The sequence below is a fragment of the Podarcis muralis genome, chromosome 12, assembly GCF_964188315.1.
Source record: "Podarcis muralis chromosome 12, rPodMur119.hap1.1, whole genome shotgun sequence".
Taxonomy (NCBI): Eukaryota; Metazoa; Chordata; class Lepidosauria; order Squamata; family Lacertidae; genus Podarcis; species Podarcis muralis.
Window position 1 is genome coordinate 53,448,648 of NC_135666.1, and position 55,521 is coordinate 53,504,168.

A 55,521-nucleotide genomic window follows, 5' to 3' on the forward strand; every position below is an offset into this window, starting at 1 on the left:
ATAATGGCCATTAGGTATTGGGGGTTAATTCTCAGCTCCTTATTTAATTATTGTTGTACTTCATATTGATCAGGGTAGTGAAGGGGGGAACAAACATATAATCCAAGCAAGAGGTTAAAAGGGTAGGAAACTCACTGTATACGGTGACGAAGTTCAAATTCTTGTCTCTTATTCCAGTGATTAGACACTTAGAAATCATAGGTAGTCATGAACTAGGCTAAGGTCAAGGCGCCAAGTTCAAAGTCTGCTGGTCGATCCACACAAGAGAAGCAAAAAGCCTGAAGGTCAGGAAGGGAGATTCAGGGTCAATCCAAGTAGCCAAGTCCAAAGTCCAGCAGTCAGGATACAGTCCAGAGTCAAACCCAAAGCAATCCTGTGGAGATCTAGAAGTATCCAAGCCAAGGTCCATCAACATGGGCAGTTGAGCCCACACAGCACCTCAGCTCTGCTTCCAGTTTGTCCTTTGCCTGCTGGTTGCAGCTTCTGGGCTTGATGAGGCAGGTGACCCTCACCTGTGGTGAGCCTACTCCAGCTGAGGAATCACCACCCAGAGCTAGCGAGCCACACCTGGCAGGCTAGGGAGATGGGCTGTGGGCCCTTGCCTGTCTCAGCCTCCTGAAATACCCTGCCCACTGCTCCCTACGCCCCAGAGCCCACCACGTTTGTGGAGGCAGGGGTCCCTCTGGCTCTGCTGATGGGTCCTGCTGCTCTTGTTCCTGTGCACTGACCCCCGCCGCCTCATCATCCTCCGTCACCCCATGAGTACTTCCTAAACTAACCTCTCCTTCCCTATCCCCAGCTTGCCCCAGTGTGTCCCAGTCCCGGCTACACCCCTCACTGGGATCCTCTTACTCCTCCCTGTTGCTCTTCCGGTTCACGACAAATACCAGCATATCTGAAATGATATGTCACCTTTTATATAGCCAACCGATCACTGTGTTCTGTAAGGGGAGGGCCTCCTGCAGATACTACCCTATCTTCTGAGGAAAGGCAGTATATAAATGAAAAGCGGCCTTTACTGTGACGGCATCTACCCTTTGGAACTCCCTCCCACTAGATTATCAGACAGGCATCATCTGTGTTGTCTTTGTGGCACCTACTGAAGACCTTTCTAAGTGAAGGTTTTCATCATAGTATTTGTGTTGAATTTAACATCATTTTGATCTATGAAATTGCTTCAATGGGTTTTTCATGCTTCGCTGTGGATGTTTTTATTGTCTTTACTCTTTGTCGTGAAATTGTTTTGAGATGCTTGATAGGAGGCGGTTCATAAATGAAATAAATAAAATTAATAACACATTTCTGGAATAAGTGTCTTCAGGAGTGCCAATAAACTGTTCATATTTACCAGGTACCCCGTAAAGAACACTCCACAGCAGGTGATTTATATAAGATTTGGGAAACAATCCAGATGCTTGAACTAAGCAATACAGAAGCCTGTTTCTTGGCAAATGCCCTCACGACCATCTGGCAGAAGCTGCTGCCGCAAAGGAGATGCTGGCCTTGACAGAGCATTGATATAACTCGTTGTGATTGTTTCTGTGCTCTTGATAAAACAGGAGCTGTATCTGACAAGGTTTCCCTCTCCCCACTTGATTAGATGACCACGGATGAAGTGAATCCCATCAGAAACCTGAAGCTTTTCTTTCAGGGATTATAGGGACAGAAGTTCCAAAAAAGATAATGAAGGACTCAGCTGCATTAGTCAAAAAACAGTGTTTGGAATGAGTTATAAACATGTAACACCAGATGGCGCTGGAGAGCACACAAGAAAGTAAGCAATTTTTCATAGCGTTTTTTCCTTTAGTTATAATGATTTAATTTCTGACTTATTTATAGTGGGGGGGCTTTTCCTGTGTGTAGATCTAACCTAAGTTGTTTGTGTATGTTACAACTGCAGCTAGGACTCTCTATGCACAAAAATGGAAAGAACCAGAAATTCCTAAAGAAGAATCGATAAGTAAGGTGATGGATTGTGCAGAATTGGCAGAGTTAATTGTTAAAATAAGAGAGAACTAATAATGAAAGTTTTGTGGAATAATGGAAACCCTCTTCGGATTATTTAAAGAAATATTATATGACTAACACCTGATCAGGATTTGAGCTATGAGCAACAGAATGGATTAAAGATTCTAATAGTTTTGTTAAGGTTTAAGAGATAGAAGATGGGGTGCAGCACTGGGAAAGAAACAAAAACACCATGGAAAAGGGGGTGGGAAGTCGGGAAAAGGTTTTTGTTATTTATCGAAATGCCTGTGTGAAATTTTGGAAAACTTAATTTTAAAAACTTCACACGCAGAGAAGTGAAGTGAATCCCGTCAGGTCCTTTGCTCTTGTGGCAAAGTCTATCTCCATGGTTAACTAAAACCTGTGTAATTGCAGCATTGTGAGAAAACCGTACAACTTCAATTAGGACAGAATCAGTGTCAAACAACACTGCCCACTAATTGGCCACCAGAGTCTATCCCGGTTGAGACTTGAACCTGGGTCCATGAATCCCAATGAAATGAAAGGTCTCAGGCACTTGAAACAAAAGAAGAATTCTCACTAGCTTTGTTGTTTGTTTTTATAGCATTTCTCTCTTCCCGAGCCTCCAGATTTAGGGTGACCTAATGTACAGGCACCAGTATCTGTATGCACCCCTCCCCTCAGGAGGAATCAAACTCATGACCTCTGGCACCAGAAAGACCAGTCCCTGTTCTGCAAGAGCAACAGCTTTAGCAACACACTCCATAGAGAGAAGCAATTAATTAGCAGAACAGATGGGAGATTCAGACTAAGTAGCTAGGGCCACACAAGGTCATCTCCCAGTGGAACTGACTCAGCCTTTTACCCTTCTGAGATAAAATGAACTCTTTACAGGCTTCTGTGCGTAGATCATTGAGAGAAGGCTCTTGAGAGCTAAAAAGGCACACACCAAATTCTGCACACACTTCGGCACCTCAACAGCCACTCAGCTGATGTTACAAAGGCCAGTTTGGTGGACTCCCTTGTGTATGCTCTCTTCTTCTTCTTCTTCTTCTTCTTCTTCTTCCACCCAGCAACTTCAAAAAAATTAACCACAGTGGTACCTCGGGTTACATACACTTCAGGTTAAATACGCTTCAGGTTACAGACTCCGCTAAGCCAGAAATAGTGCTTCAGGTTAAGAACTTTGCTTCAGGATAAGAACAGAAATCGGGCTCCGGTGGTGCAGTGGCAGCAGGAGGCCCCATTAGCTAAAGTGGTGCTTCAGGTTAAGAACAGTTTCAGGCAGTGGCGTAGCGTGGGTTGTCAGCACCCGGGGCAAGGCAAGTAATTTGTGCCCCCTAACCCATGGATTTGCCCTAACCCCAGATGTTGCGCCCGGTGCGGCCGGCCCCCCCTGCACCCCCCACGCTACGCCACTAGTTTCAGGTAAAGAACGGACCTCCAGAACGAATTAAGTACTTAACCCGAGTTACCACTGTAATCCATTCCATAGTTAGAAGTATCTTTTGAAATGTAAGTTATTGTGAAAGGATGTTTCAGATCTAGACCATGTCTACAGGTTTGTTGCCCCATCTCATACAAACACACTGCTTCATCTTGCCAAGCAATAATGTAGGGTGGTTGAGTCAGACCATCCATCGGGTCTGTGCAACTGAGCATCGTCTACTAGGGCAGATACATCAGAGTCCAAGTGAGTATCCCATCATGCTACTCGACAAAAGAGATGTTATATAACATCTGCAGCATTTTTAAGCCTTTTTAGTAAGCAATCCAGATTCCGAACTTCAGGCTCATTCTCAAACATCACATTCATTGCAAACATTTTTTGTCAACGGAAATAATCCAAGTCAAATCCACAATGGATTTGAGCAGAATTTCTTCAATTTATTCGTAAGGATCCCAGGGGAGTTGGGAAAAGAACATGAGGCTTGTTGTTGCTGCTCCTTAGATTAGTTGCTTGTTACCCAAAAGTCTTCAAGTGTCTTACAACATTGTTAAACACACGCACACAGCATAAAACAAAACAAAGGCAGCCCCAGTAAAGTGCATTGCAGCAAGGATACCAGTGTTATCCCTGTGCAGATAAGGAGCTCCAGCCTAAGCTGATGGAAAGCTCACTGCACCATCGAGGCCACTTAAATCGCAAACCGCTCACCCCCAGGCTGGCTGAAGGCTCCAGCAACGTTAAGCCATGGGGAGCAGAAAAACAGGAATACAGAAAAATCTTCCTGAAGTGGTAAAGGGAAAAGCAGAGTCCAGACTGTGTGGATGGAAGAAGAAGAAGAAGAAGAAGAAGAAGAAGAAGAAGAAGAAGAAGAAGAAGAAGAAGAAGAAGAAGAAGAAGAAGAAGAACCATAAAGAAGGCTGATCGCCGAAGAATTGATGCTTTTGAATTATGGTGCTGGAGGAGACTCTTGAGAGTCCCATGGACTGCAAGAAGATCAAACCTCTCCATTCTTAAGGAAATCAGCCCTGAGTGCTCACTGGAAGGACAGATCGTGAAGCTGAGGCTCCAATGCTTTGACCACTTCGTGAGAAGAGAAGACTCCCTGGAAAAGACCCTGATGTTGGGAAAGATGTAGGGCACAAGGAGAAGGGGACGATAGAGGACGAGATGGTTGGACAGTGTTCTTGAAGCTACCAGCATGAGTTTTACCAAGCTGCGGGAGGCAGTGGAAGACAGGAGTGCCTGGTGTGCTCTGGTCCATGGAGTCACGAAGAGTCGGACACGACTAAACGACTAAACAACAACAACAAAGGAGTCTCAAAGTGGCTAACAATCCCCCACAACAAACACTCTGTGAGGTGAGTGAGGCTGAGAGACTTCAGAGAAGTGTGACTAGCCCAAGGTCACCCAGTAGCTGCATATGGAAGAGCGGGGAAGCGAACCCGGTTCACCAGATTACTAGTCCACCGCTCTTAACCACTACACCATGCTGGAAGCCCACACTAAGTTAACGGGACTTCTTTGTCTTAGAAAGGGGTGGGGCATCTATGTACCTACAGATCTTCCTGGATTATAAATCCCATAAACCCTGGCCACTTACCAAAGGTATCCCACTCTGGTAAAAAGTTAGCCCTGTTTGCCTAGAGAGGATTTCATTTTACTTTTTTTTTTTTAAGCAATCTGAAGATTTGATGGATATTATGTTCGGAGACCTGTTTACCACAGCCTCACATTTTGAACTCCGAAATGCAAAACTAGTAATAGTTACAGCCACTTCCCTGTTTGTGAATCCCATATGGCTCAGCCTCATCAACGACCATATGGCGGCAGCAAGATCTGCTATCCAAAAGCTGCCATGGGATGCCCTTGCAGGTTAGTTATGGTCCTTCTTTTTAAAAATTAAATAATTGTTATAACAGTATTCCTGTCAGGTGGCAGTGACCTGCCTCTGAGAGTCTCCATCTGGATTTCAACATGTTCCGGCCTTTTAATTCCCGAGGCTTGTAAAGTAAATTAAATTTTACATGTAGTTTTCATCCCTATTGTATGCATGTATTCACAAAGGCCTCTCTTCTAAGACCAGGAAACATTCTCAGGGATGCAGCCTCATCGACCAAGACATTTCTTTGTTTTAAAAGCTATTTTGTGATCTTCCAACTCATCCACATTGCATTCAGGCTTCTCAGGCACCAGCCCCCCGCCCCCCAAAATAAAGAGACGGTTTTAATTAAAAAGAACCGCATGGATACACATTATGCAGCCCAAAGAATCCCCCTTCATGGTTATATTTGTTTTCCCATTACAGCCAGATAAAATTAAATTAATAGGAATTGGCAATTTTTGATATTAATTTATTGGTTATATTTTTATCTCCTCACCTTTCCTGCATCCCCCTAAGGTTCAGTCATCCACCACTAGGGACCAAGACTTTACTGTGGCAGGCCCTGCCCTGTGGAACTCCCTGCCACTAGAAGTTCGGCAGAAACCACCCCTCCCTCCCTTAGAATCATAGAATCATAGAGTTGGAAGAGACCACAAGGGCCATCGAGTCCAACCCCCTGCCAAGCAGGAAACACCATCAGAGCACTCCTGACATATGGTTGTCAAGCCTCTGCTTAAAGACCTCCAAAGAAGGAGACTCCACCACACTCCTTGGCAGCAAATTCCACTGTCGAACAGCTCTTACTGTCAGGAAGTTCTTCCTAATGTTTAGGTGGAATCTTCTTTCTTGTAGTTTGGATCCATTGCTCCGTGTCCGCTTTTCTGGAGCAGCAGAAAACAACCTTTCTCCCTCCTCTATATGACATCCTTTTACTGTATATATTTGAACATGGCTATCATATCACCCCTTAACCTCCTCTGGACACGTTCCAGTTTGTCAGTGTCCTTCTTGAACTGTGGTGCCCAGAACTGGACACAGTACTCCAGGTGAGGTCTGACCAGAGCAGAATACAGTGGCACTATTACTTCCCTTGATCTAGATGTATGCCACATCTAAATCCTTTATTTCATTCAGATGTCTTTTGAAAACTTTATGTGTTCAGACAGGCCTTTCTTTACAACATGGTTTCTTCTCTTTAAATGTATCACTATTTATTGATATTGGTGTTTTATTGACATTTTTAGAGGTGTTTTTCTGGATCTTTTCTCGATTATATCATTATATGCTATACTCCACCTTGCTATATTTTTTTAATTAAAGTGTATTATAAGTTCATAAATGAAATAAAGGATTTAGATGTGGCATACATTCATTACTGCATTTTGTCGTGACAACAGCCCTGTGAGGTTGAGAGATAATGACTGGCCCAAAGACACCCCGAAGAAGCTAGCACAAAAATGTGTCAAACAAGTGTTGGGAATGTGAGGACTGTAAGGGGTCATTTTATTATATGTGGTGGACCTGCAGGAAGGCAAAGGCCTTTGGGGACATGATCTATAATGAAATTAAGGGGGGGGGGAGAATTAAAAGTGACTTTCCCCAAGAGTCCAGAATCTTTCCTGCTGGGGATACTGGACAGCAAAATCCCAAAAGAATCCTCAACGGTATTTCTGTATGTGACTAGAAAAGGATGCCCAGAAATGGAAGGAGGCGAGAACACCCTCAAAGGAAGAAGAATGGTCGATGGAAATCTTGGCATAAGCAGAGATGGCAAAACTGACGGCAATGATGAAAGATACAAATGTAGAACCTTTTAAGGAAGACTGGTAACCCTTTCTTGTCTATATAAAGAGTTATGTCCCTTATGCGAAGACCACAGTGGGGTTGGAAGTGTAAGAAAACACTGTAGCAGAATATATTAAGAAATGTGTTCAAGGGGATGAAATTGGATAAGACAATTAGAATGATGATATGGTTTTATTTGTAGAGGTGTGTTTTTGTTTTTTGTTTGGTTTTTTGTGGTTGTTTTTTCTTTTGTGTGTTTTTTGTTGTTGTTTGTACTGACTGTTTTATTTTGGGCTCAATGTTTGTAATTTTTGTGGTAATTTTGCATTGAAAATAAAAAATTTAAAAAAGAAAAGAAATTAGATAAGACGGAACCTTAAAGCTCAATTGTATGTAATTTGGGTTATAAACATGGGTGTCGGGTGAGCGGGAAGTCACGAGTTTTGTTGAACTGGAATATAACCGTTGAGTAACACATGTAGCTTTCTATATGGAAAAAGGAATAAAATATTATTATTTTGAAAGAACCCTAACATTAGGAGGCAAGTAACATAGATAAATGAATAACCTAGACAATATGTGACAGAAAGCATGAAAGACATTTTGGAGTCTCTCTCTCTCTCTCTCTCTCACACACACACACACATCCCTATATGAATTCATGCCTGAGGGCTGTCTAAAACCCATGCAGGACAACAATACGATGCTACTGCCACAAAAAAATAAGTGCTTGCAACACATGTACATTGTTAGAAGGTGAAGGCCTCGAATCCATTACAGCAAAGTGCTATTGTCCAGGCCTGTCAGGAGCTGGCAGCTGAGTATTTATTTGGAGGACAACAGAGCCTGCTTCAGACAAAAGCCATATAGGCAGCGCGCTGTTCTCGCAGTGCTGGCTGTCTCCTTATTCTAGCCTCATTCATTTCACAGGCATTGGCATGAATGTCCATTCAAGGTATGGCTGCTGGCCTAACGCATTCTCGGCAACAAACCGACAGCAGGGGACGTCAAGGGGTTAGAACTGAAGGCGGAGCGAATGTTGGGGAAAGCGTGCTAAAAACAGGCTTTCGGTCAGCATTGCTAAGCCTTTGCACCGGTTTGCCAGCTGACGTCTCAGAGCATTTGCCGCTTCCACGCAGGAGCTGTCGGCACTTTGCACCATGATCCTAAAATAACATTCTCGCCTGGCCAAAAGGTAGGCGAACCAATTCGCTTGCCTGCGTCTACCAGGTCCACTTTGCTTTCTCCTGAATCGTATTCGGTGGAGGCTTATGGGCTGCAGCCACCGTTTTGCAGAGACAACCAGCTGATTACAGTGGTACCTTGGGTTAAGAACTCAATTCGTTCCGGAGCTCCGTACTTAACCTGAAACCGTTCTTAACCTGAAGCACCACTTTAGCTAATGAGGCCTCCTGCTGCTGCCATGCCGCCAGAGCACAATTTCTGTTCTCATCCTGAAGCAAAGTTCTTAACCTGAAATCACTATTTCTGGGTTAGCGGAGTCTGTAACCTGAAGTGTATGTAACCTGAAGCGTATGTAACCCGAGGTACCACTGTACATGGCTACAAAACCGACATAGAAACATTGTACCTATTTGAAAACCCACGGAATGTTTTCTCTAACAGCAGCCAAAAGGTTCAGTAAAGGACAGCATTTTTTGGAGAAAATGCAACTTACATTGTACAGTGGTACCTCGGGTTAAGAACTTAATTCGTTCTGGAGCTCCGTTCCTAACCTGAAACTGTTCTAAACCCATAGCTGTCCACCTTCCCTTTTTTTGCAGGAAATTCCCTTATTCCAGCGCCATTTCCCGCTGCTTCCCACTGCTATCCCAGATTATTAGATATCCCGTAGACTGTCCCTGGGACAGGTGAGGCTGCTGATCTCTTATTTTCGAGGCTGCTGATCCCTTATTTTCAAATCTGAAAGTTGACAGCTATGTCTTAACCTGAGGTACTACTTTAGCTAATGGGGCCTCCCGCTGCTGCCGTGCGATTTCTGTTCTCATCCTGAAGCAAAGTTCTTAACCCGAGGTCCTATTTCTGGGTTAGCGGAGTCTGTAACCTGAAGCATCTGTAACCTGAAGCATCTGTAACCCAAGGTACCACTGTATTCTTAAAGTATCTAGACCTCATGACCTGTCTCAAGAGGAAAGGGAACACTTTTTGGAAGACTGTCGGTTGCTTTACCCTCAAGCCAGAGGCACTTTTAGGGTAGTGCAACTGGTTTGGGCCACCCCACAGGGGGAGCCACAGCAATGCTGCAGGATGGAGCGCTCGAATTTTAGTTCCAGTTACAGATGGGTAGCCGTGTTGGTCTGCCATAGTCAAAACAAAAAAAATTCCTTGCAGTAGCACCTTAAAGACCAACTAAGTTAGTTCTTGGTATGAGCTTTCGTGTGCATGCACACTTCTTCAGATACTGAAGAAGTGTGCATGCACACGAAAGCTCATACCAAGAACTAACTTAGTTGGTCTTTAAGGTGCTACTGCAAGGAATTTTTTTTGTTTCGAATTTTAGTGTCGCACAAGGCCCCACCACTGAAGTTCGAGAGCCTGGAGTTCGCCACTGCTCCAGCTTAGCCTGCCAGTGTAAAATATGGAAATGGTTCCTGGCATCTCCAAGCAGGGTTGGGAATGCCCCTTGTTTGGAACCACGGAGAGCCTGCTGCCAGTCAATAATAATAATAATAATAATAATAATAATAATAATAATAATAATAATATTTACACACCGCCCATCTGGCTGGGTTTCCCCAGCCACTCTGGGCAGCTTACAGCACATATAAACACACAGGAAAACTTCAAACATTAAAAACTTCCCGATACAGTCAGTGTGGACAATACTGGGCTACGTGGAACCAAACATGAAGAATCTCGCAAAACCCACAGGCCTTGTCTTAGGCCCTTTCCTGCTGGCCTCATGCTGCAGCAGGGAAGAAAACGTCTGTCTTTCCCCCTTCGGGGGGGGGGGGGTCAACCAGTTTTTCTCCATATTGCTTGCTGGACTAGGAGGAGCATCAGGCTTTTCACTACATATGAGGCAGCCAAGAGTCATGGACGATGTGATTTGTAGTCCACAATATCCCTAGATATGGATCATGCAGTGCAGGGGTATTCAGAATGAATCTTGGGCATATCCCCCCAATGTGGATTCAGTAAATATAAGGTAGAGGGGTTGGTGAGTAATCGTGCCAAGCAGTAGCAGACTGGGAGGAAAACAGCAGTGAATAGGCTTTGGGAGAACATCATAACCATTCGGAGAGTTTCAATGACATACTGAATGCTAGAGAGAAAGTACAGTTTTCTCCCCAGAAATCAAAATGGGAGCCGCATTCATAAACACTAAGCCTACGATAGAAAAGCAATTTCGTTCTCAGAAATACCCAGCTAGAAAAGCAAGTTTTCTTTTCCTTTGCCAAGGGCTCCATCTGCCGGACATAACTGAGAACTGAGAGTGAGCTGCACCAGCAAGAAACCATCAGATAAATCGAGAGAGGGTGAAAGCCTTCACCAATAGCAAGGGCAATCGCTGTGCTACAACTCCTACTCTAACCGCTTATCCTTGTCCCACCACCAATTCCTGGACTCTGAGCCTTCTTCCCTTGGGGGTTCCCCGGCTAGTGCCTGACACCATTCCTGCATCCAGCCAGTCCTTGACAACTGATACAGAATAAATGGGAGAAAACGGCAAGTGTGCATGAAGTGGGCAGAGCGGACGTTGTGATAGGAATTTTGAGGTCTTAGATATATGGTAATGTTCATAAGCGTACCAACCAAGCACGGACATAGATCAGCACAGGAAGACCAACCTGGAACCATTTTGATTCCTAAACTGAGCCAATGTTTTCTCTGCAAGGTCAAAGTGGGAAACCTCCCCATTGTCTCTTTCCTCACAAATCCTGTCTTAACAGTACATTTAAGATGTGAATAGGGTGTGAGCCTGTGACATGGCCCAGGAACTAAGTATTTATAATTACAGAAGACTAGCCAGGCTACATAAGGGACGCGGGTGGCGCTGTGGGTAAAAGCCTCAGCGCCTAGGGCTTGCCGATCGAAAGGTCGGCGGTTCGAATCCCTGTGGCGGGGTGCGCTCCCGTTGCTCGGTCCCAGCGCCTGCCAACCTAGCAGTTCGAAAGCACCCCCAGGTGCAAGTAGATAAATAGGGACCGCTTACTAGCGGGAAGGTAAACGGCGTTTCCGTGTGCGGCGCTGGCTCGCCAGAGCAGCGATGTCATGCTGGCCACGTGACCCGGAAGTGTCTCCGGACAGCGCTGGCCCCCGGCCTCTTGAGTGAGATGGGCGCACAACCCTAGAGTCTGTCAAGACTGGCCCGTACGGGCAGGGGTACCTTTACCTTTACCTTTTAGCCAGGCTACCCAGGCAATCCAATCAAGTAACCTGCCAGACAGGAGATAAACGACAGGAGAAAAACATTCAAATTTCTGTTTTAAGACTGCCTTTTCTGTGACGTAGGTATGATGTATCTGAGGGGTGGTCTTAGGTTACACCCCTTCTGTGATGTATGTATGATGTTTCTGGGGGTGGTCTTGATCTACAGGGTGGTAATTTCAAAAGTCTTTATAAGGCCTTGCATGCCATTTTTCTGGGTTCCTCCTCCTCTCCTGCAGGTGAGGGGAGCACCCTGTTGCAACAGATCAATAAAGATCAGGCTTACTAGCTGCTTTGCATCTCAATATTCTCTGGTTGGCCTCTGTTATTCTCTCCTACCAATAGGGAACTTATGTAAGGACTCTATATGGGCTCTTGGATAACCCATAAGGGAAAAGGGAAGATTTTTGTTTACAACAAGGTTCAGGATCTGGCTTCCTGGATCTGGCCCCCTTTGTTCTAGACCTTGGTATTCAGAAGCATTTATCTAGAATCATAGAATTGTAGTTGGAAGGGACAACCAGGATCATCTAGTTCAACCCCCTGCAAGGCAGGAATCTTTTGCCCACGACCCTGTGATTAAGAGACACATCCTCTACCTTCAGAGCTATCCTTCATTAACAGGACAGTAATCAAAGCAACGGGGATGCGGGTGGCGCTGTGGGTTAAACCACAGAGCCTAGGACTTGCCAATCAGAAGGTCGGGGTTTGAATCCCCGTGACAGGGTGAGCTCCCGTTGCTCGGTCCCTGCTCCTGCCAACCTAGCAGTTCGAAAGCACGTCAAAGTGCAAGTAGATAAATAGGTACCGCTCCGGCGGGAAGGTAAACGGCGTTTCCGTGTGCTGCTCTGGTTGGCCAGAAGCAGCTTAGTCATGCTGGCCACATGACCCGGAAGCTGTACGCTGGCTCTCTCAGCCAATTAAGCAAGATGAGCACCGCAACCCCAGAGTCAGTCACGACTGGACCTAATGGTCAGGGGTCCCTTTACCTTTTTAATCAAAGCAACACTGAAGCCTCTCTCATTTTCTAGCAGTTTTCTTTCTAGCTTTGGTCCATTCTCCCAAGCGTTCCTTTTCTATCTATCACCAAACATCCAAATACAGCATCCAGCAAATTATATGTTCCCCGCCCCCCGTTTCAGAGCCAGAGGAACTTCTATATCACATGCTGCTCCTTTTGTCTGGCATACCAGCCCTTTGAGAATTAAAAGTGACAATCTTGCAGGCACTTAGAAATAAATGTCAATGGAATTATTGCTCGGCTGAATCTTTATTCATTTATTTATGTGGTAGGGCAGTGGCAGTTTTATTTTTGATAAAGCGGGGTTGTCTTCCCCTCTCCCTACCTCACATTTAGGAAGCAATGATCTCCAAGGAGTAATGCCGGGGTTATTAAGATTGTTTACGCAGAACCACCCTTTCCCCCAAAGCCCGCACAGCAAGAACTGGCAAATGGCAACTGGAATCTTAACCGTGCAAAAGAAAACATTCTTTTATCTCACCCGCTAAAGACTCATTTCAGTTGTTTACAGCATCGATTAACGCAAGAAATTAATGGCGTCATGGGGAAAAGAAAAGGCCACTTGCCTAATTACTTAGACTTGGATCTCTTCTGCTTGGTGTTGTCAATTGTCTTCAGATGCCTCTTCAAATTTATATTTTAAAGCGCAGTAATCATACATCATAGCAAAGTGCTTACTTGTGAATGTCTGCCATGGTTCATATATTTGCTAGAGCAGGGGGGCATCTTTGCATACTGGTGAAGGAATGAACCTGCCACTCTCCCTTCCACCATTCAGATCCAAATGTGGTAGAGGAATGGCCCCTGTTATTTCAGTCTGTAGGTACCATTTTTGAGCACAGTGCGGCACATTAAAACATGAGAAAGTGGGGGGGTTAACTAGGGATATGCGCGCATCAGATTTGGCCGAATGCTGAATCCAGAACCAGGCCAATTTGGGGGAATCTGGGCTTCAGCCAGGTTGGTGGAAACATCCCTGGATCAATCCTGTTGTATCACATGTCATAGAGTAACTCTAGGAATGTCAGGGAGCAGCATGTTGGGTGGGAAGATTTGGCTGCCCAACATTCACACATGCAGACAAACTGAGAAAGATTGGGGGGAAATGCAGGATTAACTGCGATCACCATTATTGTGTCTGTGGCTTCCTCTTCTGCCTTTTACAGAAACCTAGTGCACAGTCTAAACCACTGAGCCTCTTGGACTTGCCGATCAGAAGGTCGACGGTTTGAATCCCTGCGGCAGGGTGAGCTCCCGTTGCTCGGTCCCAGCTCCTGCCATCCTAGCAGTTCGAAAGCACATCAAAGTGCAAGTAGATAAATAGGTACCACTCCAGCGGGAAGGTAAACAGCATTTCCATGGGCTGCTCTGGTTTTGCCAGAAGTGGCTTAGTCATACTGGCCACATGACCCAGAAAAACTGTCTGCGGACAAACGCCAGCTCCCTCGGCCTGTAAAGCGAGATGAGCGCCGCAACCCCAGAGTCGTCTGCGACTGGACTTAACTGTCAGGGGTCCTTTACCTTTTTAGCGCACAGAAATTAAGCAAGAAAAGCTTGACCTGATTATTTTATGTGTAGCAAGGTGTTGTGAAAGGCACAGGAGCAGAGCCAGTAGATGCTAACCCACGCCACCTACTGGTAATTCACAGACTAGTGCATGGTTCATCCTTGAGATTTTGCACCTCTCCAAAGATTGAGGTGCGGTTGTCAGCTGAAAATAGAATACCAAAAAATGCACATCAAAATGCTTATTTTTAGAAATGCATTATGAGACTATATACTTTTAGAATTCATGTTTTGTCGTTAGAAAACAAGTTTAGCACAAAAGATGCAGAAACGGGACAGAATAGATTTATAAAGGAGCATATGCAAAATTGACACAGTCTGAAAACAGACTGATGTGTCCACCCCAGTGTGGCTGCTGAGTTTCATTAACCAAGGGCTTGTTTGCTTACCTCCTGTTTCTTTTAATCAAAAGTGGAGCTTCTATAACCGTCAGCATTAATGATTATACTACTTTCTCTTTGCAGGGAGCAAAGAGACTGGTGGGACAGCTTTATATCAAGGTTCAAAACCCCACTCTTCAGTACATAGTCAAGATTGTTAGTGCAGTCCTATAAATCAGGGCAAAGAACTGCAGGATTGCTGTCCTGTTTGTTTGTTTGTTTGTTTGTTTGTTTGTTTGTTTGTTTGTTTGTTTGTTAAATCTGTATGCCACGCTTCATCTGTAGATCTTGGGGAGGTTCACAAAAACAAAAAAGCACAAAATTAGACCCGCAAGACCTCTCCATTTGGCCCACCAAGCCATTTCACCCAGATCACACCCACGTGTTTTACACCTGATGTCATATGAACAGCCTGCTGGATCAGGCCAATGGCCCATCTAGGCCAGCATCCTGTTCTCACAGTGGCCAACCAGGTGCCAGTGGGAACCCCACAAGAGAAGAAAAGTTTGGATTTAATATCCCACTTTATCACTACCCTAAGGAGTCTCAGTCCTTGCTGCTCTGGTTCGCCAGAAGCGGCTTAGTCATGCTCGCCTCATGACCCGGAAGCTGTACGCTGGCTCCTTCAGCCAGTAAAGCGAGATGAGCGCCACAACCCCAGAGTCGGCCACGACTGGACCCAACAGTCAGGGGTCACTTTACCTCACTTTAAGGAGTCTCAAAGCAGCAAACATTCTCCTTTCCCTTCCTCCCCCACAACAAACACTCTGTGAGGTGAGTGGGGCTGAGAGACTTCAAATAAGTGTGACTAGCCCAAGGTCACCCAGCAGCTGCATGTGGAGGAGCGGAGACACGAACCCGGTTCACCAGATTACGAGTCTACCACTCTTAACCACTACACCACGCTGGCTCTCAACACAGGAGCACTCCCCACTCCTGTTATTTCCAGTAACTCTAGGGCTGCCATACGTCTGGATCTTCCCGGACATTAACAGGATTTCAAAAGTGGAACTGACATCTCGGGGGGGGGGGGGGTCCAAAAGGTGGTGCTTTGTCCAGGATTTTAGGCAAGTCAAATGAAAAATCACAGGTTTTGTAGGGGAGGGGGGTTGGCATTTTTTTAAAAAAGAAAACACCTCTACAATTTGGGTGGTTTCCTTAGAAAAAGCTCAACAATTTTGGGGTGTTCCTAAAAAAGAAAAAGAGGCTGAGCAACCCTAAGCAACTGGTAGTATGTGGCAGCAGGTGTGGGGCTCAGCCAAAAGCAGGTTTGCAGAGATCACCAAACAGTGGTGCCGTAAGATACCACTTTGGAAAGGGCTCACAAAGTCCGTAACCCCTTTGCAAAGGACAAGCTAGTGAACCTTTTTCAACCTGGCTAGTGGAAGGGTGGTGGACATAGCAGCCTGGCCAACTTACCAGATCCAAGACTACAGCCCTGCTATATGTGTTTATGCAAAATATTGTGTTCACTGGAGTTTAAAGGTAAAGGTAAAGGGACCCCTGACCATTCGGTCCAGTCCTGACCGACTCTGGGGTTGTGGCGCTCATCTCGCTTTATTGGCCGAGGGAGCCAGTGTACAGCTTCCGGGTCATGTGGCCAGCATGACCAAGCCGCTTCTGGTGAACCAGAGCAGCGCACGGAAACACCGTTTACCTTCCCGCCGGAGCGGTACCTATTTATCTACTTTCACTTTGACATGCTAGGTGGGCAGGAGCTGGGACCGAGCAACGGGAGCTCACCCCATCGCGGGGATTCGAAACACTGACCTTCTGATCAGCAAGTCCTAGGCTCTGTGGTTTAACCCACAGCGCCACCCACTTACGCTCAAGTAAATGTGCAGAGAATTGCACCTAAAAAAGAGTGTCTTTTAAGAACCGTTATTGACTGGCAGTCTCTGTTGATAAGAGTGGCTATACTTACTATGACAACAGTGTTACTGAGAAATCATCCCATCTGATCTGAAACCCTTCTTTGAGAGGTGTCGCAACTGACCCTGTAGAAATTATTTTTCACAGCAAAAGACTAAGTTTCATAAATTGCTTCAATGGTTCAGAAGCGTCTAAAGCTATATCCAGGTTTGTTTGGCAGGGCAAAAAGCCCCGAATAAAGTTTAAAATACTAACTGATTTGAAAGAAAGAGGGGGGTTTGCCCTGCCGGACTTGAGGTTGTACTATGAAGCTGCAGCCTTCTGCTGGCTGAAAGATTGGTTTTTGTTGGAAAACACTGATGTCCTAGATCTGGAAGGTTTTGACAATGCTTTTGGTTGGCACGCATACCTATGGTATGACAAGGTTAAAGTTCATAAATTGTTCAAAAACCATATTGTCAGAAAAGCAATTTTTGCAGTCTGGATGAAATACAAAGACTTATTAGAGAGTAAAACACCGAGGTGGTTATCACCGGTGGAGGCCAAGGCTCGAAAAAGACCCAATATGGAGGCCTACTGGCCGAAATATTGGGAATTAATTGAAAAAATTGGAGATAACTGGAAATTGCAGAGCCAGGATAAACTAAAAAATAAGGTGCGAGATTGGTTACACTATGCTCAAATTCAAGAGGTTTTTAAAATGGATAAAAAAGTTGGTTTCCAGGTGGAAAAATCGAAACTAGAGACAGAATTGTTAGAACCAAAGACCAAAATATTATCGAGAATGTATAACTTGTTGCTTATGTGGAACACACAGGATGAGATAGTCAAATCTGCCATGATAAAATGGGCGCAGGATGTTGGACACAACATTATGTTTGAAGACTGGGAAAGGTTATGGAACACCGGAATGAAATTCACGGCATGTAGTGCCTTGAAGGAAAACATTATGAAAATGATATACCGGTGGTACATGACCCCAGTCAAGCTAGCTAAAATATATCATCTGTCTGACAACAAATGTTGGAAGTGTAAGGAGGCAGAGGGGACCTTCTTCCATCTCTGGTGGACCTGCCCAAAAGTGAGGGCCTTCTGGGAAATGATTTATAACGAACTGAAAAAGGTATTTAGGTATACCTTTCCCAAGAAACCAGAGGCCTTCCTGCTGGGTATGGTGGACCAGAAAATGTCAAAGAAGGACAGAACTCTGTTTATGTATGCTAGCACAGCAGCAAGAATACTCATCGCAAAGAGTTGGAAGACACAAGATTTGCCCACGCTGGAGGAATGGCAGACGCAGTTGATGGACTACATGGAGATAGCTGAACTGACCGGCAGAATCCGAGATTTGGAGGAAGAAATATAATAATAATAATAATAATTTATTATTTATACCCCGCCCATCTGGCTGAGTTTCCCCAGCCACTCTGGGCGGCTCCCAATCAGTGTTAAAAACAGTACAGCGTTACATATTAAAAACTTCCCTGAACAAGGCTGCCTTAAGATGTCTTCTGAATATCAGGTAATTATTTATCTCTTTGACATCTAATGGGAGGGCGTTCCACAGGGCGGGCGCCACTACCGAGAAGGCCCTCTGTCTGGTTCCCTGTAGCCTCACTTCTCGCAATGAGGGAACCGCCAGAAGGCCCTCGGCGCTGGATCTCAGTGTCCGGGCTGAATGATGGGGGTGGAGACGCTCCTTCAGGTATACAGGAAACAATTGAGGGGGATTGGAAAAAATTTAAAGACTATCTGCAAAAATATTACAAACTGTATGAATCCTAAGATAGTGCATGATTAGGAAACGTTATGCTTTAGCAAATATGATTAAGTAAATGGTAAAATAAGTGACAAAAGAGAAAGGGAGACAATTTGAATTGAACACGTTATGTTTATTTTAAAGGCAGTAAAACTGAGACACAATATATTGAATTCGGATACATAACAAATGAAAGTTACAATAAGGTATGAAATAAGGTAACAAATTGCTGACATTGTTAACTTAAAGAACGCAGATTCGGAAGGGGTGGGGAAGTCCAAATAGGGATTTATTTCTCTGTGTTTTTTTTGTTTGTAAAAATAGGAAAAATTGTTTCTTGTACCTACTGTATTTGCATGGATTTATAAAACTATGGAAAGAAACGCAATAAAAAATTTAAAAAAAAAAAAAAAACAGAAGCGTCTAAAGCTTCTGTCTTCACCAAAGCAAGCTTGCTACCCTCCTGTTTAGCTGGATCCTCATTTATGGTGGTCGCCACCAGCTCATACATATTTAGACCCAGTCTTAACATCCAAATTGTTGCACTGTGAGGTGAGTGGGGCTGAGAGACTTCAAAGAAGTTTGACTGGCCCAAGGTCACCCAGCAGCTGCATGTGGAGGAGCGGAGACGCGAACCCGGTTCCCCAGATTACGAGACTACCACTCTTAACCACTACACCACACTGGCTCTCTTACTATTTTTCAAAGTACGTGAATAGCAGATCTATTCACGTGTATGGCATTCCCACTGCCAGCTATACCATGCCCACTTGTTACAGTCAATAATGAAAGTAGCTACCAGAAACTCATCCCTGTTGCCTGCCTTAAATTGAGAGTCTCAAACCTGTTAAAGAGGGCAAGATCACATCCAAATCAGACACAGAATGAGCACGTAGGCAAGGAGAACGAAGAGCTGTGCAAGTGTCAGGTTTAGATCTGGTTCCTTAAGTCTTTTGTCTGCCTAGTTCCGCCAGGAGTTAAGCGGCCCAAGAGAATGGCCGGGTCCTTTCTGGGCTGCCGGTGATACAAAGCACATTAGTCAATAATTGATTATACGAAAAGTCTTTTCCTCCTCTGCGCTATGAAAAGTCTCAATAGGGTGCTTCCAGCCTGAGCTCCAGACTGGCAGCAGCCCTGAACTTGAAAACGTGCCTTCGTCTTGCCCAACTATGACCTTTCAAAATTACCATGGCACAAAGCCGCCCACATCCTTGGATCGTTCACAGGTCTGAGAACTTTCATAAGCAGCTGAACTCTGCCGCAGACATCTAATCCACACTTAATTAAGGCAAGGCAGCTAGGAATCCTCTCTTAATACTGGAGGCAGAATTTCCATTTCAGGTCCATCCTAGCTTTCAAAGCTTTATTCCCCCACAGAGCAGGCCTGGAAAATACACCATCACAAAAACCTCATTCTTTATATTCTTGCTGTACGAAGATGGGGCCGTTATCAGCAGTAAATTATCTTGTCTAGTTGTTCCACTTTCATAACCCAGGGTGAATAATTCTCTCTCCTCCCAGTCCTTTCTCTTTGCGTGACTAGGAAGCGACAACCCCAGTCCCCAGGGATCATAAGAAAGGAATAAAGACTCTGGCAACGTGTTATGGCAGTGTTTCCCAACCTTCTTCGGGCAAAGGCACACTTGTTTCATGAAAAAAATCTCGAGGCACACCACCATTACAGCCCCGTGACGTCAGCGCGCAGCGTCACGCCGGGAGGGACGCACGAAAGTGTAAGATTCAATTTTTTCCCTCCCCCTTGCCTTCCTTCTGTGCCAACCGCCAAAAAGCCAAGAATCGCGGGACCGCCGGCGGAGGGGGGGGGGCGAGCGGAGGCAGCGGCGAGCCCCGTTCCTCCCCATCCGCCCCATTCCGTGCAAGGAGCGCGAACAGGTGTGAGAAGGGGGTCAAACCTGCGGGTCGGCGCCGGGGAACCTCCAAGCTTTGGGGGTGGGGGGGAGGAGGCAGCAAAGCGAGGCAGGAAGGAGAGCGTGGCTTGGCGAAGTACTCGGCGGCGAAGGCCAGCAGGTCCGGCGGCCGGTGCCGCAGCACCTCCACCGTGTAGCCCTGCAGCAGCTCAGTCAGACCCGGCGGGATCTCGATGCTCATCTTGTAGCCGAGGCGCGCGGGAGACTCAACGGACGGGCCCGGGGGAGAGAGAGAGAGAGGCACGACGGAGAGAGAGCGGGAGTCCCTGCTCGCCGTCGCCACCGCTACAACTACTGTGGCGGTTGGTCGTGGTCGCCGCCGCCGCCGCCCACCTCTATCTATCTCTCCCCCTCAGCTTTCTACGCGGGCCTCGAGCCGGAGGTGGGGGGTGGCCGCCGCCGCTTTCTCCGCCTCCACGTCCTGCCTCCTCCTCCTCGAGCCCTCCGTCAGCCCTGAGGGAACCGCCGCGCTCGCGCCGCTGCTCTCTGACACGCGAGAAAGAGAAAGGAACGGAGCGGCGGGGTAGTCGGGGGAAGGAGGGGTCGGAATGGAAGCGCGAGGCGAGCTGCGCATGCCCAGCAGGAAGCGGCGGAGAACGCCACAGAGAGAGAGAGAAGCAAGGGAGGGCGGGGAGTGGGCGGGAACACGCTTCATGCGTCACAATAACGGACAAGAGGTGCTCGAGGGATAGATTAGGACCTAGTTTGACTTTTACAAAAAAAAAAAAAAATCTTTCGAATTTTCCCCATGGCACACCAGGCAACATCTCGCGGCACACTAGTGTGCCGCGGAACAGTGGTTGGGAAACACTGTGTTATGGAATTAAAATTAGGCCACAACTTTATTAAACTTCCGAATGTAGGAAGACCTTGGGCGTGTACCCCTCCCAGCCCCACAGCTGGGGGAACTGGGGAACATCAGGGTAAATGGGATATGGGGGTGCACTGTGAGACACGTGAACCTCCAAATAATAACACTGAAAGGCAGGCCAGCCCCTGTTTGCCATTAAGTTCCCTGGGAACTGTAGCACCATGTGTGATCCCGCAAAGGGCACCCACAATGTAAAGTGTGAGTGCTCATTATAGTTGTGCAAAATGCTGATACTTTGTGCAGAACTTCAGGGTCCACACTTAAAAGTTTTTTGCATGAAGGACAAAACTTACACTTCTCGATGGAAAAAAGTCACTTTTCAAACAGTCCAAACAGTCAAATAGGTGAAGCCCCATTAATAGCTTTCTGAAACAAAAGCTTAGAAGCAGGATTAGTCTAGATAAACTGACACAGAATGCCACTTGTGGGCCGAATAGACCATTGTATCTATGTTTTCAAGATAAGCAAATATGGCTGTTTCATCATGGAAAACAGGTGTTTTTCATTCTTAATTAAGATAAGGGGTAGAGTTTAATTTTGACACCAAAAGGAACACTTGGTGTATGGAGCTACCTCTCCTCTGCTTTAAGTTATCACTTCATATTTCTTCCAGGTTGAGCTGGTACAAGTATTGAGCTGGGCTGGCACGTTCCTGGAAAGATGGAGCAGCTAACTAAAATCGGGGAGGGGTAAATATTCACCCACACACGCTTTTCAATGCACTAAAGCAAACTCCCCATGTACTCTATTTTGGACATGACTACGTCAGGCACATGTAGAATGAGCTTAGCTCTCCAGGTCAGGGCTTCCCAAACTGTGGTCTGCAGATCACCAGTAGTCCATAAACTCAATTCAGGTGGTCCAAGGTGTGTCTCTAAAAATACAATTAAAAATCATACAGCATCTACAACAGAGAGGAAAGAAATATTAAGTGGTCTGCCAAAACTCTAAGCATTTTTCAATTGGTCCATGGAGAGAAATGCCTGGGAACCACTGATCTAGCTTGTTTGTGAGAAATGTGAACTGTTCCATTCTCAAAGTTCAAACATCAAAATCTAGTGGAATGTATTTATACTGTTAATTATCATTCATGTTTTTAATCCCGTTGCTATAAGTAATCAGGAATGTAAATCCATGTTGGCTTGATTAAGACCCATAGCATTTACAAGTCTACTATACACAGCTTCCTTCCTCAAAGTTCCCAAAACAAGCTTTCCCCACCGGAGGCTATTCCGTAAAGAGAGAGAGAGAGTACCGTTTAACAAACAAGACAACACCAAGAAAGATATTCCTGAGTTTTTGTTTAATTTTTCAGTGTTACAATCTAGAACAGTAAAAACAAGGGATGAAAAGTTAAAGAGACAAAAAGAGTGCTGGCAAATTTGCAGCGGAGACCTGGCAACAGGCTTTGATTCCTCCCACCCTGTGAAACTGAAGATGGAGAAGGAACAAAGGCGAAGCTCTGGATGAGTTGTGTCGCAATCAGCCACTTCCATGCTCCACATGAATTTCCATCCATTTCCATGCTCTAGCTAAATCTACACATGTGGACCTGTTTCCTTTGTAAGTAGTAACCAGAGTTGCTGGGGAAATTGGAACTTTGTTCTGGAAACATGAAAAATTGGTTTCTCTAGAGTGAACATCAATTTGGTTGGTTGGTTGGTTGGTTGGTTGGTTGGTTGGTTGGTTGGTTGGTTGGTTGATTAGTCTTCTTATTTCTCCCTGCATATCACTAGCTTCTCACAACATTATCAGGGATACAGACAGTCAAAACCAGGGACGGCTCAAGACATTTTGGCACCTGAGGCGAAAAACAAAATGGCGTCATCCTGCCCACCTGGGAGGTAAAGGTGAGCAAAGATCTACAAGGGAACAAGCGGGGAATAAATATCTACATCAGGAACAAAAGGGGGAGGGAAGATCTGTATTGGGGAAAAGCGAGGGAATCAAGTCAACCTTACTCAAAGTGGGAATCAAAGGCCATAATGGGGGAGAAAGGGGCCTGCTCTGAATCACAACAGGCAGGTGGAGACCCCAGAAGGCAGCCCCTGGTATTTCCTCCATAGCGGTGGGAAGAGACCTATTTGCTGAGGCCACTTCTATTCATTAGATCCGGCCTCCAAAGACCATGCTGCAGCCATCGCTGTAAGCAATGTATTCCTTGGAGGCTGGATCTGCTGCCCTGCAGATACTGCCATCTGAGGCAGTCACTTCCCCTTGCCTCATAGGTGGGCTGGCCCTGGTCATAATTCAGTTAAAGGTAGAAGCTGGAGCCTGACGTGAAGGAGACAGAAGTGAGTGAGCTGGGCAGGGCAGATGGCAAAGCGTTTTTACCGAATCCAGCAACCCCAGTGGCGTTAGATGCTGATGTTGCAAACCCCCAGGGCTGGAATATAAGCAACCTCAGAATTTAAAGTTTCCTGGTTGAAGTGCCAGACTCACTGCTAAAGTTTATGTTGAAGCAGGAAATACTCATATTGTTTTTTATCTCATGGGCTGTACAGAGCAACAACTTAAATATGATGTTCCAAAGAAAGTATGAGAAATTAAAGATTTGAATTGCATAATATTGGAAATAGAAATATCTGTTGCAGCATAGATTTGGACTGACTGTGTTTGATACCATATCTAAAAGAAAAGGAATCTGGTTCTTATATGTTCCAACGCTTCACTATTTATAAGGGGATAAAATTTCTTAGGCTATGAAGATAATTCACATCCTATTAGCACAATATCCTATTAACTTTTCTCATATTTTCTATTACCTGTCTAGAATATTATATTTTTATGTGTGTGTATTTGTGTATATCTATCTATATATATATATCTAAATACACCTGAAACAAGGTTCCCCCATACACAACATGTACAGGGAGAACCGTCCCATTTCTTCAACAATAAAGGATACAAATGCTTTAAATCTACAAAGAAAATTATAACACCAAGGCTGAATTCAATAGCCAGGATCCAAAGAACACGCAGCTCATTCTAGATTCCAAGGAAGCTTTTTGCTTATGATTCTCAAACAGCCAATTGTGCCCCATGGCAGGCCTGGGAAACTGTATGTTAGGATATTTCCGTTCCACCTTTAAAGGGAGCAGGCTTTGTGAGTCACAGAGTCTGCGCATTTCCTGTTCACAGGATGTTTATGTTTTCTATTGCTTTCGTTTCTCTCTCTTGGTGCCTGAACGCTGAAGCAGGCGGTCATGTTTTTTCTTTGTTCTGACCAATGCTGAATAAACTTGTAAATATGCTCTCCTGCGTGCATCTTTCGCTGTGCATTATCTGCTGATAAGAGTGTGCACCAGCCCTGGAATGTGGCAAGCTATTTTCTGGAGCTCGTGTCGCTAATTGCTGATACTGCGTGTCTACGGGAGATCGATGGACCTCCGAATGGAGACGTGGGGCCATGATGGACTTTGTCTCCCTGGCAGTATCCCAACACTGTATCCAGCTGGGGGCAGGGTCCTTAATAACCAAGTCACTGACAGGTGGGCAGGGAATTTCAAAGATAGGAACCAAGAGCGCTCTCTACATGAGCTCCCAATGCTTCATTTATAGCCTGGTTTGAATTCACGCCAGAGATACAAAGGAACAATGTCCCTGCAAAGGAAGAATTGCCAGCACACTCCCCTTATTTGTCTTCCTTTTCACCATAGCTTCTGCTTTAGCCAAGTTTCCTGCATTACAGAGGATTGGACTCCCTAAAAACTCCAAATCCTACAATTGTATTATTCTAGTTGCTGCTTGAACTTGCCCTTGCCTGACATCATATACAACATCAGACCAGGGGAAGGTGGTCGTGGTTTTGCTCCCAAAAACCTGGTAGGTTAAGCTCTGAAGCCTGGCAGAAGTTCCCTATCACTGCCCCTTGGCCAGCTGCCTTTGTAAATTGAGGACACTTTCCAAAAGGAAATACAGTGGTACCTCGGAAGTTGAACGAAGTCCATTCGACTTCCAAAATGTTCGGAAATCAAGGCAGGGCTTATGATTGGCTGCAGGAAGTTCCTGCAGCCAATCAGAAGCTGCAGAAGCCACATCGGCCATTCGGGCTCCAAAGAATGTTTACAAACCAGAACAGTCACTTCCGGGTTTGCAGTGTTTGGGAGCCAAAACGTTCAATTTGCAAGGCATTCGTCAGCCAGGGCACAACTGTATGAACATTTACTCTTTTAAGTAAAAAAAATGCCATTGGGAGCACACATTCACAAGTCCTCATGCACACTTAAAAGTAGTTCTTAGGATCCTGACCAGTTTGTAAACTTATTAAAACATGTGGACGGATTACAAACAGAACCAATCTTACCCATTTAAGTTAACAGTTCAACAAGGACTTTGCAGGTAGCATTTTCAAAGTGAGTTCTATTTAAAATATGCCTCCACCACCACCACGGGGCCTCTTCACTCCAAAGAAAAGGTGCAGGTGTAAAAGTTGGAAGCATTCAGAGAACTAGATGAACATTAAGGCAGCCTTTTGGTGCACGCAGACGTACCAAAAAGAAAACAAGAACAAAAATCGCATATTTCATGGGCCAGAAACTGAAGAAGCTGCCTCATCCGGAGTCAGACCCATAGTGCAGCTAGCTCAGTACTGAACACAATGACTGGCAACAGCTCTCTGGGGCTTCAAGTCCTACCAGGAGATGCTCTGGGTTGGACCTGGTACCTCCTGCGTCCAAAGTAGATGCTCTACCACGAAGCTATGACCAGCCCAGCTTCCTTCTGCATCTGGAGAGCCAGTGACAAATGTGCTGACCAGAAAACTGAAGGCCAATTCAGTCCTCCGCCAAAATATTTCAAGGCTGGGTTCCCAAGGTTGCTCAAACAGGCTGTTCACCACCACCCCTGCCCCAAGTATTTTAAAAAAAAAAAACTGTAGAAAGAAGGAAATGGGGCACATAACATCACAGAAAACTAGCCAATCAGTTGGGGGGCACAGCAGGCTTTGTCTTCATCCAGGAATAATGGATTTCCCCTGAGCTCAGTCCTTAAGAGTATATGATAAGTGTGCTTTTACAGTGGGCTCATTAAGTACACCTGGATACACCTCTTACGAGTCTTTGTTGCTAGCTTCAGCCTTGCGCTGGCTCAGAAAGTGGCGCTCAAGATTGATGGTCACCTCCCTCTGGAGGTTCCTGCTGCTGTTTTTCCCCACTGTGTGGATCCACAGGTGCTGAAGAACTTGCTGGGCGGTGTAGCGCTTCTGGGGGTCAATCACAAGGAGTCTGCTGATCAGGTCCTTTGCAGCTGTCGGGGGCAAGAACAAAGCAGTGAGCGTGAGGATGTTTGGAACAAACTGGAGAAATGGGATGACAGTTAACAGTCAGTATATAATAATAAAAAATAATAATAATAATTTATTATTTGTACCCCGCCCATCTGGCTGGGTCTCCCCAGCTACTCTGGGCAGCTTCCAACAAAGATTAAAGATACACTAAAATGTCACACATTAAAAACTTCCCTGAACAGGGCTGCCTTCAGATGTCTTCTAAATGTCAGGTAGTTGTTTTTCTCTTTGACATCTGGTGGGAGGGCGTTCCTCAGGGCGGGTGCCACTACCAAGAAGGCCGTCTGCCTGGTTCCCTGTAGCTTTGCTTCTTGCAGTGAGGGAACAGCCGGAAGGCCCTCAGTGCTGGACCTCAGTGTCCGGGCAGAATGATGGGGGTGGAGACTAGTAGGTCTAATTCAGGCATCCCCAAACTCGGCCCTCCAGATGTTTTGGGATGACATGACAACTCCCATTACCCCTAGCTAACAGGACCAGTGGTCGGGGATGATGGCAGTTGTAGTCGCAAAACAGCTGGAGGGCCGAGTTTGGGGATGCCTGATCTAATTCATCATTCAACAGATACGGTGGCTGCAAACTACCACACCGAGTGAGACTTGTAGGCAGATCATGGGAGAGGTTTTTGCTGCCCGTGGCAATGTTAAGAGTAGTTCTCAAGGCAATTTTAAATACAGCATTTTCTTATCAGATCTAACCAAAACTCATAACACTAAAGTTTAATGGTATGTGCCAAAAAGACCAATGCAACTAAATTCTGCACTTCTCGAGAAAGACGGATGCCAACAACATAAATCACAGAACTGTCCAACACACACAGTCCTGGCTATCAACTCCCCAGTCTGCTTTTAGGAAACTTACCAGCCGAAATGTTGTCCCAGTATGGTGAGAGAAATTCATAATGCCCAAGTTGTATGATTCGAAACAGCTCCTCTTGATCTCTTTCGTGACTTCGGAAGGGGGGGAAACCACAAAGCAAAATATAGAGTATAATGCCAGTAGCCCACATGTCCACTTCTAGTCCATAGCCTATGGGAGCAGAAAGATAAATCCAGAATCTTTAACATATGCAACCAGTTTATAAGGAACAGCCGCTTTCATTAAAAATGTAAATGGAATATTGGAGTAAAATGAAAAATCTCCTTTCAAATGGCACTGAGATTATACTCATGCAGTGCACATACATGCCTAGTTAGATGTAAGGTACATTGGTCTTCAATGGGACTTACTCAAATGGAAAGGTGCATAGTTGTCAAGGACTGGGCAAAGGAGGAGTGGTGGAGGAGGGCAGGGAGGAGGAAGAGGAAGACAGATAGATTTACAACAGGGGTTTGAGGGAGGTTGCAGCTCAGAGGCAGATGAGGGGGAAAGTTGGGAAATCGTGGGAGAGCCAGAGCAACACCCAGCTGACACGTTGTCATTAGAAAGCATTCCAGACCCTCCATCTCCCAGAACCCGGCGAGCCTTAAAAGTAGGAGAGCAAAGAGCTCAAAGACAGAGGGCATGTAGCACCAGTAGAGGAGGTGATGATGATGATGATGACAAATAATAATAATAATAATAATAATAATAATAATAATAATGAGGAATGAGGAAATGGAAGAGAAGGGGGTGGAGATCCACTCGGGACAACACCATTATCCAAGAGGCTGGGTTCTACAGCCTCTCCCTGCAAAGACTGAAATAAAAAAGGACAGTAAGAAACTTTTCCTTGTCTTTATACTTTCCTGGGCAACCAGCCGGGAGCCGATGACAGCATCCTGACAATAGTAGTGCAGTCTGTGTGCTTCTTAATCTTTTTAAACTTGGGAATCCCCATTAAACTTTCTCTAGCTTTTCTCTCATCTCCCATTCCCGGGACAGCACCAATAAGAAGAAGAAGAGGAGTTTGGATTTGATATCCCACTTTATCACTACCCGAAAGAGTCTCAAAGCAGCTAGCAATCACCCACAACTAACACTCTGTGAGGTGAGTGAGGCTGAGAGACTTCAGAGAAGTGTGACTAGCCCAAGGTCACCCAGCAGCTGCATGTGGAGGAGCAGGGAAGCGAACCCGGTTCACCAGATTACGAGTCCACCGCTCTTAACCACTACACTACCACACCACACAATAACCTGTTCTATAAGTAAACATACACAAAAGCTGTGTGCAAAGAATCTGCTGATGCTATATTGAAAGATTTACTAATACCAACACCACTTTTACCAAAGAAATAGGATGTGCAGGGAATCATAGTAAGAATAAGCAGCAGTTTTTAAAGCTCTCTTTTTTCCAAATCACATTAGGGTGATGGAGCAGTGAGGGTGCTGTCACTTCCGGGGAATGGGGAGGGAATCCAGTGACTGCATTCTTCCAGGATGCAATCCACCCTGGACTTTGCCAGAAAGCAAGGAAGGTACGACCTGCTTCAGGTTTCTATGCTTTCTTAGAACATCACAACCTAAGCTTTCATGCTACAAAGTCAAGAGGGAAGATTGCCCCACAGCTTACAGAGCAGTGGTTTCCAAGCAGATTTTCAAAAGAAACCCAGTACTGCCTGTCCATCAATTCTAACACTATTAAGGAAGCGAATATGGAGAAGTGGGATACTTAAAAAGAAGCTAGTGGTGATCCCAATATCCTAGAGTATGTTTATCTGCCCTGTACAAGCTCTCATCCAGAAGACAGCAAACTGTTGGAAAAAGTAATTGTATTTCTTGTTCAACACTGCATCCAACAAATATTTGGATAATAGGACAATGTGCTAGGTTACTTGGAGCGTATTAAGAGAGTTAAACTTTATATTCACCAGTCTCAGCCAGTATTTCAGGAGCAACGTAAGTTGGAGTTCCACACACGGTGAATATGGGTTTGGTCACCTGTTTTGCAAGGCCAAAATCTGCTAGTTTCAATGTGGTAGTTTTGTCTGGATTACGCTGGACCTGTGCAGAAACAAAAAAAAATTCAGAACAAGCTGCACCTTAAGAATATAAGAAAACGAGTAACTTTCGCCTTAACACAAACTTAACACGGGCTTTCCAAATGAAGAGCAGCATTTATTTCTACAGCACATGGAGGTGGGAAAAAGCACATCATACATAGCTGGCTGTCACTTGTGAGCTTTCCCTTGCCGCACACTGCGATGTCATGAAGTGGTTATAAATATCTTTGCTGGTTCACAAAAAGTCCACAGATACGATTCCCCCCTGCCCATTTATTATTATTATTATTATTATTATTATTATTATTATTATTATTATTATTAACACTGACCCTGTAGTTTAAGTAAGTGACTATACTTCATCAGGCCTTTCCAAGCGGGGGTTTTAATACCTTGGCCAGTGTTCTGGAGCAATGATCATAGCTTAGTGGTAAAGCTTTGCATATGAAAAGGTCCCAGATTCAGTCTCTGGACTCCAGATAAAAAGCATATTGGGGAAAACATCTCCCAAGGATTCTGCGGAGATTAATTTCAGTCAGAGTAGGCTATAATGAGCTGCTAGATGAATCATTTGTACAAGGCAGGTCCTTGTAACTGTTATAAGAATTTTAACGTCTTCTATATAAAATAGATGTTCATAAATGTACCAAGGAAACACATACAAATATGTAAACCACCTGTCTGAAACCCACAGAAAAGTCCTGAAACCATTTTCTCTCTCCCAAAATGAACTCAAATATTTCTCTGCAAGGTCGAAGGAAATGGGAAATCTCCCCATTGTCTCTTTCACAAATCCTGCCTTAAGGGCACATTTAAGATATGAATAGGGTGTGGGCCTGTGACTTTAATTCAGAACTGGGTAACAAAAGAGTGGCCAAAACCCAGATAATGCAATCAGGTAACTTGCCAGACAGTAGACAAACATTGCACTCAGATTTCTGTTGTAGACCGCCTTTTCTGTGATGTAGGTATGATGTATCGGGGGGGTGTATTGGGCTACACCCCTTCTGTGATGTATGTATGATGTTTCTGGGGGTTGTGTTGGACTCCAGGCCGGGCAATTAAAAATGTCTATATAAGGGCTTGCGTGCATGGCTTGGGGTTGTTGTTCCTCCTCTCTCCTGCGCATGGGGAAGCACCCTGTTGCAACTGTTAATAAAGATCACGCTTACTAGCTGCTTTGCTTCTCAATATTCTCTGGTTGGTCTCGTGTTATTTTCTCCTACCGACAGAGAACCTACAAAAGGAATCTATATGGGCTCTTGAGTACCCCATAAGGGAAAAGGAGCAGTTTTTTTTACTTATATCATAACTATATCTCAAATGACAGAATTATATTCCAAATTACAGTATGAATTTATGTGCGAGTCCTTACAGTAACCTGGTTAGCAGGTCACTAGTGATTTCAGGGAAAGAACAAGTGCCCATGGCTGCACGCTTCAAATCATTGCATTTCTCTATGCTGTATCTCTTTACAACACAAGATGGCAATACTACATTATTATTTCAAAACATTTGCAGGAACTACACTCCCTCTATATTCCCAGGCCTGCATAAAACCAATCGAACAGCACAAAGCCTTGTCAATACAGTGGTACCTCGGGTTACATACGCTTCAGGTTACATACACTTCAGGTTACAGACTCCCCTAACCCAGAAATAGTACCTCGGGTTAAGAACTTTGCTTCAGGATGAGAACAGAAATCGTGCTCTGGCGGCGCGGCGGCAGCAGGAGGCCCCATTAGCTAAAGTGTTGCTTCAGGTTAAGAACAGTTTCAGGTTAAGAAAGGACCTCCAGAACGAATTAAGTTCTTAACCTGAGGTACCACTGTATTCTTTTCTCTATAACCGCTTAAGCTTCTATTAGCACCTAGGTGTAATCTCCATTTCCAAGCTTGCTATTGTCAAAGAAACTGAAGTGTGCTTATGCAATGCAAATTAATCTCAAGTGTGGAAAGTGGTGGATTCTCCTTCTTTGGAGGATTTTAAGCAGAGGTGGCCATCCGTCCTGGATGCTTGAGTTGAGATTCCTGCATTGCAGGGGGTGGGTCTAGACGACCCTCAGGGTTCCCTTCCAACGCAACATTTCTATGATTCTATAACCGGCCAATGAGAGAGCTGGACCATAAAGAAGGCTGATCGCCGAAGAATTGATGCTTTTGAATTATGGTGCTGGAGGAGACTATTGAGAGTCCCAAGAAGATCAAACGCATCCATTCTTAAGGAAATCAGACCTGAGTGCTCACTGGAAGGACAGATCCTGAAGCTGAGGCTCCAATACTTTGGCCACCTCATGAGAAGAGAAGACTCCCTGGAAAAGATCCTGATGCTGGGAAAGATGGAGGGCACAAGGAGAAGGGGACGACAGAGGATGAGATGGTTGGATAGTGTTCTCGAAGCTACAAACATGAGCCTGACCAAACTGCGGGAGGCAGTGGAAGACAGGAGTGCCTGGCGTGCTCTGGTCCATGGGGTCACAAAGAGTCGGACACGACTAAACGACTAAACAACAACAACATAACTGGCAATGTGTTTCATCCTTTGCATTCTCTTTTGCACAATTTTGCGTGGGCGAGGGGCTGAAAGGCTATGCAAAAGCATTATCAGAACGTTTATTAAGCAGGTGGTGTCGGGTGATTCAAATTCAAAGGAAGAATCAGGCAAACTAGACGGAAGGAGGGACTTTAACTAGCAAATATATTCATATAATGGAGAGCAGAACTACAGGCAAATGCCTCATCAGAAGCAACTGGTTCCACTTGTCAGCCTCTGCCCATCTACCCACATATCCATGCCCCTTCCAATCACTGATGGACCTCAAACACCTTGGCCTTCCCAGTTCCACACCAAGGGTGCTTTTACTGGGATGAGGAAGGCTGCTGGTGGTGGTCGTTGCCTCCTGTCTTCCTTTTCCTGGTCCCCAACCGCAGATCCATCTTTGCTGCTAATCACTAGAAATAATTTATAATAATAATAATTTATTATTTATACCCCGCCCATCTTGGCTGAGTTTCCCGAGACTCTGGGCGGCTCCCAGTCAGGTGTTAAAAACAGCACAGCGTTAAATATTAAAAAGTTCCCTGAACAGGGCTGCCTTCAGATGTCTTTTAAAGATAGGATAGCTGCTTATTTCCTTCAAATCTGAAGGGAGGGTGTTCCACAGGGTGGGCGAGAAGGCCCTCTGTCTGGTTCCCTGTAACCTCACTTCTCGCAACGAGGGAACCGCCAGAAGGCCCTCGGCGCTGGATCTCAGTGTCCGGGCTGAACGATGGGGGTGGAGACGCTCCTTCAGGTATACAGGACTGAGGCCGTTTAGGGCTTTAAAGGTCAGCACCAACCCTTTGAATTGTGCTCGGAAATGTACTGGGAGCCAATGCAGATCTCTCAGAACCAGTGTTATGTGGTCCCGGCGGCCACTCCCAGTCACCAGCCTAGCTGCTGCATTCTGGATTAGTTGTAGTTTCTGGGTCACCTTCAAAGGTAGCTCCACATAGAGCGCATTGCAGTAGTCCAAGCGGGAGATAACTAGAGCATGAACCACTCTGGCGAGACAGTGTGTGGGCAGGTAGGGTCTCATCCTGCATACTAGATGGAGCTGGTAGGCAGCTGCCCTGGACACAGAATTGACCTGAGCCTCCATGGACAGCTGTGAGTCCAAAATGACTCCCAGGCTGCACACCTGGTCCTTCAGGGGCACAGTTACCCCATTCAGGACCAGGGAATCCCCTACCCCCGCCCACCCCCTGTCCCCCCAAAACTACTTCTGCCTTGTCAGGATTCAACCTCAACCTAGAAAGGCCCCACCACCTCAATTTACCTATGTGGCTGTTTTCAGCTGCAAAATCTAGCAGAGGGATGGAAGAAGCCAGCCTAGAGGAGAGCTGCAGACTACCAGAATCTGCCTGCTGTGCCTCCTGTCACAACAAACAGTTAAATCAACCCTTCTTACTCAGATGCATCAAGTACCGTATTTTTTGCACCATAACACTCACTTTTTTCCTCCTAAAAAGTAAGGGGAAATGTCTGTGCGTGTTATGGAGGGAATGCCTACGGGTGGCATGCCTACGGATTTTCCTCCTCTAAAAACTACGTGCGTGTTATGGTCGGGTGCGTGTTATAGAGCGAAAAATACGGTATGTGTTTTGGACGGGGGACGTTCAGGTTTCTGGTTCGCTAGGAAGGCTTTCTGTCCGAGGGAGGCTATAAATCTGCTATTTATTGTTTTAGCTTCCTTGAATTTTCAAGCCTGGGTACAGAAAATCAATCTCAGAGAAAGGGGGTGGAAGAAGAAGTACGGCTGCGAGTTTGAGAGGAGATATGTGGGAGGAAAAGAGATGCAATCACTGAACTTCAGTATCACAGACTAAAAAGAAAGAGACAAAAACAAACGAGGTGCCAGTACATAAGGTATCTGTTCTAGTCAGTATATTTTTCCTTGCAAGTACGAGTTATTCTCTTATGAAACCTGTGGATTTTTCATTAAAGAACAAAAGCAAAGCCAGGGAGCCACACAAAAGCTGTTTAATGTGCCTATTTACCTTTAAGTTAAACCTTTAAACACCACCAAGGGCCTTCTAGTGGTTCCCTCACTGCAAGAAGTGTCACTACAGAGAGGGCCTTCTCGGTAGTGGCACCCACCTTGTGGAATGCCCACCCATCAGATGTCAAGGAGATGAATAACTGCATAACTTTTAGAAGACATCTGATGGCAGCCCTGTATAGGGAAGCTTTTTAATGTATAATGTTTTATGTTTCTATATACAGTGGAACCTCTACTTACCACCATAATCCGTTCCGGCGGCCCGTCCTTTAGGTGAAATGGGTCACTGGTAGAAGCGCCGTTGTGTGCATGAGCAGATGGTGGCAGCTGCTTCTGCGCGTGCATGTATCGCGGCAAACCTGGTATTTACTTCCGGGTTTGCTGCAGCCACGACTTGGATCGGGCCCAAGTAGAGGCAGTTGTAAGTAGAGGTTCTACGTAAGTAGAGGTTCTACTCATGTTGGAAGCCACCCAGAGTGACCGGGGCAACCCAGTCAGATGGGCGGGGTACAAACAATAAAACTGATGTTGTTAATGTTGTTGTTATTTAAACTTCTATGCTGCCCTTCATCAGAGGATGGCAGGGAGATTTACAATACAAGAACACAAAAATATGTAATATGGTAACAAACAAAAACTGTACCCCCAGCATCTAGTATTGCTAGGCAAGACCTAGAATAATGTGCTCTGAGGGAGTCTTCACATTATAGGGCCTGAAGACTTAAGACTCTCCCCATATGTGCACAAACTAGAGAGAACCACAGGCAGTCAGAAGCTCCATGCAGCATAGACCCATATCAAACAGGTATTTATAGCAAGCTTGTAAAAAGCCACTTGCCTGAATAACAGAGAAAGGTGCAAGTTACCTACAGGTGAGAGGGCACAGAGGAAGCTTTGTATACTGAAAGAGGGTTGATTATTGTTAATTTTCAAGGTGTCACTATAGCTGACACTAATTAGCATGGATAGGCAGGCCAGTACAGTGGTGCCTCGCAAGACGAAATTAATCCGTTCTGCGAGTCTCTTCGTCTTGCGGTTTTTTCGTCTTGTGAAGCACGGCTATTAGCGGCTTAGCGGCTATTAACGGCTTAGCGGCTTAGCGGCTATTAATGGCTTAGCAGCTTTAAGAAAAAGGAAACAAACTTGCAAGAACTCGCAAGACGTTTCGTCTTGCGAAGCAAGCCCATAGGGAAATTCGTCTTGTGGAACGACTCAAAAAACGGAAAACCCTTTCGTCTAGCGAGTTTTTCGTCTTGCGAGGCATTCGTCTTGCGGGGCACCACTGTAATGGTTTTGTGGGATAGTAGTTTTTGTGGACTTATTTGCAAGGGTGGTTTATAAGCACTGCACATTGCATTTTTAGTACCATCAGCGTATAACTCTGAGTGCAACATGGTGTCAGTTGTGTCCCAAGCAAGGATATTAGAAGTTATTCCGCGTCTCTCATTCCAGAAATAGCATCCTAACATTCACACCCTACAGTGTATATCCATTTCCTGAAAATTAGTATTTTTGTCCAAAAAGAGCATACCCAACAAGTACAACCCCTCAGTTGTATGATGATGATGATGATGATGATGATGATGATGATGATGATGATGATGATTGACTGCTTGACTGAATTTATATACCACCCTAGACCCAGAGGTCTCAGGGCGGTTCACAGAACTAAATCAGAATATAATACCACAAAATATATAATCAAAATAAAAACAACAACCCCATAAACGCCACCCCTCCCCCCTCCCATCACATTTCCCAATACTTACCAGAAGATTTTCTGGCTTAAGATCTCTGTGGACAATGTTCTTGCCGTGAATATAGACGAGCGCTTCGCACAGATCAGTTATCATGAGAGCAGCATCACGTTCTGTGAATTTCACACTCTCGATTATGGCATCAAACAGGTCCCCACCGGGAACGTACTCCAAGATTAGGTATATTTCTGCATCGGTTTCAAATACTTCAATCAAACTGACAATGTTTGGATGGGAAAGGCTCTTTATGATCAGTATTTCATTTTCAAGCATGTCTTCCTTCCCTTTCAGCTTGGACTTATCGATGATTTTCATAGCATAGTTCTGATTAGTGCTGCGGTGATGACACTCCATCACAACAGCAAAGTTCCCGTCTCCAATGGTTCTGCCAATCTCATAGCTCTTCTCCACATCTGCTCTGCTTGAGACATCATGTCTCAGCTTTGCGTCACTGGCCCTACGCGTCTTGTTAATCTCTTTGATGACTTTATGTTCTTCCTCCTTTTCATGCCTAATCAGTTCACCCTCACTATGACCTACTTTCTCTTCTCCTCCATTAGCTTCCTCCTTCGGTTTCCGTACCTCTTCCCTATTCCCCTGAATTTTCAATGGTTTTTCAGTATCTGTCCGAGAACCCTTGATCAACCAACAGCTTTGGTTCACTCTAGAACATTTCCGGTGCTCCTTCTTCAATTCATAGGCATCTCCTACTATGGTACGCTGACTTTCGATGGGCTTCATCTTTCCCAGTTCTTCATCATGATTCTTATGGCTTTCCAGAGTTTTCTCTCTGTCAACGCTCCTTTTTTGCTTCTCCGAGTCTTTTTTGGCATGGCTGAGAGGGGCTGTCCAGGTACTTTGACAAGCAGCGTCGTTCCATGTAATTTTGCCCTCTTCTGCTGAGCTTTCTGACAATTTCCTGCAATTTCTCAATTTCACTGGCCTTTCTACATGGTATCTCTGACACGTTCTCATACTCAAGTCCCTGCTCTCAAATGGAAGATCAGTCTGTCTTTCCTTCTGCAATTTTTGCCTGAGCTCCCTTTCTCTTTGGCACTTCTCACACCTCACTATCATGTCCGAACTCTTTTCTGCTTCACTTTCAAGGCATTTCTCTTGGTTAAAATACCTCTCGCATTCTCTCGCTTTTCTAGATGGCTTTGCATCTTGCTCTTCATTCCAGTTATCTCTGACCCACCTCTTTTTGGTCCTCACTTTCTCCTCTTGCCTGACCTTGGTCTGACCTTTCACTTCATGCCTATTAATTAGTTTAGGAGATATGGCATCCAGACAGTTCTTGGCAGCTATGGGCTCAAGGCTCTTTTCCAGTTTGGAAGACTTTTCATACAGCCGGTTTTTGGGTTTCTGAGTTTGTTCCCAGTTTTGTGTGGTTCCAGTGCGGGGTGCATAGGGGTTGTCAGGGAAAAGCTCTTGGATTGCCGCCTCCAGGTTCTTCGGGGTTAGCTGCTCCTTTCCCATAGCTATAAAGGCATCGCCTTCTCTAAAGAAGTCAGAAACACTTCGGATTTCCCTTCCCTTCAAATTATACAGTTTTCTCACGCGGTCGTTCTTCCAGCGTGGAAACCCAAGGGCTTCTGAGATGTCAGCGATCAGTTGTTCAAATGTCTGGACAGATCGGCGATTTAGGAGCAGCGTTATCTTCCTCACTGTGTGCCCACATGGTTTTACGACAGTGACAATCCTCGGCTTTACTGGGCTGTTCTCGGAATGAATTGTGTGGAAACCAGTCCGGGAATTAATAAATGGGGAACTGAAACAGTTTGTACCAAAGAACGGCTTCCCAAAACTTCCACGGCCAATTGGTGGGCAAGTGCCTTGCAGTCTTCTCTCCGTTATGCAGTTTAAAGAGTGGTCAAAAAATCCTCGAGGTTCTGCAAAAAAAAAGAAAGCCGTTCAACTTTTGTTCCCTGCAAACTTCTAGTGAACATTTTCTGCAAGTTGGGTGGGCCTAATACACAAAAACTAAGACACTCAGACCAAAGAGCTGCTAACTGTTAAAGGTAAAGGTAAAGGTACCCCTGCCCGTACGGGCCAGTCGTGTCCGACTCTGGGGTTCTGCACCCATCTCACTCAAGAGGCCGGGGGCCAGCGCTGTCTGGAGACACTTCCGGGTCACGTGGCCAGCGTGACATCACTGCTCTGGCGAGCCAGAGCCACACACGGAAACGCCGTTTACCTTCCCGCTAGTAAGCGGTCCCTATTTATCTACTTGCACCCGGGGGTGCTTTCGAACTGCTAGGTTGGCAGGCGCTGGGACCGAACGACGGGAGCGCACCCCGCCGCGGGGATTCGAACCGCCGACCTGACGATCGGCAAGTCCTAGGCACTGAGGCTTTTACCCACAGCGCCACCCGCGTCCCTGCTAACTGTTAACTGATCCCTATTAGCATATTCATATCACTTAACATGTCCCTTTATATCAGGAATACGTTTGTCCAGTTTGGAACCCCAATTTTCAAGGCAGATACAGTGGTACCTCGGGTTAAGTGCTTAATTCGTTCCGGAGGTCCGTACTTAACCTGAAACTGTTCTTAAACTGAAGCACCACTTTAGCTAATGGGGCCTCCTGCTGCTGCTGCTACGATTTCTGTTCTCATCCTGAAGCAAAGTTCTTAACCCGAGGTACTATTTCTGGGTTAGCCGAGTCTGTAACCTGAAACGTCTGTAACCTGAAGCGTATGTAACCTGAGGTACCACTGTATTGACATATGTTGTCTCGCACCAAAAATAGACTTTGAGGCATTTGAATGGCACAGAGTGATCCAAAATATGTATTAGAAAGCCAATGGTGTGAATTTAAATTCTATTTCCTAGTCTTTGTGCCATGTTGAGCTTGGTGGGGTTTTTGGCTAACTTTCATTGAAATATTTTCTGGTGAAGAAAAACACACTATAAAACCAAATACCATACATCTGAACAAACAAAAGTTGTCCACAGAGGACTTTTGGAACACTTGTAAGTTAAAACCCAATGGCCACAACACGGCAATTGGAAATTTAGGGAAACAAAAGAAATAAACATACACACATTTCAGTACCCTGTTCTACTTTTAAGGCTATTGGTGGGAGGCAGCACTCAAGATATGTGCTGATTTTTTCCCAGCAGCCTACATCAATATAGAAAAGATATTTCTCCCAAGAAAAGGAGTCAATTCAAACAAAGCATCCGGTCCCAAAATAAAAGGCAGGAAGGGAATTCAAAGTCTTCTAGAATAGAAACCAGCATGTTTTTGGATTTCAAAGAACGTCATGCACATCTCTAACTCAGAAGTTCTTACAGACAAGGTCACTGCAAATACCACAATCCCTTCTATGGAAACAATGCAAAGAAAAGTGATAAAGCCATTTTTCTACCACAGCATGACTTTGGTGCTGCAATAAAAATACAACTTAGTCATTCTGGCCTATGATTTATATAGCTATAAGCAGTGCTATTTTTCTAGAAAAAGAGGTGCTGAAAATCCCTTGTTCTTTTATAATGGCAATGGCACCCACCTGAGAGGGGCCGGAACTGAGTTTCAGCAAGTTCTGGCTGAAAAAAAGCCCTGGCTATAAGAATATAGAGTAGTTCTTCCAACTCCAGAGATACTATAGTTGTAAAGTTAGGACGTGGACCAACTGATTGCTTCCAGTGATTTCTCTCTTTTCCTAATCTAGTGGAACCTCTCGGCCTCCCACAGTCAACAGGCCAGCTACATATACAACTGAAGCACCCATTGTTTGAGCTGGAAGCACAGAGTGCCTCTGAAACCCCAGTCTTTAATAACCTTTGACAACGTCCTAAGTCAATAGCATCTTTACATTGAACCTTAATGGACAAGACAGCTTGACCTCAACGGAAAGAGAGAGGATTGGTCAACTGGAATATCAGGTACCTGGAAAGCAATCCTGGCATCCATGAGATTGATCTCGCTGGGTATCAGGCTGGGCCTTATTCAGTGGTACCTGGGGTTAAGTACTTAATTCGTTCCAGAGGTCCGTTCTTAACCTCAAACTGTTCTTAACCTGAAGCACCACTTTAGCTAATGGGGCCTCCTGCTGCTGCCAGAGCACGATTTCTGTTCTTATCCTGAAGCAAAGTTCTTAACCTGAGGTACTAGTTCTGGGTTAGCGGAGTCTGTAACCTGAAGCGTATGTAACCTGAAGCGTATGTAACCCGAGGTACCGCTGTACAGCGAAGAGTCATATTCAGAGCTTACCAAACCCCACAATGGCTTTCCCAAAAAGATATGAAACACAGGCAATGCTGCCCATGTGCTACCCACTCAGGGATCACATGTGGTCCTGCCCTAAAATTACAGAGTTTGGGGCAGAGACTGTCAGCCGTTTTAATATATCTCAGATAAATATTAATCAATATCTTGTGAAATTATGTTCCAACCCTATGGAACCTGATGGAGGGACAAAAGGCCATTATGGTGGATAAGCATTCTGGTACTGGAAAAGACAATCATCCTCTTCAATATGACTACCCTAGCTCCATACGAGAAAGTAACTTTTCAAAAATGGAAACAGGAAGGGAAATTCTTATACAGTGGTACCTCGTGTTGCAGACGCTTCAGGTTACAGACGCTTCAGGTTACAAACTCTGCTAACCCAGAAATAGTACCTCGGGTTAAGAACTTTGCTTCAGGATGAGAACAGAAATTGTGCGGTGGCGGTGCAGTGGCAGCAGGAGGCCCCATTAGGTAAAGTGGTACCTCAGGTTAAGAACAGTTTCAGGTTAAGAACAGACCACCAGAACAAATTAAGTTCTTAACCCGAGGTACCACTGTATATGATATATTTACATAAGGTTGCATAAAAGGTGTTCTGTTTAATTGTGTTTGCCAACTGAGGGTCCCCAAACCTCTTATTTCAGTATATTAAAAATGTAAATTCTAAAAATTGATGCTGTGAAGGGCTATGTAATTGATCAAACCTGCCAAACAGGTCTTCCTTTGTTATTTTTTTAAAAGTGGCCAAGCACAAGAGATTTGTTGGAGACCCTTCTGTCAGAGAGAGCAATTTGGAAATTGGCTGTAGAATATGCAAACTCGGTGTCTGTTTGAAAGAAGCAGTTTAGTTAAATTAAGATGATAGAAAAAGGTGGGCTGCTTTATGCAATGATCCTACAGGAGCTTGTGGTTTCACTCGGAATTTGAAGAGGGAGCAGTGAATTTAGGGCATTTGCTTGTGTTAAGTGGTATAGATTCCCCTATGCTCAACCTGTATATATTTGTGTATATAAATCACCAACACAAACGCCACAAACACTAGCAAGTCTCCCCCAGTGACCTCGTTCCAAGGGAATAGGACCTGCGTACACTGTGCCCCTTGAGTTCTCATCATTTAGAGAACTGGGACACATGCAAAATATTATGAACCCAGCTGTAGACTGGTATGTCAGCATTAGTCCTGATCAGAACACACTCTCATTTAAAAGGGCTAAGGACAAAAGTTTAAGGACATTGTCAGTGTAGGTAATGCTACATTTTCACAATAGCACACACACAAAAAACCAGTAGCCTGTTTGTAAAGTTATATCTGAGAGAGTTTCTATAATGCCTGGAGATGTTTGAAGCTAGGGAAGTCTGCGTAACTCTGCTTGAGAGATACATTGACTGGTTTAATAAATTAATTGAATGTAAGTTGTTGAACACACTTCTCTACAGGGAGGGTGAGGTTTGACTGTCTCTCATAAATCATTGCTCCTACACATGACCAAAAGAATAAATGGTGCCAAGCAGCAAAAACTATGGAATAGACAATGCAAAATCAGAAAATTCAAACAAATCCATGTGTACGTTTTACACTGGCTGCAGAATTTGGCTTCTCTTCTCAAATGAACTTTGTTAGTATAGTGTATAGGATTTTTGTGGAGGGGGATACATGCAAAAAAACTAAGAATTCATAAACATGGTTCTCAAAAGAGAAATACTTTATCCCTCACAGCCTAGGCATAACGCCCGTATTTGAATTACATACCCCAACTTTAATATGTGCTAAGTCAATACATGAACCCTCTTCAGATTTTCAGTGTAGTCTGACCAATGTGCATGGGTTGGAGAAGAGGAAAGTGGCGGCAAGACTCCACCTCGCACCTAAGCATGTACATTTAAAAATCTGAAGAGAACCTGTGAGCACACAAGTAAATGCAAGTAGGGACCTCTATACACAATTGGGAGCTTTGACTTTCACCAAGTTCCCAATTACGCAGAGAAGTCCGAATGTACAGTCTTAGGGGTGAAGCTTCTTCATCCCGCATGTTCATTGTACGTATGTTAAAAGGTCCCAAAGAGGGCCTTATATTGAGGCCAAAAATATCAGTTCACTAGGCTTGCCAACGTTTCTCACAAAGAGTATAAAAGTTTGAAAGACATACCCAACAGACAGGGGAAGCCTTACAAACAGGAAGACACTCTGGGCATTGCTTGCATGACTTTCTTGAATCACTTGAGACTCCTGCTCAAATACATGCAAAAATTCTACCAGGTACTGGGGTGCCATCGGGGGGACTGGGGAGATCGAGGCACCCCAAAAAATTCAAGCAGGGGGACAGGTCCTGCATAGCTGTGGTAGTGTCCGCTGGGCCCTCCCACAGCGGTCCCCATCGGGCCTTCCTTGTGGCCACAACGGACCCTGCTGGTCCCCCTTCCAACACATGACATCACACATGTGCAACAAGCCCCCCAAAAGTTGGGTGGAACCCAGCACGTGTGCTGGGGCACAAGGATAACTATTTTGAGCCAGACATGCCATTTTGTTTTTAAAACAGTGAAGCCAGTCCTTTATATTTCTGCTCCAATTCATTGAAGGTGGGGTCAGGGGAAGAGAGGCTTTGTTAGATTTAAGGGGGGGGGGGCGGATTTCTATTGCTAATAGTTTCTCAAGTAGAAAAACCCTTCAAAACACATTCTTATTATGCAGAAGGCCTTTGAAAGAGCATAGCTACCAAAAAACGACGTTTGAATTTATATCACCAGTGATCCATTATTTATTTCATTATCATGCAAAAGACCTTTCATTGGCTAATTTATGAGACTGATGACTAAATTGCAAGTGCCTTTGATACTTGCCCCTTCCCCAACTAAAGTCAGTGCATTAATCCCAACGATACTAAAATTATAGTACACAAAGGTATGCACTGTGACAGACCCACAAATCACTGCATACAAGTATGTGTAAAAGCAGGCTAAAGGAAGGAAACACTGGCATATGTATGCCTCAGCTGAGCACAGTTCAGAACAGCCCTTTGTACGACATGGCTCCCTTGCGTAAACGTACACAGGTTTGCAATGCGCAAGTAGCCATTATCTGTAAGGTGTAACTTGAGTCTTTTAGAACTGCATTGACTTCGATCTCTTGTTCCTTAAAGTAAATTATTCACAACGGCAACTTGCAAGGCCAATGTACACTGTGTGTGCAGGAGACTGTACAGGAAGGGGGAGCAAAGGCGGCAGGACACTACACAGCAAGTGTATTGAATTAGTCAGGTGGAAACAAAATGTGACCACAGGCATCCTTTTACAGCACGTGAATTTCACACTGGCATTGTTTACCGGCACCTTAGAAATGGAATCCTGCCTTCTTACCCCAGGTCAGCAAGCAGAAATAAAAGCCAGCAATGAGGGATTTAAGGAAGCAAAAATTAAGGCTTTAAATTTTTTAATTTAATGTAAAATTATTAAAATGGAGGGAAATGCACACAGGAGCGAATCTGAGAGCTCAAATATACTTTTATCCATCTAAGAATGCCCTATTTAGTATGCAGATACAGAATTAGTACAACTGGTTTTGCAGTGGCTTATGAACACAACCAAGACATCAAGATTTCACGCAATGTGGGGCTTCCCACCTAACCCACAGTTTTCCAAGATCAAATTTAAGATAGAGACTTCCCTGCACGTATTTACTTACCTAAGCTAACCATTCTGCAATGGATAAATCCAGATTTGTCCAGGGTCTGGAAGGAGGGGGAAACCATCTGTGTTGAGAGCTTGAGAGGTTGCTAGTATAACCTGAGACTAACTCCTGTCTGAAGAAGAGTTCAGTGTAACCTGAACCTGCCAAAACAGTTCAATTCACTGCTTCAGTCTTGTCTCTTGTAGCTCTGTACCAATTTAATGCTGGGTGTCAATCAAATTTAAGAAACCGGAGCAGACCAGAGAGTTGCATCCACTTCCTTAACTGTGATTAAAGCAGAAGGTGGAAGCACATCTGCTCTAACTGTGGTTAAGGCTGCCCAAGGGCAAATGCAGATGTACCAATTTGCCACATGGCTGATGCTGGAGAGCAAAATCCCATCTTTAGCCTTCCTCTCTGTCCTGTATATTTCAGCAGACATCTCCTCGGTCTGCAATAAAGTCTAGACTACATTTACATTTTATGTTATTATTGAAACAGGAAAGCATAACTGAATGTTACAAATGCTAGACATAAGCAAATATTTAAACCTTTCAATACATACATACACATACACACACACACACACACACACACACCATGTGCAACACTAATCTGAAATATTATTCAACTTCTAATCTGAAAACCTGGTTCTTTAAAGACAACTCTACTCACAAGACTCTATAGTTCAGGGAATATACCTCCTCTGCTCTTTTATCATGTGTCATGGATCGCTAATGCGGATGACCAGTTTACAAGTGGTTAACCCCCAAGCCCTGAGGACTGTTCAGAATGCAAGTGAGGCAGGGGAAAAATTCAAGTGACCAAGCAAATTCCATGGTTGCCAGACTGCTTACAGTGGTACCTCGGGTTACATACGCTTCAGGTTACATACACTTCAGGTTACAGAGTCCGCTAACCCAGAAATAGTGCTTCAGGTTAAGAACTTTGCTTCAGGATGAGAACAGAAATCGTGCTCCGGCGGCGTAGCAGCAGCAGGAGGCCCCATTAGCTAAAGTGGTGCTTCAGGTTAAGAACAGTTTCACGTTAAGTACGGACCTCCAGAACGAATTAAGTACTTAACCCGAGGTACCACTGTATTTTGACCACAAGCTTGCTGCGTAACCAGTATAGCTCAAAATCCTTGTTTAAGAATCTTAGGGTGGAAATTTGATCTGCACAGGTAGTGAGCATGTGATTCTGCGGCCTATTCAAGATTTCTTGTTAAGAGAGTCCCATCTACATCACCCTTAAGAGACCAAATCAAGGCATTCTTGTAATACCTGCTGAGAACTGAAGTGTAACTCCCAAAATAATTTTGTTTCTAAGTGGACTAAGTGATTAAATACTGGAGATACAGATCAAACACTGCTAACAAGGCAGCTTACAAAGGGAAATCAATGTTATGCATTAACTTGCAAAGCGGTCTTAATACTCCCCCAGATCTATCAGCTCCTTATGCATTGAACAAGACCGACTTAATTTTATACAACAGGACAAGTAATTGATCATTTCTGCAGGGGGAACAGATTTTATCTCAAGGGACAGTCTGAATAAAAACATCTGCCAATATTGAAAACAGGCTTTAACGTTGTATTTGTACACAAAAAGAACGCATTTGTTAAAACAGGAATATTCATATTATAAGAAAACTATAGATTGTGCCTTCTACCCAAACAGATGACATTTTCCAGTTTTAAAGCCTTTTCAGTGGCAGCCCCTCAACGATGGAATGCGTCCCATAGCAAAGTTCCCCAACTGTTGCCTTCTTAGCACTAAGCTAAGACTCTTCTGTTCTCCAGGGTCTTTTAAGAACTGGATTCTGAAGTTCCCATGATACAGCTGGCAGTTTTGATGTACACATTTCATGGGTGTTCTTCGCCAGATTTAGGATAGTGAAAGTGGTTCGCACACACAGGGCACAAAGCCAAGGGGGTGCAAAATAAAATAAAATAAAATAAACAACAACACCTATATTTATCTGGGTACCTATTGATATGATCCTTTTCAAAAGCAACTGGACCAAAAGGAATAATTGTGAAAATAAGAAATAAGAAATATTGGTAGGGGAGGCAGGACACCCCAAATTTTGTCTTCTCAGGACGCCATATTACCAAAGTCTGTCCCTGCAGGTGTTTTCGGTTCTGTGCTGTACACAGTATAATACTGAGCTTGTTTTATTGTGCTGGGTTTGTATCTCTCTCTTAACTTTGTGGTTTTATTGTTGCTAGACCTCAGAATTCTGCAAATAAGCTGCTTGAGTGACAGATCGTTTTCACAAGGATTACTGAAAGCCTCCTTTATGCGTAAAGGTAATTGCTCACATTAGCGCCATAATTGGACTAAATAAAATTATACTAGGAACAGAAGGAAGTCAGGAAATGTTCTATTTTAATTTACAGTGAAGCAAATTATTCCTAGGTAAGATAAACAACTTGCAGACACCATAGACTGTATATAATTCAATAAACTATTGAAGTAAAGGGAACACAGGAAGCCTGCCTTGAGTCAGACTGCCTCTCTGGCTTCGGGGCTTTGGGTTTTTTTTGTTAAAACAGGAGCAGGTTCTAAGTGAGTCTGTTCAACACCCTGCATTGTTCTATGGCTAATTACATTTAAAGGATGATATAGACCACCCCTCAAGGGATACAAAAATTATTCAGAGATCACAAATGTTAAGTAGGGGGTGAGGGGGCTAAGTGGCAAAATATTGCTCTTGTGACGCCACAGGCAGTCAGGTTGTGATTTTATTTTTATTTTATTTTACTGACTTCCATAATTTTCTATTACGTGGGTGGCAGTCAGCAAGAAACAAACACAAAGTCTGTTGCGTTAAAATGCCCAGGTTAAGGAAAAGGAAGAGAACCAACGGGCCTCAATTGCTGTGCCAACAGCACATTCTAGCAATCACATTCATTCCTCGGCGTTTGCAGAATATGGCTACATATGCATATGCAGAAAGGCACAAGCCCTTTCTTCATATTTATTTATACCTTTAATCATAAGGTGTGAGGAAAGACCCCATAACGGAGAACACATTGTGCATGCAATACATTTGGTTTCTGTCATCTCCAGGTAGGGTGGAGAAAGACAAGATGCTGGAGTTGGTACTAGGCATCATTCTAAACCTAGTAACCTGTTTGGCCTATCTCTGCACATCCAAGATGGTGGCCAAGCCACCACTATTTATTCTGAAAGCTTTCCCCCACTGTTTCTTCAGCCCTTGTAAACAAGGTCAGATGCTAGTTAAGGCACAGTTATTTTGGAATAGGGTGCATGGTATGCTCCTTCTGGGGTAGTTTGTCCACCTTTGGTCATCACTCTGCACTCAGCTCTCACCTGTGGCTCTTAGAAGCTGTCAGCATGCGACAGTAGTCACATCCCGGGAACGGCTTCCATTGGCCAGCTAAACCAGGTGAGGGTAGCCAATGGGTCTCAAACCCTTGGTGAGTCAGGGACTTTCCCTGCATGCAAAGACGGGCTCTGGAGAATTGAACAGATGAGACCAAGTGGGTTCAATGGTCAAGAAGGTGGTTTCTGCACAGGAAGTGAGGGGCAGGTGGGGCTCATCAACCTGTGAAGGGAGTCCATCTAGGACAAGGAAAACTCTGATCCTAAGCCTCCGCTGCCTTGTGGGATATATTTGGGAGGAGAAGAAGAAGAGGTTAAGGAGAGATCACTTTGGTGCTACTAACACAGACAGATGCCAACAACAAATTTTGCAATAACAGATCATGCAAAAAGCCATCTGCAAACTGATCTACTACAACTTCTTTTTCTTCAGGTTTCCCTCTGTCTGCCTCAACAAATCTCAAGCACCCTCCTACTCAATCCATTATGAGTGAATTGCCATTCCTTGCATAGCTTTTTCGAGAACAAAAAAAGGAATGTGTTGGTATATTTGAAAAGGCAAGTACCTTGCTGAGAAAGAGAGAGAGGGGGGGGGGGGGGAGAGAGGTGAAAACAGTGGCAACTCCCACCAACAAAAGCAGGACACAAAGTAAATATTCAGGCTTGTAGCTAGAAATTGAGCTGACTGGGTCATCTTACTTCAGTGCAAAACAGCAAGGGTAATTTTTTTTAATTTAAAGATAATAAAGCATTTTTAAAAACCACTAATTATCCCTGTCTTTTCACATGGATCAGAAACAGCCAGGAACAATGGGGTGGGCAACTGCCTTGAGTGTCCGGTCATTTGTTCTTCCAGAAACATAAGAACAAGACACTTTTTTTCCTGAAAACAAAGAGGCCTGGACCACCTCTAAGCTTGGAGTCCCCAAAGCTTTCCACCCCTTCGAGCTACAACTGAAGCTCATTATACATTCGCAAAAGTGGATCATTTCTAAGATTCTGATAGGTTTGTGGACTCTAATCCACAAAAACTTATGCCATACAACAGTTCTTATCTGTTGTTAATTGAACTGTCTCAAGAGAAAGAAGTCTACATAGACTCCGTTTGACTGAACCAGAATCCTTCTTCCTGTCCCACATGCCAATTTCTTCTTCAAGTGGTGATTGATAAGGCAGCTATGGTCAGCTCCCAAGTCCAAGCCTTGGTTTACAATGCTATTTCAAACCATGGTTTCAAATTGTGTTTTGAAGACTAACGCTAATTACTGTTTGCCCAGTTCAGCTATTATGGCATTGTTTAAAGAAAACCCAGAAATGAGGGGGGAAGCACCAAACCATTATTACAGTGGTGCCTCGCAAGACGAAATTAATTCGTTCCGCGAGTTTTGTCGTCTTGCGATTTTTTTCGTCTTGCGAAGCACGGTGTCGGGAAAGTTTCGGAAAAGCTTCAAAATCACTAAAGTCTTAAAAAACCTCAAAAAAGGCTACCACACCGCGTGCTATGAGTTGCTCCTCGAAGTCAAGTCGCAACTGTATTAACGGTGTTAAGAAAAAGGAAACAAACTTGCAAGACGTTTCCATCTTGCGAAGCAAGCCCATAGAGAAAATTGTCTTGCGAAGCAGCTCAAAAAACAAAAAACCCTTTCATCTAGCGAGTTTTTTGTCTTGCGAGGCATTCGTCTTGTGAGGTACCACTGTACCTTGATGGATCATAACACAGACCCTGAATACAGCCACATCTCTCTCTTGTGGTGAGGAACCCATTCCTTACAAACTGGCACTATACTTAAATTTTAACACGATACCAAAGTAAATTTCCATAGTTCCTCTTATTATTAAGTACACATTTCTTGTATGGACTGAAAGAGAAGTGGATAGCTTTTAAAAAGGAGGTGCCTTTCTAAAAAGGGAGCATTTCCCCCTCTTTAACTCATAGCTCTGAAGTCAAGAGCAAAAATATCCACACAGCATAAACACCATATTAAAAGGAAGCATATTAACTGTTCACATTGTATTTTTCATGGTGACATCTATCGAACCTCCAAATAATGAAAAAGTTATGCATTTCTTTATGAAGTGTTCGACGGAAATAAAAGATTCATGTTAACTATCCGCCCACTGCACTAACACAATCCATGCAGCTTGATTCTTTAATTTTCAGGCATCTATTTATAATATTTTAAGCTTCCACCCTCTCCCTACGTCACAGTATCAAGCTTAGCATGTATACATCATACGCACAAATTGCTAAGGGGCAACTGGCTCCATTACAGAGTGAGGAGCTAAAGCCTAAGAGAGATTACTTTTCGACTTTTGGGGGACTATGGCAGAAACGAAAAGACAACGCTGTCAGAGTTGAGAGATCCAGGCAGAAGTTCTGCAGGCTAAGGCTGCTCGCTCCCAGACTGCACATCGCAGCCGCCTTCCCTTCTACGTGGAATGCTTTCCCTTTGGTCCCTGTGTGCTCCTTTCCAGTCATTCAACATTTAAAACCTAGGCAACCTGAAAGCGAAAGCCAAAACTAACAACCTAAGCTTCTTCCAAAGGCAGATATGCATGACTGACAAAATACACAGCTGGAGCTCTAGCACCTTCACAAAGTCTGCTGTTTGCTTGTTTCTGAAGCAACTAGAACGCATTCATTTTATGTGGAGTGGAAATATGCTCCCTTCCCCCAAAAAATGACTGTAGAGTCCCAAACCTATTCTCATTTAAGTACAGTATGGCATTTTCTGTTCTCATTTGAAACTACTGGATTTTAGAAGTCATGCTTTTAAAACATAAAAATGATTATTTTCAGCAGAATTGAAACCAGTGTTGAAATATGAAAGCTGGGAGCTAAATGGCACCTTAAACCTAGGTTATGGGCGCAACAAAGGAATGTCTAGATGCGCTTTTTGATAGCAAAAATATAAATCTGAAAATGAATGAACTGCAGCAAAAATATTATGTTCATTTTCCACGTAGTCTAGTCCTTCCCCTGCCCACGCCCTTAATATTCTTAAGAGGGTCTCTTCTCCAGGCTTCAGAGTAGCTAGAAGTGGGGAGGCAGAAAAAGATCCTCCTTTCCTTCCACTCTGCAGTTTTAATCTGAAATCTTAGCCCAGAGCTCAGAAACTGCTTGTGCTAATTCTCTGTCGCAAAATGCACCTAGAACAATGGGAGTTTCAAACACTGATTGAAACATCAAGATAGCCTTGATTTTCTCTATAACGCTAAAACAACTTGGATTTTTGAAAAGTTTGGTTGTTTTTCCAATCCACCAAATTCCTGCAAATTTAATGGCACCTGTCTAAGTTTTATCAAAAGTCTTCGCTTTGTTCTTTCTTAACAAAAAAGGATGGATAGCAGTATACACAATACAGATTCTATTTTTCCTGCAATAAATTATTTGCTCATTTGCTGAAAGGGTTGTTAACATGAACTCCAATGAATTCCCATCACAGGCCATGGGAATGTGTACCATGACGACAAGCCAAAACAACTTTTTTAAAAAGTTGTTTTTCATAAGTGTTTTTTTGTAGAACACAAAAGCCTGGTCCACTTCTCATATCACAATAAAACATACAGTCGTTTGCAAATTCACATTAAAACGTATTTAAAAACTATGTGTTCGCCCACCCTGCTAAAAAGTTCTCACTCTGCTCTTCTCTTCAAGCTACAAGCAGTAAACCAAGAACAAACTGTTGGTTACCAGTCATGGTTTGCTTAGAGAGAAACAAACCATGAGTCAAGGTTTAGATACCACAAGAAGTCAAAGTGGCTGTTTCTTGGTGGCACAGCAAGAAGGGAGGACTAGAGCGAGAACTTCTGAGCAGCATTTACTAGCACTAGGCACATTCATATTAAAATAATAACTTTAAACTACAGTTATTAGTTTAAACTATGTGACATGCGAACTGGGCCAAGTGTCCCTGGTTCAGATTTGCCACACACAAAAAGGAGTTTTAATACAGCTGTTGAATTCGAAACTAGGCAAATGAGAATACTGTGATGCTTTTCATTGAATGCAAACTTAACTTTAAAAAAAAAGTCTCTGAAATAATATTCACCTCGTTCTCCAACCACAATTATTTCACCCTCCACAGCTATAGCCGACTTCAAGATTCTCTAATTAAATATATTCCAAGTTTTGAAAAGAAAGATATACAAACGTTTGGAGAAAGCAACTCATTAAGAAGCACAAAGCTGAACACAACCATTTTAACATGCAAGCAGCTGGAGGCGACATAAAAAGGACCAGCCTCTTAACCACTTTGCTGATAGATCCATGAGATATATCCATCCCACACACACAAACTACATTCACTATCCTGCAAAGATGGAGTCCTAGGACTGCATTTCTGACAGAAACAGTCCCTGCCCTTCACAACATGAGAACAACTTTGCCACCAAGGCGATGGCTTTCAGGCATGACCCTCTAATGATGAGAAATAAACTCTAGGACAGAGCAGGATCCTGCAGCAAGCTCTGATTCGTGCCTCTCCCAGCCTACACCTAGTTAGTAAGGTTGAATATTCCCAAGCAAATCATAGAATCATAGAGTTGGAATAGACCACAAGGGCCATCGAGTCCAACCCCCTGCCAAGCCGGAAACACCATCAGAGCACTCCTGACATATGGTTGTCAAGCCTCTGCTTAAAGACCTCCAAAGAAGGAGACTCCACCACACTCCTTGGCAGCAAATTCCACTGTCGAACAGCTCTTACTGTCAGGAAGTTCTTCCTAATGTTTAGGTGGAATCTTCTTTCTTGTAGTTTGGATCCATTGCTCCATGTCCGCTTCTCTGGAGCAGCAGAAAACAACCTTTCTCCCTGCTCTATATGACATCCTTTTATATATTTGAACATGGCTATCATATCACCCCTTAACCTCCTCTTCTCCAGGCTAAACATGCCCAGCTCCCTTAGCCGTTCCTCATAAGGCATCGTTTCCAGGCCTTTGACCATTTTGGTTGCCCTCCTCTGGACACGTTCCAGTTTGTCAGTGTCCTTCTTGAACTGTGGTGCCCAGAACTGGACACAGTACTCCAGGTGAGGTCTGACCAGAGCAGGGTCAGACCTCACCTCGAAGGGTCCTCATTGATTCACACTTTGCAAAAGGGCCATCGCTTAGTAACAGAGCATCTGCTTGGCATGTAGAAGGTCAGTCATTGTAGACAGGGCCTTCCAGTGTCGCTAGGTAGATCAAGGCAGCTTCTTATCAAGATGGGGCAAGTAGCATAGTTTGGAGGGGAAGAGCTTCCTGGCTTCAACACGTCTTAGAAATTTTGCCTTATCCTGTGCCAGCACACGGAAGCAGAATAAGCAGCAGGTAGAGAAACAGTGACCCAAAAAAACAGCAGCCACATAGTCTACTGATGCGTTTTAAATTTTTATAAAGCAGGAAAACATATAAAGGATCTCCGTAACACTTAATTTGTGTAAAGCGACTCCTGAGAGTGGAATCCGGCGCAACAAGAGATGTGGCTTTCTGGAACTGGCCAAGATTCATCTGGTCTGGCATCCTTTTGCAAAAATCCCAACAGGTGGCGCCACCCCTATTGGCCATTAAGTCACTGAGGGACCACAAAGTCCATCTTCTGCCCATGCTTACTTACTCTCCTAATTTTGACAGCTACTGTATCTGATCGCCACTAACAGCCACCTGGGGAAGAAAGTCAGAGTTATGAACCGACATGCTTTCAAGAATCAGGAAGCACTGGGAGGGCTCTTTTGTTCCTCCTGTCCCAGGATACTAGAGATCCCAAGACCAAAAAGATACAAAACTTTTTTCCAACTCCCATCCCAGCCAATGAAAGGAAGCTGACGTTTCGTTCACATCACAATTTGCTGTTGTTGCTGCTATTTTGCAACTGCATCATACTTTTCACGGGCAATAAATGGAGAAATGACTGCAGGTCAGTGTGCTCACTTCTTGCTAGCACAGGAGTCAACTTGTGGGGGCCAAGGTCCCTTCACACACACCCCAATAAAATATTTGAGGGGGCTGCCCCGCCCAAGTTGATGAGCATTGCCATTCAAATAGTGTGTGCGTGCTGCATCAATTATGCCCTAACCCCCAATACTCTATTCAAGCTGACACTCCTGCTAGCTAGCTATCCCATGTTGGGCAAAAATATTCGTCCACTGGAGAGGGTTGGACTAGGTGACCCTTGTGGGTCCTTCCAACTCTACGATTCTCTGATTCTGTTAACTACAGTGGTACCTCGGGTTACAGACGCTTCAGGTTACAGACTCCGCTAACCCAGAAATATTACCTCGGGTTAAGAACTTTGCTTCAGGATGAGAAAAGAAATCGCGCGGCGGCAGCGGGCAGCCCCATTAGCTAAAGTGGTGCTTCGGGTTAAGAACAGTTTCAGGTTAAGAATGGACCTCCGGAACAAATTAAGTACTTAACCTGAGGTACCACTGTATTGTGGTACCTCCTGCATTGGAACAAGCTCTGCCCGGGATAGAAACCAGTCGATACCCAGCTAGGCATTGCCTTTTCCGGAGAAGATTCTCCCAAGGACTTAGAAGACAGCCTTACACACGCTCAGGATCGTTTATCACCAGCAGATCTACGGGGTATTCCCCCACCTGATGATCCTCTTTTTTAAAAGAGGATCCTCTTTTAAAAAAAAAAAAAAAAAACTCCACCATGCACCTCCCCCCCCCAACCTGAGGAAACACAGAATGAGGGCAAATAAATGTGGGGGTGTCAATAAGGAGGCTGATAAGGGGGGGGTAGGGGGTAAAGGGTAGGAGGAGGGGTGGGGTAGAGGGGAGGAGGAGGGTGGGGTAGGGGAGGAGGAGGGTGGGGTAGGATGGGGTTAGCAGGAGGGGTGGGTGGGGGTAAGGTGGGGTAGGAGGAGGGGTGGGGGTAAGGTGGGGTAGGAGGAGAGGTGGGGTAGGGTGAGGGTAGAGGGTAAGAGGGGTGGAGGTAGGGGTAGGGGTAGGATTGGGGGTGGAGGTAGAATGGGGCTGAGGGTAGGAAGAGGGGTGGGGTAAGGGATAGGGTGCGGGTAGAGGGCAGAGGAGGGATAGGCTGGGTAGAGAGTAGGGGGGTAGAGTGGGGTCTCCAAGGGATCCTGCGCGGGCGGGCGAGGCTTTCACACGTTCCCCCTCGCCACGTTTCCCTCTCCCGTCTCAAGTTGGCCGCGCGCGCGGGGCAGCGAAACTCCCGCCGAGGGGAGCGCGCGAAAAACTCACGCAGCAGATATAAAACCGGGAGAGGGGGGGGGCTGGCAGAGGAAACGGGGGGTCCCACGGGGGCGGGGAGGCAAGGGGGTCGCCCCCGCTGCCCCGCTGAGGAAACGGGGCGCGGGGCTTTTTTTTTTCCCGCGGCGCAAGGCGGGCACCACTCACCGGGATGGTGTCGGGCGCAGGGGCAGCCGCAGGAGGGCGCCGGCCCGGCGGCGGGGCGCAAGGGGGGCGGCGGCGCGGCGGCAGGCATGGTCCCCGCTGCGCTGGGTCCCTCCGTCGCTCTCCTCCTCCTCCTCCGTCTCCTCGCGCTCTGGCGGCAGACGCGGGCACGAGATGGCGAGGCGGCGCCTCTTCCGCCCAGAGGGCTGCGCCCTTCCCCGCGGAGGCGGCGCCCCGCCCGGCGGCGTCGGTTTCCCGGGAGGCTGCCTGGCTGCCGCTCTGCCTTCGACGCCCGGCTCCGAAATCTCACCCAGCCGCTCGCTGGGGTTCTTTGCGCAGGATGCCGTCGCCACCCTGCCCGAATTCCAACAGGTGAAGCTTTCCTCCTCTGGCATTGCCAGGAAAAGCTGCCCTTCTGAACCTGTTGAATGTCTGCCTGCCTACACAGATTGCGGCAACGCTCCGAGGCACTCAGGATAGCTCCGTCGGTAGAGCAGGAGACTCTTAATCTCCGGGTCGTGGGTTCGAGTCCCACGCTGAACAATAAATTCCAACACTGCAGGAGGTCGCTGTTTCCGAAACTTGGGTCTCCGGCTGCTTGGGGACTACAACTCCCATCATCCCTAGCTAGCAGAAGCAGTGGTCAGGCATGACAGCGGGAGACCCGAGTTTGGGAAGCCCTGATGACTCTTGTGGTCCCTTTATGAATGTGCCCAAGTTAGACTGTGAATGTAACCAGTGATGAATAATTTCGAGCAGCAGGGTTGCTGCCGTTTCCTTCCTGTTCCTGTCGTTTGAGTCCTCAACAGCTGTGTGGCAGGCAGAAATTCAACAGGTCTGAAGCACAGCTTTTCCCCAGTGACTGAGCTGCTTGCTTTTAGGAGCAACTGTTCCTGTTTCCCTTATTCCCTTTCATGGGAGTAGCACTATGACAACCCTGTGTTTTGAGCCACTGCTCAGCCACGCAGTCTTATTTTAATGCCAAGACTCAAAACCACCTAGCTCCTGGGACACAGTTCACCTTACAGCATTTCCACCTTTTCATTGTGCGACCGGCCAATACTTAATTGGAAACATCTCTCACCTGCCCTTCAACAAAACATACTCCTGGGCCGTGTGTAATAATATAGATAATGCATTAACTAACAGTTAACAATAAAAACACTTAAAATTAGCAACATAATAAAAGGCAGCTGGTAAAAACTGCACAGTTCACTGAGACAGGCAGATGCCAACAAAAGATCCTGGTGCTGAAATGAGTGTGATATAAATGCCAGATGTACTCCTTGGAGGAAAGCATTCCAAAGCTGAGGTGCCACCACCGAAAAGTCCACTCCTTTATGATCGCATCATGACACACGTCTGAGTTGGCCGGTGCTTGAAGCAGCAGGACTTCAGTGGCATATCTTCAGACATGGGCAGGTCGGTCCAGTCTCCCCACCATTGTGCAACTTCCTATTAAGTTGCTGCGAACTTAACTTCTCGGTTCTCTTCTTGTCGTGTTGCCGACATGGCAGACACAGCAGAGAGGGAAGACCCAGTGC

The 55,521-nt window shown here is 45.0% G+C and overlaps 1 protein-coding gene across 1 annotated transcript; it reads right to left on the reverse strand.

The window, feature by feature from the left end:
* Positions 1–22,158: 22,158 nt before the first annotated feature.
* Positions 22,159–54,471, reverse strand: DCLK3 (doublecortin like kinase 3). Its single transcript, XM_028750890.2, has 5 exons — positions 53,981–54,471; positions 35,389–37,268; positions 28,948–29,080; positions 27,020–27,187; positions 22,159–26,121 (listed from the first exon to the last, which is right to left on the reverse strand). The coding sequence occupies exons 1-5, from the start codon at positions 54,066–54,068 to the stop codon at positions 25,925–25,927; spliced, it is 2,466 nt and encodes an 821-aa protein (XP_028606723.2). The 5' UTR covers positions 54,069–54,471; the 3' UTR covers positions 22,159–25,924.
* Between the last annotated feature and the right edge of the window lie 1,050 nt (positions 54,472–55,521).

Coding starts and splice junctions, on each gene's coding strand:
- DCLK3 (XM_028750890.2), bottom strand. CDS start 54,068: ATGCCTGCCGCCGCGCCGCCGCCCCCCTTGCGCCCCGCCGCCGGGCCG. Junction 37,269..53,980: donor CTGCGCCCGACACCATCCCG/GTGAGTGGTGCC, acceptor TTTTTTTTGCAG/AACCTCGAGGATTTTTTGAC. Junction 27,188..28,947: donor TGAAATACTGGCTGAGACTG/GTGAATATAAAG, acceptor CTGCTCCCATAG/GCTATGGACTAGAAGTGGAC.